This window comes from Eucalyptus grandis, chromosome 10, assembly GCF_016545825.1.
Source record: "Eucalyptus grandis isolate ANBG69807.140 chromosome 10, ASM1654582v1, whole genome shotgun sequence".
Classification (NCBI taxonomy): Eukaryota; Viridiplantae; Streptophyta; class Magnoliopsida; order Myrtales; family Myrtaceae; genus Eucalyptus; species Eucalyptus grandis.
In genome coordinates, this window is record NC_052621.1 from 11,909,346 (window position 1) to 11,980,607 (window position 71,262).

General features: G+C 38.6%; 8 protein-coding genes and 1 non-coding gene across 9 annotated transcripts; 6 read left to right on the forward strand and 3 right to left on the reverse strand.

Annotated features, from left to right (window-relative positions):
- Positions 1–6,677: 6,677 nt before the first annotated feature.
- Positions 6,678–8,106, reverse strand: LOC104421764 (probable carboxylesterase 120). The gene has a single exon (XM_010033839.2). The coding sequence runs from the start codon at positions 8,084–8,086 to the stop codon at positions 7,031–7,033; it is 1,056 nt and encodes a 351-aa protein (XP_010032141.2). The 5' UTR covers positions 8,087–8,106; the 3' UTR covers positions 6,678–7,030.
- A 5,791-nt stretch (positions 8,107–13,897) lies between these two features.
- On the reverse strand, positions 13,898–14,878 carry LOC120288705 (carboxylesterase 1-like). Its single transcript, XM_039302810.1, has one exon. The coding sequence runs from the start codon at positions 14,876–14,878 to the stop codon at positions 13,898–13,900; it is 981 nt and encodes a 326-aa protein (XP_039158744.1).
- A 6,003-nt stretch (positions 14,879–20,881) lies between these two features.
- Positions 20,882–22,211, reverse strand: LOC120288706 (probable carboxylesterase 120). The gene is made up of 2 exons (XM_039302811.1): positions 22,041–22,211; positions 20,882–21,946 (listed from the first exon to the last, which is right to left on the reverse strand). Exons 1-2 carry the CDS (start codon positions 22,209–22,211, stop codon positions 20,882–20,884), a joined length of 1,236 nt encoding a protein of 411 aa, XP_039158745.1.
- Positions 22,212–26,395: 4,184 nt separating this feature from the next.
- On the forward strand, positions 26,396–30,646 carry LOC104421765 (ACT domain-containing protein ACR10). The gene is made up of 6 exons (XM_010033840.3): positions 26,396–26,976; positions 27,447–27,668; positions 28,365–28,470; positions 29,363–29,699; positions 29,830–30,114; positions 30,210–30,646. The coding sequence occupies exons 1-6, from the start codon at positions 26,817–26,819 to the stop codon at positions 30,345–30,347; spliced, it is 1,248 nt and encodes a 415-aa protein (XP_010032142.2). The 5' UTR covers positions 26,396–26,816; the 3' UTR covers positions 30,348–30,646.
- Positions 30,647–31,385: 739 nt separating this feature from the next.
- On the forward strand, positions 31,386–33,650 carry LOC104423542 (probable cysteine protease RD19D). Its single transcript, XM_010036018.3, has 4 exons — positions 31,386–31,858; positions 32,362–32,481; positions 32,633–32,876; positions 33,379–33,650. The coding sequence occupies exons 1-4, from the start codon at positions 31,391–31,393 to the stop codon at positions 33,648–33,650; spliced, it is 1,104 nt and encodes a 367-aa protein (XP_010034320.2). The 5' UTR covers positions 31,386–31,390.
- On the forward strand, positions 32,166–32,238 carry TRNAV-UAC. Its single transcript has one exon. It is a non-coding gene; the product is annotated as a tRNA-Val (tRNA).
- A 6,016-nt stretch (positions 33,651–39,666) lies between the features above and the next one.
- On the forward strand, positions 39,667–40,381 carry LOC104423544. Its single transcript, XM_010036020.3, has 2 exons — positions 39,667–39,677; positions 39,757–40,381. The coding sequence occupies exons 1-2, from the start codon at positions 39,667–39,669 to the stop codon at positions 40,379–40,381; spliced, it is 636 nt and encodes a 211-aa protein (XP_010034322.2).
- Positions 40,382–57,244: 16,863 nt separating this feature from the next.
- LOC104423545 lies at positions 57,245–58,333 on the forward strand. Its single transcript, XM_039303313.1, has 2 exons — positions 57,245–57,418; positions 57,499–58,333. The coding sequence occupies exons 1-2, from the start codon at positions 57,408–57,410 to the stop codon at positions 58,133–58,135; spliced, it is 648 nt and encodes a 215-aa protein (XP_039159247.1). The 5' UTR covers positions 57,245–57,407; the 3' UTR covers positions 58,136–58,333.
- A 9,260-nt stretch (positions 58,334–67,593) lies between these two features.
- Positions 67,594–68,574, forward strand: LOC104421769. Its single transcript, XM_010033848.3, has 2 exons — positions 67,594–67,744; positions 67,834–68,574. Exons 1-2 carry the CDS (start codon positions 67,734–67,736, stop codon positions 68,426–68,428), a joined length of 606 nt encoding a protein of 201 aa, XP_010032150.2. The 5' UTR covers positions 67,594–67,733; the 3' UTR covers positions 68,429–68,574.
- The last annotated feature ends 2,688 nt before the right edge of the window (positions 68,575–71,262 follow it).

The window sequence follows — 71,262 nt, forward strand, 5'->3', positions numbered from 1 at the left end:
GTAATCCTAAACTCTACTGTAGCAAACTTTAATGAACGCACTTCTATCGCCCATATTAACACTACACCAAATACAATAAAATTTATTTCTATATTAGGGAACCACAATATAGATAGACAATAATAGCAATCGGTCCTTACAACTCAAGCAAATAATAATATTAAATCGGACCCCACAATCACAATAAACAATCAGTCTTCACATATCAAGCAAATAACAATATTAAATCAGTCCCCACAACCACAGTAAAATATTTTCACTATTGGCCAGTGGACACTAATCGACAAAATTTAAGCATGAATGAACTAAAGTACTCATCTTTACACTACTCAAACCCTAATATTTGCCCTCTAATATGTTGCATTTTCCCACACTTTGACTCTGTCAAACAACACCCAATTCACTCACATTGTCGGTTAGTCAACACAAAACAACAAAAACCACTAACCTTTACTCTTTGTCAACAATGATTCTCCGCGTTACAGCCCCTGACTTTTCCCTTTAAGTTGTTGCCTTTTCAGTCTTTGTCTAACGAGTAAGGATGACATGCAACAGTAAACTCGAAGCCCTAATTTGCAATTTCAGAGACAAATCGCAAAGGGGTTTTGGGTGTGCTGAAATTTAGTGTGGGGTCAATGAATCAATATCGAGTCGATTAAGTGGGGGGTCGATGAAGATGCAATTTTGGATGGAAACCCTAATTTTGTGAATAGGGTTTGAAATCAAAGAGAAAGAGATCTTCAACCTCGTCTGAGATGAGAAGAGAAATGACGCCGTTTCTCTTGAGAGAGAGAGAGAGAGAGAGAGAGAGAGAGAGAGAGAGAGAGAGAGAGAGAGTGGTTGTATGAAATAATACCATTTTAGGCAAAAGAAATGGTGTTGTTTCTATTAAAGAGGAACTCCACTTGTTTTTCTAAATAACTATGTCAAAATCGAAAATTTCGACTTATTTTTCTAATTATCCATGTCATAATCGAAAATCACTAAAAAAATGGAAAATCAAGAAAAAATCCACGTTGGACGTTTGACTGGAAATAACATTTAAGTGAGCAATTTTACTTGGATTTGGCACTTAAATGAGTGAAAAAAAAAGTTTTGGCACTTAAGTGAATGCCGTACGAAAGTATTGACATTTATACTGTTTTTATCTCCTTATAATACGCATAACAATAAATGATCAATTAATAAACTCATAACCATGTGTGCTCACGAGAAGGGATGTTACTTATGGAATTGGAAAAGAGTGTTCATTTGATAATGCAAGGAAAGAGTAAAGGGCAGGGCAAGACAAGAAGAAAGGAAATGGTAAAACACCCCCCTCCCCTAGCTAACATAAAGAAGGAATCTGAATGCTTTTTTTTTTTTTTTTTTTTTATAAAAAGATGGGGCATATAAAGAAGGGTTGTGCCAAATTTAAGGCTTTATTCGAGAAAAAAAGTAATCCAATCTTACATGTTGTTATGAATCTAATATGATTAATATAAGTCATAATGGATTGATTTTAGATCTATAATTCATATTTTGAATTCTTTAAAAGGTTTTCATAAAAAAACAGTGGGAAGTAAGTAGGGCATCCAAGAAAAAAGATAAGTTCGCATATGGGAGCTATTTGGGACATGCATATTAGTTCTAAGCCGTAGTTTTGTTTTGAATTTGGAAATTACCTTTTATATTCTAAGTTTCTCTATAAATTTGATTTCGGTTTCAAGACTTATACCATTAGGTCATATCTTTAATTTCTTATATGCAACCTTTGCTTTATCTTTTAAAAATGATATAATTGGGAATTGTATTTTGTTTAATGGTCTTTTTTTTTGTATTAATTTACAAGATAATGCCTTTTAATGCCATGTATGTTTATGATAATGCTGGTATAAAACGGTATGTTATGAATTAAGATTATGACATACCTTCATGGAAAGAATTAAATGATTAGTAATTAATGGAGTACTTAGAACTATTGGATTTTACTAATCATGACACTTATGTGGATTTGATAAAAGGAAAACAAACCAACAAGATAAAGAAATGTCCCAAAAGGAGTACTGAGATATTAGAAATCATATATACAAACATTTGTAGTCTAGATTTTGACTAGTATAGTTAGAAGTACTTTATCTCTTTCATAAATAATTACTCGCATTTCATGTATCTCTACTTGCTTTATAATAAGCTTGAAACATTAAATACATTTAAGGTATTTAAAACCAAAGAAGAGAAACAATGGGAAGATCCAATAAGGGGGGGATATTATGATAGATACATTGAAGACGGACAAGTGCCTAGTCCATTTGCAAATATAATGATAGATACATTGAAGATGGACTAGCGCTTTGATATCAAGTATTTAGCCATATAAAAATTGTCACTTTCACTGAATTGATAATTGTCAATCATTTAACTAAAGACACGTCATCAATGAGTTATAAGAATCATGTAATTAGGATGGGGCTTGGTCCTATCATGTGATTTTTCATTGTATGGAATTTTTTTTATGAAACTCTTATTCATTTATAATGTTTTTCTCAATTTGGGGGGTGTGGACATCGCAAGTGCCACAACTTGGTATAAGATGACACTTAAATGTCAAAAGTTATATATATATATATATATACCAAAATCAGAAAAGAATAGAACACTTAAGTGCTAATGATGAGAAATTCCAACCAAACAACTTACGTGGCATTTTTTGTCGACTTTCTTTTTTAAGACATGGCAATTTAAAAAAAAAAAACTATTGACGTTAGTAAAAAGCCCTCATATAAAATTTTAATATAAATATTAATTAAAAACTAAATAAAAAACTAAATTAAAAAAAAAGGAACAATAGGTTTGACAAGGATCTCCATAGCCCTTGCCGCCGCCATCCCACCATTGTCGGAAGCCGGCAATAGTGGGGCGAGGGTCGGTTGCTTTTGCCCACCATTGGGTAGTTCTAGATCTAGCGAGGTTAGCGGTCAATGGCCCTTGGCCCCTTTGGGCGAGGGTCAGTGATCCTCACCCTAGATTTGGGCGAAGGCCTACAAGCCCTCGTCAGCCACTACCTAGGGGCTAACGGCCCCGATTGACCCTTGCCCCACCATCGCTGATCCTTTGTGACTATGGTGGAGCAGCAGCGGGGGCGAGGGTTGTGGAGCCCCTTGCCGAACCTGCCATTCACCTCCTTTTTTAATAATTTAATTTTTTTAATTGATTTTTAATTAATATCAAATTAACAAATTTATGGGAAAAATGACATCATTTTGCACATTCATTGCTAAGTAAGCATTTTGGTGAACCACGTAGATCACTAATATTATTAAAATAAGTCATGTTGAATTTCCAGTTACCTTTGTTGACATTGATACTTAAGGACGCGTTTGGTAACGATTCTATTCTTGAGAACAGTTGTTGATTAAAAATGATTCATTTTTATTTTATTCCCGGGAACAATTTCTTAGCAAAAAAACGCGTTTGGTAATCGTACAAAATTTCTGATTCGGAATAGAAAAAGAACATAAATGTGTTTGGTAACTACATAAAATTTCTATTTCAATTCTAAAATTTTATCAAATTATAGAAATTCTATTGAATAATTATATTTATACTAAGTAATAAAGATATTAACTAATCAATTTTTTATTAAATAGTAAATAATAAACTATAGTATAACTATAAATATAAATACTAAATAATAAATTAACATATAAAATTAAATATGTATTCTATATATAGCAAAATTTCCATTCATACTTCAATTTTTTTTTTAAATAATTTTATTAATTTTTTTCCTTTTTTTTTTTTTTTTTTTCCTTTCTTCCTCCTCCTTCTTCTTCAAGGTGGCTAGTTGCTGGCCTTGGGATGACCGGCGACTAGCTAGATGAGGGCCAGTAACCTCAACGGAGCGTTGCTGGCCTTCGGCAAGGCCGTGCCTTGTCGGCCAAGCCTCGCCCGCCCAAGTGGGGCTTGCCGGTGGCTGGGGGAGGCTCGCCTCGCTAACGGTTGGGCAAGCTCACTCACAACCGGCGGCAGTGGGTGGCGGACGGCGACATTCGGCGGGGGGCAATGGCGACATAGATGGCAATGGCGGCGCCGGCGACACTTGAAGAACAAGAGAAGGAAAACGAATAAAAGAAGAAAGAGAAGAAAAAAAGAAAAAACATAAGTAGATTTGATTCCAAAATTGTTCCCAGGAACAAAGAATCAACTTTTATTTATTTATTTATTCTTGATTATACTCTAAATCTATTTCTAGGAACAAATTTGTTCCCAAAAACAAAAATTTTACCAAACGCAATTCTGTTTCAAAACTACTCTCAGAAGCAAAAAATCAGAATCGGATACTATTTGGATGGTTACCAAACAACCCCTAGGTGTCCTAATTTAAAAAAAGAAAAAGAAAAAAGAAGTAACACTTAAGTGTACTTTTTGGAAGTTTCGGCATTTAAGTGTCCACTCATGCCAAGTTTTGGCACTTGCTGATATAGCTAGTAATAGCACCTAGAGGGGGGTGAATATGTGTTTAAATAATTTCTCGAGATATGAAAGCAATCTTGGACTAACAACATAAATGAAGCTCTCCTTTGGTTAACAAATCGAACTATGATCAAAGTAAAGTGGAGAGTAAGGAAGAGAAGATTGAACACAAGGTTTATAGTGGTTCGGCTTATTCCAAGCCTACGTCCACTCTTTCGCACCGACAGCCCTCGGCTGGATTTCACTATGAACAAAAGAGATATTACAAGACTTGTTTTCCCTTGATTCCACAACAGTGTAGATATTCTATCACACTTCCTCAAGGTCTCTCAAAGTATAGACTCTCTTTTGTGTACAAGATTTCGCTCAGTAAATGAATTGACTAAGAATCAAAGAGCTTCAGACTTTGGAATTCTTCTATCGTGCACTCCTCGAACAACTGGAACGTCTTCCTTTTATACTCCTTTGTGCCATCATACCCATTGGCACTTACCAAAGGAATTCTTCCAATCCTCCCGTTGGACAGAATCAATTAGGAAGATTATTCGAGCTATTAAAGGAACATGTCGATAGCCCATCAATCCTGCTCGCCCATACAATCAGGATCTTGGTTTCCATAAGTAGAACATTCCAGGAATACTTCGTCAATCATCGGATCTTTAATCATTCTTGATTTGAATAAAGGAATCCGTTATGTCTTATCCAGCCAAGAGATCTTCTCCAGTCGATAAGGCCAAATCCTTAGAGAAGCACTCAATTCTGGATAGCCTTTCTTCAACGGATTAGAAAGCTGTCAATCGAATAAACTTTGAGTCTTGAGTCCGGCGGTTCGGAGGTCTTCAGACTTTAATAGCAGAGTCCGCAAATCTTCAGACCAGACTGATAGAAACGTTTTGTCAGCTTTAAAATATTCCAGAAAGATTTCTCCAACACTTGCGGTATACTTTCCCCCTCAATTTGGTGTACACATGCATTTATTTATGAGAATAACAATTATGTTGGAACTTGACATAATATAAGGTTTATTCATAAAATTATGTTATCACATATAAGCTGACATTAAAGATATAGAGTGCATTACAATACATGGAAGATAAAACTCGTTCTTAGAGGATATATCATCTTGATTCATGTATTTTGTTTTTTTCCTTTTAAGCATAAAGTTTTTGTAGATTTGGTCTAATAATTTATATGATGAAGATGTTAAATCAAGTGGAAGGATGTTATTAATTTGATACGATGATCCCACGTTTTCTTGACCCATGTTTTTTTGTAATCACTTTAGTTATTCCACGTTTTTCACCTCTTCATATTCTTGTGTGATAATTGACACCTCTTACTATTAATATGATTAATTACAATCAATGTAATTAATTATGTGATAGTGACAACTGTCATTTTTTCCTATAAATGTGATTAATTATAATTAATGTAATTAATTATGTGATAATTATCACCTTAACTGCCCACCGTTAGAGTAACAACCTTGATGGAAGGATGTTATAGAAGCTGAGAATGGGATATGTAAAACATGCCTAAGCCAAGCTCTCTCGTAAGGAAAAACGCACAATCGAATTGAGAGAGAACACTAGATTAGTAGTGCCCATTTTTTATTCGTCAAAACTCCGCAAATTGAGTTCCAACCGAGCTTAGTCAAAGGCTGGAGGTCAGTTACGGTTCATGTTATTTTTTTCGTATTTGGTTATTTTATTCATGAATTTATGTTCGTCAATGTATAATTAGATCGTGCTTAGTTCTATCAGATTCCACAGTTGCTAATCTATTGAAGGACTGATCTATGGCAATATGCATGGTTTGCTCTTTGCCCAACCCGATTGAACCACCAGCAACGTGAGGGAACTTTAATGAGAATCTGAGAGAGGCGATGCTGTCTATCAACGTGATTGCTAACGAAAGCTCGAAAGGACTTCTCAGATTGCAAGTTCTCTTTTCTTCTCTTCCTCTTCTTCCCTCTGCTTTTTACTTTCGCGTGTTCTTTCGCTGCAAGAGGACTCAATGGGCGTGTTCGCGCATGCATGAACGGGGGGAGGTGGGGGTGGCTTTTGCCGACGCGGATGTCGCACAAGAACCGCGAAAAAGGCAGGCTATCGAAAGGTTGTATCTTATACTTTTGATGCGCTAAAGCTTTTACCTTTCATCGCATTGAACCAACAATGCGATAGAATCAAAGTGGCATGCCGAGAGCAATATTCCATAACTCGACTATAATATATGGTTTGTGGCGACTTGTATCAATTCAGAAATCTCCCGGAAGGTAGAAGCTGTTGATTCTAAAACTTAAGGACCATCTTGCCGACCAAAGCTCGGGTCCAAGAATTAATAGGCAATGCAAAAATCCTGGTTAAAGCCTTGGGGGTTTAGGACCGGGATCGATCCTCCTATCGATGATCAGAACGGAAGAGAGAAGTGCAAAGTAAAAGCAAATGTGTATCATATCACTGTCTATTGCGGTTGGAAGCATTTATGCCTTTTTCAATGGCGGAGATGAGGATGATGTATGAAAACACGTAATGCTACTCAAACTTCACTATCTTACGAGATAATGAGGTTGTTTTCATTCAGTAGATAGCATCCGTTTTTGACCGCAGTTTATCTTCCCGTCCCCGGCTGCCGGAATAGCCAAGGTGCCCCCATGAAGGATACCTTTCAGTTTCTCGAGCAGCAGCTCCGCCTTAGCCAGTTCCAGTAACTCCTCTTGATGATAATCGCCTTCGCCGCTGAAGAGGCCCACCATTTTTATGCCATTCGCCTCCAGCTGCGCTGCCAACTCCCTCTGCCGATCTATGATTGGATCTCGGCCACCACCCACCACCACCACCCGCCACCCCATCGTTCTCATCCTCTCCCACTCCCCCAGTCTCTCCCCAGCCATCGGGTTGCAATACTGGTGGTCCCGGTCTGTGCCGGCCGGAAGCGCGAGCTCCCAGAATAGGTCTGCCACGTTCATCGGCAGGATTGGGTTGTTGAACAGCCTAACTTCCGACTCGGTCCTCTGGAGTCCGCCGAAGAAGGGGTGGTGCAAGATCAGGGTTCTGATCACCAAAGGCTCTAGATCGGCCGGGGTGGCGCACGCATGGAGGCCCACATGGTACGCGATGTTCCCCCCAGCGGCCGTGCCCATCAGGTAGCACCGCGAGAAGTCAACGCCCTCGCGAAGCCACTCCTCCTCGGTGGTCCTGACCCAGCGGAGGGCCTCCATGGCGTCATCATAGGCCGCAGGGAGGCGGTGCTCCGGCGCAAGGCGGAAGCTGGGGGAGACGACGACGGCACCAAGCTTGGCCGCCATGAGGGAGCAGAAAACGTGGAATATCTCGTGGGCCGGGGAGGAGTATATGAAACCGCCGCCGTGGTAATATACGATGAGCGGCAGTCTCTGGTCAGGCGGGGGTGACAGGCTAGGCACGTAGATCCGGGCCCATGTGTTGTGGGTCAGGTCGACCGGGACGTCCTTGGTGCGGACAGCGGAGGGCTGGTCGGGATTGGGGTCGGCGGGGATATCTACCATGTGGAAGCCACGCGTGACCGCGCCGTCTGGGTGCAGGACAAGATTGAGGTATTTATAGGCGTCGAAGGCCGGAGCTGGATCGAGATCCGGATGCTGATCGGCCATGTTTTGCTTTCTGCTCGAGCTCGAGGTGGGACTGAAGAAAGATGTGGGAAAAACCGGTTCTTTATAGCCCGAGAAAAGTCAAAAGTCAAAAGCAGTCGAGGGCCACGGCCATGGTATGGATTTACGTACATACTTTATTCATTTATTTATTTATTTTACAACATGCATGTGATGGCACGCCTGTTTATTTCCCATTTCTTTCTTTGGTCCCCACCTCGAGCAAAGGCAAAATACGGCCGGCCGCCACTGATGACGTTGATGATGCGCGTGACTAACCTCTAAGCCCTCACGCGCACCGCGAGGCCGTGCCTGATCCCGGCTTCCCCATTCACCATGGTCCCCCAGAGCTAAGGAGCATCGTCACGTAACATGTCATTTTTCAAAAATAATTAATTCCAAAATTTTGAGAAACGTTGTATATTAAATAAATATTATCATTTTCAATTAATTTAATTTAAATTCATAAATAATGAAAAAGAGCCTATAATAAATTTATACTAATAGTATTAATAAATCTATTCATAGGAAATTCAAAAGATATATTTATAATTAATGCATATCCATGTTTAAGGATGGGTTTCTAACTTTAACAAAAATTATTAATGAAACTAATAATTAATAAGAAATTAGAATCGACTTATTTAAATAAATCTATAACTTTCTACAATGATCAAATTTATTTTTATTTAACATTTAGTGCTTTTTTTTTCCGAAATCACTTTTTAGCCTCACTTATTTATTTTTCTGATAAAAATAAAGAAAAGATCAATAGGAATAAATCACTCCCTCGTTTCCTTGAAGATGCCCACGTTTTCTTTTATTCATTTTTCCTCTTTTATTCTCTTCTAATTTTCTCTCTTTCTCTCTCTTTTTGCACTTTATATTTTTCTTGTACTAGATATTGAAACGCAAGTTCAAAGAAAAACGAAAAAGGGCCGCCGGAAAGTAATTTTCCAAAATAGTATGAATGTGATGAATTTCTCTCGTTTTATTTCCTGAATTGTCCTCCTCTCCCCAAAAAGAAAATTATTTCTCATTTCTTTTCCCCAACCCTTGTCAGCCCCCTCCTCCCCAAAAAGAAATTTTTCCCCCTCACTCCTGTCAGGCTATCATTTCATTTCTTGAGAATTGTATACGAAGTCCTATCAGAAACCCCATTTTTTTTTTTTTTCTACTCTTCTTGCTAAAATTAAAAAAAGAAGCTCAAAAACCTAGCTACCGCCTCTTCCTCCTCGCACGACCCTCTTCCTCTCTCTCTTGGTCGCCTGACTTGCCTCACAATCGCTCGCCTTTGGCCCTTCCTTTTCCACAGTTGTAGCCTTGCCTCCAACCCTCCATCGCGGGGTCCCAATTGCAGCCCTCAAGATCATCTCGATCTCTTCTCTTCCTCTGGCCTTCCCTTGCAGTTGTGGCCTTGCCATTGATTGTGGCCTCACCTCATTCCTTCGCCCTTGCCTTCACCCTCCATCATCTTCTTCAATGATTCTCTCTCCCTTCGCACATGTGGACCCGCCCTAGAAACTCATCATGCCTCAAACACACGTGTCGGAACGTGTTGGGAATAGTTGACATTGTGTCGAAAAATCCGACACGTGTTGACCGCGTATCCGAGCATATTCAAGCATGTTGGACACGACGTGCTTCATAGCCCCAAGGACGGCTTGAGTAGGCGTTTTGGGCCATGGTGAGGATTGGGCTAGCCTAAGCTATATCTCGGGCATTGTCATCGGCTCAATCGAGACAGACCTAGCCGGGCCGAGTGATGTTGTGAGGGCCATGATAAAACCATAGCTCAACTCTTCAGAACGGCCAACATAAAATGATTAAATTAAGAATATCAACATTGATTCTGTGGTTTATCATTAGCATTACACATGGTTTGATCTTTGCTTGACCCGGTCACAATCACCCACAATATAAACGAAAGAGGAAAATTGTCTAAAAAGTCATAAATTTATTACACTTTTGTCAATTTAGTTATAAACCTTTCAATTTTATCAATTAAATCCTAAACCTTTTTACTTCTTGCCAATTGAGTCAATCTGGCTAATTTTAGCCAAAAATTACTGACGTAATCGGTTGGCGCTAATGTCGTGCTTTTTAATAATATATTAATAATTTTTTTCCTATAAAATCACAAACTTTCACCCTTATCCCGAATATGGTTCTCACCATTAACTCTCTGTCTAAAGTCAACCTTGTTTTAGGAAAAAAAAAATGGTTCTAATCATGAGCTTGGCAAACCTCATCCATGATGTCTCTTAGTAGACAGTGTAATACAGCTTTAAATTATGACAAAATGGGAAAATTTAGTAAGAGAAATTCAATTTGAAGATCTTTTTCCCTTATGACAATAAGGGAAAGTTAAGTGTGGGAGGCAATGAATAACTTCATCATTATTCTTCAAGCTATGACTCAGAAAAAGACAATGAGTAGTGCTTTAAATCCAACTACAAGTGCACACGAATTTATTGCTAAGAACAATCAATGGTTCTAAATTAAAGGGGGCCAGATTTGGGATTTAAATGAAAATTTTGATTTTTTTCAAAACAAAAAAAAAGTGGGGTCATAATAATTGTCACTCGACTTAAAGTTGATGTTTTTTAAGAAACAAAAGAAAGTTGAGGTTAGAATTGTCACTTGATGATGATATTATTATTATTATTATTATTATTATTATTATTATTATTATTATTTACATGAGCCCCATTTTTTACTACATTCCTATTTGCTCAATGGTCTCCTCATGCTACGCAAAATTAGTCGGCTCTTTAAATTTCATTGCAGTTGAGGACCTCAGGAGTTTGAAGGACAATTTCTCTTTTTTACTGTAGTGTTTTTCTTTCCTCAAATTTCGAGAATTTTATTTTGAATTTTGAAACTTCTCTATTCATTATCTCTTTTTTCAAATGTTTAAACTTGCCATATTAGCCGCGACAATCAGTTTCATTAAAGTGAATAACGAAAAAAAGCTCAAGTGCACACATCATACAAATTAAATGACTTGATCAAACAACTTACAAGACGAAGGCTTCGATCCTCGATTAACAAAACTTGTAGCTTCAGATCAACATGAATAAAGTATTTCGAGCACGATTTTGCAAAAATGCTGCATGTTCATGGCGACAAAAGCGACACAAGAATCAACCTTGCCAAAAAATAGTAAGGAGAGTTGAAACAAAGTACCTTTTTGATTGCCTCAAGAAAGACTTTATATCTTGACTCCATGAGATGTTAATCTCGTTATACTCTCCTAATCAAGCACCTAAAGTCAACAGATTATGTTGGGAATATATGATGAACAATTGGGAAGAATAATGAAATTAGACTTTGAGACGTAATATCACTTTCTTTAAAAAATTATTTGCCCCACAACATTGTTAATGGTAACTGGCAAATGTCATCTAGAATACAACAAAGTCTTGATTGATAACACTCATAGCAATTTTAGTATTTCTCCAAGATATCTCAAGGGAAACGATTGAAAACTATGGTTGTATATTTTTTAAAGGAGAAACGAAAATTGTGTAAAGAAATGAACACAAATGTTAAATAAACATATCTAAACAGATACAACCTTTCAAAGATAAAGAAGTTGTGTCCAAATAGACATGACCAACAAAAATAATAAATTCAAAATTTAATAATTAAAACATAACCATCACTCTATTATAAATAGTCACATTGTTTTAACATAATGCATTGTTGATTAATGTCAAACCTCATCCACGTGTGTACTCACCTCTCTTCAATGTGGAACAAGACACCTCTTAATTTGTTTTACAAACAAACTACCAACAATCATCCATTTTGTTTGTAAAACAAATTTAGAAGGGTTTCAGCCTCATTTCCTGCAAGGTCATATTTCCCATGTCTCTTGATAAAACTTTATCAAGGGATCAACTAGATTCTTACTTGACCTCACATAGATAATTGTTATGATACCATCTTGAATCAATTGCCTCATGTCATAAACCATTATGTCTAGACTTACCATTATAAGTGCTACTATAAGCTCTTACCAAAGTAGCCTAACTATCACAATGGATATAAACAAAAGGCATAGGACTAGGCCATAATTTGATATCTAAAAATAAATTTCTAGTCCATTCAACATCTTTCTTAGTTAATGCTAAAGCAATAAATTTAGATTCCACCATCTAGTGGGTTATGCATATTTGTTTCTTGCTCATCCAATATACAACACATCCATCTAATGTGAAATCCACCCAAAAGTGAAATGTTTAAGACCTACACTTGAAATCCGACTAGCATTAGCATATCTTTCTAATACAATCGGATAATTATTATAGAACAATTATAAATTTTTTTAACCAAAAATTTGAGTAATAACTTTCTAATGTTTTATACTTGGATTACTAGTATACTTATTCACTTTGTACACAGAATAAGTAATGTTGGGTCTAGTACAATGCATCACATACATTAAAAACCTTATAGCACTCGCCTATTCAAGTCATGTTACTGCTCTTATTTTTTAATTATTTAATTTCGAATTTATTGTTTTTTTCTAATGGTTATTAGTCACTCTTAGAACCTTTGGAAGGTTGTGTCTATTCAAGCACTACTTCTTCATCTTTCAAAGGTTGTATCCATTTAAATATATTTATTCAATATTTGTATTCTATTCTTTGCACAACTTTCGATTCTCTTTTCAAAGATATACGTCCATAATTTTCAATTGTTTTCATTGAGAGACCTAGATAAATACTAGGATAACCATCTAATATTTCAATCAAGGTTTTGTTGTATCTTGAAGAAAATTTACCTGTGACCATTAGTCACGTTGTGAGGCAACAAAATCTTAAAGAAAATAATATCATGCCTCAATGTCTAAGTTCATTATTTTTTGCAATCGTTTGTCATATTTTCCTGACAACTTTTATAGTTATAAATTCGATTTAGAAATGAGAAATATAATCATTAATTAGTATCAAACCTCGTCTACATATGTATTCACATCTTTTCAACTTGGGACATGTGTCTGGTCCCTTTCCCTTGCGGAACCTCCAATTTTATTTCGTTCCATCCCCTCTTTCTCGGTTCTCTAGCTCGGCCCGATCGAATCCGCTATCTCCTAGATAAAACTTCCAAGAATAAAACAAAGTGGGATCCTTCGCTGCCCATCTGCTCCTTTTTATAATGTTCTCGTTTTTCCCTCCCCCTTTAAGCTGCGGATCTGGAAGGTATAGAGCAGGAGATTAACACAGTCGAACAGAGAGAGAGAGAGAGAGAGAGAGAGAGAGAGAGAAGCAATGGGGATCTTGCATGCGTATGAGGATGCGGTTCAGATCAGTGAGTCGGAGAAAGAGACTGCCAAAAGGCGGGCTATTGAAAGGTTGTATTTTATATTCTTGATGCGCTAAAGCTTCTTTGCGTGACGCGTATCGATACAGAAAAGTCCCGAGACGTAGAAGCTGTTGACGCTAAACTTGAGGGACCATCTTGCCGACCGAAGCTCGGCTCTGAGAATTAATCGGCAAGGCCAAAATCCGGGTTGAAGCTTCTGGGTTTCGGATGCGGATTGATCCGCCCATAAATGATTGGAAAGGAAGGGAGAAACAATGCAAAAGAAAAGCTTGTGTGCATCACACCCCACATTCATTGCGGTTGAGAGAAATTCGTGCCTTTTATTGGTGGAGATACAGATGATGTATGGGAACACATTTAGGCAACTCAACTTCACTTTCTTACAGAATAATATAATTGCTTTCATTCGATAGATGGTATCCGTCTTTGACCGTCGTTTATCTTCCCGTCCGCGGCTGCCGGAATAGCCGAGCCGCCGGCTCAAATGATACCTTTCAGTTTGTCGAACAACAGCTCCGCCTTAGCCGGTTCCAGTATCTCCACTCCATGATAATCACCTTCACTGCTGAAAAGGCCCACCACTTGCACGCCCTTCGCCTCCAGCTTCGCCGCCAACTCCCTCTGCCGATCTATCATCGGATCTCCGCCGCCGCCTACCACCACCACCCGCCACCCCGGCTTTTTCATCCCCTCCCACTCATCCGATCTCTCCCCAGCTGTCGGGTTGCAATACTCGTGGTCCCGGTTAGCGCCGGCCGGCAGCGCCAGCTCCCAAACCCGGTCCGCCCCGTTCACCGGCAGGGTTGGGTTGTTGAACAGCCTCACTTCCGACTCGGTCCTCTTGGACCCGCCGAAGAAGGGATGGTGCAAGATCAGGGTCCTGATCACCAGAGGCTCCAGATCGGCCGCAGCGGCACACAAGCGCAGGCCCACGTGGTACACGATGTTTCCCCCGGCGCTCGTGCCCAACAGGTAGCACCGCGAGAAGTCAACGCCCTCGCGAAGCCACTCCTCCTCGGTGGTCCTGACCCAGCGGAGGGCCTCTATGGCGTCGTCGTATGCCGCGGGGAGGCGATGCTCCGGAGCGAGGCGGTAGCTGGGGGAGACGACGACGGCGCCGAGCTTGGCGGCCATGAGGGAGCAGAACACGTGGTGCACCGTGTTGGCCGGGGAGCACCAGACAAAGCCGCCGCCGTGGTAATACACGACGAGCGGCAGTTTCTGGTCGGCCCGGGTAGGAGACGGGCGAGGCAAGTAGATCCGGGCCCAAGTGTTGTGGGCCGGGTTGAGCGGGACGTCCTTGGTGCGGACGGCGGAGGGCTGGTGGGGATCGGGGTCGGCGGGGGTATTCGGAATGTGGTGGCCGCGCGTGACCGTGCCGTCTGGGTTGACGACGATTTTGACATAGTCATCAGCGTTGACGGCCGGAGCTGGATCGAGATCCGGATGTTGGCCAGCCATGTTCGCTCTGCTCGAGCTCGAGGTGGGACTGAAGGAAGCGATGGGGAAACCGCTCTTTGTAGCCATCCGAGTTCTCCGAAAAGTGAAAAAGTCAAACGCACGAGCGCGGCCGCCGGTCCCAGCCGCCGGTCCCAGCCGCCCCTTCGCCGTGCTCCCCACGGATGGCCCGAGCGAGCCGTTTTGGACCGTGATAAGGATTGGGCCAGCCCAAACTGTATTGGGCTGGGCGTCCCGAGTGATATCACGTGGGCCGTGATAGAACTAGCTCAATTCTTGAAACAAAAACTTATATGAAGGATTAAGTAAAGCGTTAACGGCACGGTTAAGAAGAAAACAAACAGGTTTGACAAACGGCGCAGCATATCAGCACGTATTGATTCCATGGTTTCCTCACCTGCTGAAGGACTAATCTCTGGCGCTGCAAATGGTTTGCCCTTCACCCCACCCGGTCACAATCAAACGAGAAAATCAGAGAGAGACGATGTTGTATATCAATCTGAAACTTAATTTTTTTTCGGTTTAAGCATTTTTGCAATGACTTATCTCGAAGTCGTCACACACCACCGTGCCCGATCTTGGCCACCCCTTCCCTGTGCTCCCCCAAGGATGGCTCGAGTGGGCGTTTTGGGCCATGATGAGGATTGGCCAGCCCAAACTATATCTTGGGCATCGCCGTTGGCTCGGTTGGGATGGGCCTAGCTGGGGTGAGCGATGTTGTGTGGGCTGTAATAAAACTATAGCTCGACTCTTAAACATACTAATATAAAGGTTGTGTTTATCAATCAAGATTAAATTCAATATAGGATTAAATTAATCATATCATGTGTTTGGTACTTGCTCGAGATAAGATAATGTTAAATATAAGGAAAAATAGACCAAATAAAATTATTTAATGGGAAAGGTGAGATAAAATTACCCTATGGTTGAGATGAGATAAAAATGAATAGGATTTTTAGCATCCATAATAAGAAAGTTGTTTTTCTCGAATAATAAACTTATTAAATTAACAAAATTAAAATTATATTTAATCTAATAATATTTGAATTTTATTATAAGAAATTCAAAATAAAAAATAAAATTTAGTTATTTTAACTTAATCTTATTTATATTTATATGTTCGAATTTAATTCTATTTTATAATATAAATCCAATATATAAATATAAATATAAATATAAATTTGTATTTATTACATATTTTAGGTATATTAGTACAATTCACTATTTAATAAAATTTTACTAGAGAATGGTGGAAGGGGTAGAATGAAATTAAAAAAGAAATTAATTAAAAAAAGAGAGGAAAATAAAATAAAATAAAAAAATAAAAAGTAAGCAATAGTGTCATAAGAGATTTTTATCATATCCACTTGTAAAATTTTTGGTTCATTTATACTAATTACTATTTATTCAAATTAATGTACATAATATGATGTAAATATATCTAATTTTTTTATTGTAATCACCAAACAGTGGATATGATATAAAAAAATTAATATATTTTTATCTTATTTTATCTAGTCCTATCTTTGTGTAAAATCCGGACGACCAAATGTAAGCAAAATGATTAAATTAAGAATAAATCAAATAGGTTCGACAAATGGCGCAATATATCAACATAGATTCCACTGTTTCTCATCTGCCAAAGGACAAATTTGTGGCACAACACATGGTCTGGTCTTTGCCTGACCTGATCGCAATCACCTGTAACATAAGAGAAATTTTAATGAAAAAATTTGAGAGAAAGGATGTTATAAATTGATTTGAAACTTAATTTTTTTGAATTTAGGTGTTTTTCAATTTAGTCCACCGGCTTTTACTTTGTGCAATCAAATCCTCTAATCAAGTGGTTTGTTTACCTATTGCGATTTCTTTTTGGGCAAATACCTCGGAAAACCTTAGATTATGTCCATTGCGATGCAAATACCTCAGATTATTTTTTCGCATCACCTAATATTCTAAACTTGCTTAGTGTCACATAAATATTCCCAACTTTTTTTGTGTCACAAAATAAATCAATTTTATATATGTGTGACATATATACCCTTTATTTCAAGTCCACATTGGGCATATTTGTCAAATTGATAAATTTGAGATTTTTATACATCACAATGAATAAATTTAGAATTTTTAGTGACACAAAATGAAATTCAAGGTAATTGTGTCACAATTTATATAATTTGAAAATTTTATAATATTATATTTGTAAATCACTCCGACACATCATTTTTTTTTTTTTTTTTTTTTGCTTAATTCCAAAAAAAGCACCAACTGTAGATCGAGTAATAATTCTAGCCCTAACTTCTTCTTCTTTTTTTGTCTAGTAAAAAAATCACAAACTTTCACCCTTATCCCAAATTTGGCCTCACTATTAACCCTCTATCTAAAGTCAACCTTGTTTCAAGAAAAAAGATTCTAGTTGTGAGCTTGGTGAATCTCAACCATGGTGTCTCCCAATGAGCGGTGGTCTACAGCTTCAAATTACGACAAAACTACAAAGTTTGGATAGAGAAATTCAATTTTGAGATCTAGGAAAAAATGAACAACTTTACTCTTATTCTCCAAGCTATGGCTCAAAGAATAAAATAATGAATAGTGCTTTAAATCTAGTGGCTAGTGAACATGGATTTATTGCTGAGGACAATCAATGGTTCTAAATTAAGGGGGACAAGACTTGGGATTTGAGTGAAAATTGGTGATTTTTTTCAAGACAAAAAAAAATTGGGGTCATAACTATCATTGAACCTAAAGTTGGTGCTTTTTATGGAATTAGGCTCATTTTTTTAGTACATTCCTATTTGCTCAGTGATCTCCTCATGCTATGCAAAATTATTCGACTCTCTAAATTTCATTGCAATCAAGGACTTAGGAATTTGAAGGATAATTTCTTTTTTTACTTTAGTATTCTTATTTTCTCAAATTTCCTAGATATTATTTTGATTTTTAAACTTTTCTATTCATTATATCTAATTCAACTCATTTCTCAATTACAACCATATGATGACGATGTCATCATTATCTAATCCTAGTGGGAGTATTATGGGGAATGATGTGCTAAGTGTATAATCTCCCATACGGCGAACAAGTCGCAAAGTATTCCCATTCGAAGTTTTGACATTGAAGGAAAACTTTATGGTTGCTCCACAAGATGAGGATGAGCCAAGAAATATGAATGAGGCTCAATTGCCCTAGTAAGGAAAATGGATTCATGCAATGAAAAGGAAATTGAGTCAATGAAATCAAACCAAGTCGGGAACTGGTTAATCTTCCAAAAGGACGCAGTGAGCTATTGGGAACAAGTGGGTTCTCAAAATAAAGCAAAATGGCTGAAGTATAAGGCATAAGGCTCGCCTTGTGGCGAATGTATGATCAATGAAGAATTGATTATGAAGAAACATTTTCTCCCGCCAGTGAGATTTACCTCGATTCGCATAATTCGGCAATAGTGGCTGGTATGGATCTTGAGTTTGTCTTTTTTTCAAATGTTTAAACTTGCCATGTCAGCCGCCATACTCAATTTTGTTAAATACGTGAATAGAAAAAACCTCTAGTGCACAATTCATACAAATTAAAGGACTTGATCGAACAACTCAAAAGTCGAAGGCTTCAATCTGCAATTAGCATAACCTTTAAATAATAAAATTGGACATATCATATATATACTAACCTCTTGTTTTGACAAGAAGTTCCATTTTACTCGACACTATTATAACTTTGTGTTTGTACCTTTTCATGAACTCTATAGAAAGCAACTTTAACTTTCGTAAGAAGCAACATCACTTCAAGCTCATATAGGTGAAATATCTACCATGTGTCTTTATTACTAATATCACAATACTAATTTGTATTATACTTCATTAAGATTCAATTCAACCTATACAATGTAACAGATGATACTAACTTCTCATATTAGAGCTAATATCAATACCAAACAATCACACTCACTAACTTATTTTTACCTATCAAGCCTTGTAACTAATGGTATTCTAGAAAAAAAAAATTGGGTTACATTACTGGAAATTTTTTTAAAAAAAAAAAAGGGTTTTAGCCCAATTTCTTGTGAGATTATATTTATCATGTCTCTTGATAAAACCTTGTTGAGGGATAAGTTAGATTCTTACTTGACCTCATATAGATAATTGTTATGGTACCATCTTGAATCAAGTGTCTCACGTACTCATGTCTAAACCAATATGTCTAGACTTAGCATTATTAGTGCTACTATAAGCTCTTACCGGTGTAGCCTAGTTATCACAATTGATAGAAAATAGAAGGTATAAGATTAGGCCATTATTTGAAATCCAACAACAGATTTCTAATACCTTCAACCTCTTTCCTAGTCAATGCTAAAGCAATGAATTCAGAGTCTATCATTGAGTGGGTTGTGCACGTTTATATCTTGCTCATGCGTCCACCTAATATGAAACCTACCCAAAAGTGAAATGTTTATCATCCTCCCTTGTAATCCAACTAGCATCATTGTATCCTTTTAACACAGCTGGATAATTATTGTGGAACATTTTCAAATTTTTCGTTCTTTTAATCTAACAAAAAATTCAAGTAATAGTTTTCTAGTATTCTATACTTTGATTATTAGTATACCTACTCGACTTATACACGAAATAAGCAATGTGAGGTTTAGTACAAGGCATCATATATATTAAAGGTCCTATATCACTCTCATATTTAAGTTGTGCTACTGCTCCTATTTTTTAATTATTTAATTTCGAATTTATTATTTTTTACTAATGGTTATTAGTCACTCTTACAATCTTTGGAAGGTTGTGTTTGTTTGAACATGACTTCTTCATTTTTGAAAGGTTGTATCCCTTCAAATACATTTATTCAACAAATATTATTTACATAACTTTCGATTAACCTTTCAAAGATATGCAATGATAGTTTTCAATTGTTTCATTTGAGAGATCCTGAAAAAATACTAGGATAGCTATATAATATTCTCAATTAAGATTTTACTGTATCTTAAAGAAAATTTGCTAGTGACTATTAGTAACGTTATGAGACAAATAATTTCTTAAAAAAAGTTATATCACACTTCAAAGTGTGACTTCATTAATATTCCCAATCGTTCGTCATATTTTCCGGAAAATTTTTATATTTATAAATTCGAATATTAATAAATAAGAAATAGGATCGTTCCATCCCGTCTTTCTTGCTTCTCTTGCTTGGCTCGATCGAATCCGCTATCCCCTGGATAAACTTCCCACAATAAAACAAAGCGGGATCCCATCTGCTCCTTTTTTTATAATGTTCTTGTTTTTTTCTCCACTTTTGAGCTGGGGCACCGGAGGGAACAGAGCAGGAGATCAACAGAGTCGAACAGAGGGAGGCGATGGGGATGCGGTTCAGATCAGTGAGTCGGGGAAAGAGACCGCGAAAAGGCGGTCTACTGAAAGGCCGTATCTTATATTCTTGAGGCGCTAAAGCTTTTACCTTTCGTCAAAGTGGCCTGCCGTGGGCAATCGTCCATGACTCGACTTCAATATATGATTTGCGCGACCCATATCGATTCAGAAATGTCCCGAGACGTAGAAACTGTTAATGCTAAACTTAAGGGACCATCTTGCCGACCAAAGCTCGGCTCCGAGAATCCGAGAATTAATCGGCAATGCAAAAATCCGGGTCGAAGCCTTCTGGGTTTAGGATGCGGATTGGTCCTCACATAAATGATTGGAAAGGAAGGGAGAAAAGAATGCAAAAATAAAAAAAAAGCTTAAGGGACCATCGCACATCACATTCATTGCGGTTGAAACACAGCCACGCCTTTCCATGTGGTGGAGATAAGGCTGATGTATGGAGCACATTTATGCTAATCAAGGAATGACCAAAAAAAAAAAAAACATCACTGATGATGTATGGGGACACATTTATGCTACTCAACTTCACTTTCTGACAGTAGCAAGGTTGTTTTTATTTAATAGATGGCATCCGTCTTTGACCGCCGTTTATCTTCCCGGTCCCGGCTGCCGGAGTAGCCGAGCTGCCGGCTCAAATGTTACTTTTCAGTTTCTCGAACAACGGCTCCGCCTTAGCCGGTTCGATTATCTCCACTCCATGATAATCGCCTTCACCACCGAAAAGGCCCACCACTTCCACGCCCTTCGCCTCCAGCTTCGCCGCCAACTCCCTCTGCCGATCTATCAACGGGTCTCCACTGCCAGCCACCACCACCACCCGCCACCCCAGCTTTTTCATCCTCTCCCACTCCTCCGATCTCTCCCCACCCGTCGGGTTGCAATACTCGTGGTCCCGGTCGGCGCCAGCCGGCAGCGACAGCTCCCACATCTTGTCCGCCACGTTCACCGGCAGGGTTTGGTTGTTGAACAGCCTCACTTCCGACTCGGTCCTCCGGGACCCGCCGAAGAAGGGGTGGTGCAAGATCAGCCCTCTGATCACCAGAGGCTCCAGATCGGCCGCAGCGGCGCACACGCGCAGGCCCACGTGGTACGCGATATTCCCCCCGGCGCTCGTGCCCATCAGGTAGCACCGCGAGAAGTCAACGCCCTCGCGAAGCCACTCCTCCTCGGTGGTGCTGACCCAGCGGAGGGCCTCCACGGCGTCGTCGTAGGCTGCGGGGAGGCGGTGCTCCGGAGCGAGGCGGTAGCTTGGGGAGACGACGACGGCGCCTAACTTGACCGCCATGAGGGAGCAGAAAACGTGGTGCATCGCGTCGGCCGGGGAGCAAATGACGAAACCACCGCCATGGTAATACACGACGAGCGGCAGCTTCTGGTCGGGCGGGGGCGAGGGGCGAGGCACGTAGATCCGGGCCCAAGTGTTGTGGGCCGGGTTGAGCGGGACGTCCTTGGTGCGGACGGCGGAGGGCTGGTCGGGATCGGGGTCGGCGGGGGTACTCGGCATGTCGAGGCCGCGCGTGACCGTGCCGTCGGGGTTGACGACGATTTTGATGTAGTCAAGGGCATCGACGGCTGGAGCTGGATCGAGATCCGGATGCCGGCCGGCCATGTTTTGCTTTCTGCTCGATCTCGAGGTGGGAGCGAAGAAAGGAATGGGGAACTCGCTTCTTTGCAGCCGTCCGAGTTCTCTCAGTAGCTAAGAAGTCAAAACGCAATTCAGTGCGACTGCAACGGCCCTGATGAGTATTTACGAACAAACATTTGTCGGCTCGCCTGTCTGTTTCGCCCACCTCAAGCAAAAGTAAACACGGCCGCCTGCGACCGTTGATGATTACGCCCGTGACTTTCCTCGAACCTCGAAAGTTGTCCTCGGCCGCACCATCAATCACGCGCCGCCTCGAAGATTCAACTACCCTAGCCGCCCCTTCGCCGTGCTCCCCAAGGACGACCCGAGCAGGCATTTTGGGCCGTGATAAGGATTGGGCCAGATCAAACTGTATTCCAACGGTGGGGACTGGGCTGGGTGGGCCGAGTGATATCATGCGGGCCGTGATAGAACTAGCTCAACACTTAAACAAACTTATTTAAAGATTTAAGTAGAGAGTTAACGACGCGGTTATGAATAAATTAAATAAGCCTGATAAATGGCATGGTAAGGGTAAGCATCAGTCCAAAGTTAATGCTAAACCGGCTTGCATTGGCCCAACCGGATTGGTCATGGTTCGGTTCCCAGGAAGATTGAGCAGTTAGTGATCTTAGAACCTTTGAACCTTGCACTATTAGAGTCGGTCATTGATTATAGGGTTTTAAGGTTGGTTCAACCCAAACCAACCCTATACATATATAATATATATTATATTATATTTTTGTCTACTATATACCTTAGGGCATTTGCCTTTACTCTTTTTTATGCGATTATGCTATGTAAATTAAAAAATAGAAACCTAGCCCAGATTTGACCAAAAAAGAAAAAACAGTAACCCTCCTCGCTTGTCTCGCTCTGTTCACTTGCTTTATCTTGCTTGCTGCTCTTCTTTATTCACTCACCTCTAGCCTCTCCTTATTCACCTCGTGAGTACAGATTAACTGATGAAATAGCTTGCCTCTCTTGGCTAGCCTCACAAATGCAGCTTAACAATCGCAAATGAAGATTTTTGTTATTATCTTATCTTAGATTTAGGTCAATGTCGCATTACTGATTAATATATAATTTAAAAGAGTATGTTTGTTTTTTCAAGAAATATAAAAAATGAAATAGAAAAATAATCGATTGTTGGACGACGCACATAAAGTTGATTATCAATCCCAAGTTCAATAGGATTGGTCTTCGGTCCTAAAAATTGGAGACCAATACCGTGCATATTGATTTCTAGATTATATATACTAGATCAATCCAATCCGGAGCATGCTCACCTCTACGATGTTGCATATCGACACATATAGATTCCATCGTTTCTCATTTGCTAAAGAACTATTCTCTGGCACTATACACGGTTTGGTCTTTGCCCAACCCAATTGCAATCACCGCAACATAAACAAAACTTTAATGAGAAAATATGAGAGAAACGATGTTGTATATCGATATGAAACTTACTTCTTTGGGTTTCGGTGTTTTTGCAATTTAGTCCTCCGGCTTTTACTTTATGTAATCAAATCCTCTTCTAACTTTTCTAGACTTATTAAATTCAAGTGATTCGTTTACCTATTTTGATCGATGCCATTGAATTACATTTTTTTTGGGGGCAAATACCTCATCTAGTGCGGAATTAGCATCGCGTGTCGTTTGCGCTCTCAGGAGCAATTCCGCCCCATTATGAATTAACGAGGGGATGTGATTTCATGAATTTAGAAACCCCAACGCGGCTTTACGTGTCGTCGTCCAATCCAACATTGGAAAGTCCGAAAAAGAGTCGGCGTTCTTCATTGGCCGGGCTGCTTCCAGAAACTCCAATTTTTCTTATTTCTCCTTTGCTTTTTCCTCCTTTTTAAATATGAGTTAGAGAAACTCCACCGCCGTGAGATTCGAAAATGAAGCGACGGCTCGTGACGAGTCACAGGTGGCGGCGCCTGATTGGAGGGAGGCCGGGGGGGGGGAAATTGTCTGGGGGCGCGTCGTTACTCGTTAGGTGATCCGCTTCCCACCGAATTTCTCGTGGAAGAGAAGAAATCGAGATGTCTTAATCTCTCGCGATAAATTGTATAAAGACATCGCGATTTCTTCTCTTCCAAAGTGTCCGGGCGGAGAGAGGCGCTCGTGGTCGGACGGCATGTTATATCATATCAAAGTGAGAAAACTACATTTTAATTTAGAAACTTTGTTTATTTCGCAAAAAAAAAAATAATGATTTTAAAAGATAAATATTTTTCGAATATTGTTTGTATTGTTTAATATACTTAGTTAATAATAAATATTTTTATTATCGATAATAATTTATATCTAAATATTTTCATATATAATTAAATTATTTTTCCTTTATTAATTTTTGTATATAATATAAGCGATCATTTTTAAAAAGATACTTTTTAAATCATTATTTCTGTTGAAGAAACGAGTCCAAACCAAGAACGTAAACTTTTTTTTTCCTTTATCATATATCCCTCGATCGCTAGAGTAATCCTTAACTGGTCCTGTAGACTAGATTAGATAGGTAAATTTAATTTATTTGGGCAATCCCAATACCAAGAAAAAAGAGTGAAGACAATGACCATCATTAATTATTTGCTTTATCCAATAAAGGCAGTAATCCCTCGTTTTGGGCATGATTTATCAATCGATGACAATATTCTTAAAAAGAAAATATATCTATTTTTGGTGAATAAATGTAGATTTATATTGTTACCGTATTATGGGAAAAAACGTTTAACCTTATCAAGCTGTTCTTTGAACCTCAGCAGGATCTAATTTCTTGGAGGGAATCAAGACACGCGGTGCATTTAATAAAACATGTGAAGCATCATTATATTGATTATGGCAGCCAAGAAATTAAGATGTATCTATTGCCGATAGGGAAAAAAAGGGGTGGGGGAAAAGAGTGGGAATTTGAATTTCCTTCTTTTTTTTTTTTTTTTACCAAAGCATCTTTTTAAATTAGATGTAATTTCCTTAACAGGAAAGAAAGAGAAAGAAAATAAAAAGAAAAGGAGGTTGCTCCATATCGATACTTCTTAGTGAGCAAGCAACTTTTCCTCTCCACAAAAAAGCCAAGTGATAAAGGAAAACTAAGGAGTTCACAGCCAAATCAACAAGCATGATCAGTCACTGACAAAAAAAAAAAAAAAAAAACAAGCATTGATCAGTCGCCATTGACCAACTTTTACTTTTCTTGAGTCAGCAAAAATTAAATGCATCGAGCGAGTAAAGAACAGCGGGCACAGTTTGTCATTGGTAAGAAAGTGGAAAAAGGAGAGATAAAGAGGAGAGAAAAAAGGGCTTTACCAAAAAAAAAAAAGAGGGGAGAAAAAAGGGGAAGATTCCTTGCCACTTCTGACCCAAAAACTAGTGGGTGCACAAGTCAAAGATGGACTGCCCCCACATGATTTATAAATTAAATTTCAATCACTAATATTATTCTAATTAGAATAAAGTAGTTGAAAAAGATGCATGATTTGAAAATTCTTATTTTTTGTTTTGTTTTTGTTTTGAGATCTGATCGCGGAATCAAGTTATTTAATTTATGTGATTTATGCAATTAGGTCTTTTTAATATTGGCATGGTAGTTAACATGGCATATTTAAAATATCAAAAAAAGAAGAAGAAGACAAATGCATATGCTTTACTATCAAAATACAATTCTAACAAGTTGAGAGAAAAAAATCCGAAAGAGAAAGTGATGGAAAGGGAGGGAGTGAGATTGAGAGAGAAGAGGCGGCCATTGCTGGCAATGGTTTGCACCACTAACTAGCTATGCCCTATTAAGTCCTCACTGAGGTCACATGTGTGACCTCAGTGAGGGTCTTGTGGTCAAATCTTATCTTGGATGAACTATGATAAAGATTTCGGGGTGGGGGGATTTTCTTAATTAAATTTTGAACTATTGCTCATTCAAAATCCTGAACAAAATTCAAGATTTCGAGTCCCATATTTGTAACATGTTATTTTTTTTTTTACTACATCCTATTTGCTCAATGGTCTCCTCATGCTGCACAAAATTAGTCAACTCTCTAATTTCATTGCCGGCAACGACCTCACAACCTCGAAAGACAATTTGTTCTTCAATAGAAGGCTTTGCGAGATTTAGTTGCATGAGACCCTCGTTCCTTCACTTCCTCAAACTCACTCCCTCTCTCTTTCTGCTTTTAAATTAGTATCTATATTTTCTCAAATTTCCCGAATTTTATTTTGAATTTTTTTCAAGTGCACATATCACACAAATTAAAGGACTCGATCAAATTTGGACCAAAAAAAAGGACTCGATCGAACAACTTAAAAGATGGAAGCTTCGATTCGCAATTAGTAGAGGTTATGGTACCAAAAAGGAATGATCCATTTTGTTTAGAAGATGCTCAACACGAATATAATATTCCAAGCAAGATTTTCGTAAGAATCCTGCATATTCGTAGCGACAAAAGCGGCACAAGAATCTACCTTGCCGTAAAATAAATAAGGAGAGTTGAAGCAAATCACCTTTTTGACTGCCTCAAGAAAGACTTTGAAATCTCGTTTGGCTCTCCATATCAAGCTCTTACGTCAACGAATTATACGGCACGGCAACGGCGGGAACTTGAAAATAGCAAGTGAGAGATTGAGAGATTGAGAGATTGAGAGAGAAAGAGGAAGAGATAAGGAAAGCAGAGGCCTGCGTTCTTGTCTGATCCCTCTCCCTTGCGGAGTCTCCAACTTTACTTCGTTCCATCCCCTCTTTCTTGCTTCTCTTTGCTTGGCCCGATCGGATCCGCTATCTCCTAGATAAAAACTTCCAAAAATAAAACGAAGCGTGGGATCCTTCACTGCCCGTCAGCTCCTTTAATAATGTTCTTGCTTTTTCCTCCCTCTTTGAGCTGGGGCACCGGGAGGAACAGAGCGGGAGATTAACAGATTCAAACAGAGAGAGAGAGAGAGAGAAGCAATGGGGATCTTGCATGCGTATGAGGATGCAGTTCAGATCAGCGAGTCGGAGAAGGCGAAGGGCACGACCGTGATCACTGTGAGCTGTCCCGACAAGACTGGGCTGGGATGTGATCTGTGCAGGGTCATCTTGCTCTTTGGGTTGAGCATTACCAGAGGAGGTGAGCTCTGTTTTGGCTTCTTGTGGTTTCTGGGTTCCCTGCAGTCTGCAGAGTGTTGTCCGGGTGGGGCGGGATAGATCTGTGTTTTCGTGAGTCGTGGGTTGTGCTTTATCCGGTATTTGTTGTTCATTAGGAAAAAAAGAAGAAAAATGGGTCATTCAAGATTTTAATATTCTCTCTCGAAGTTTTGGTTTTTCGGAAACAAATTGGATTCGAGGGTTGGAGTAGAATGAATGCATGCCATTGTGGATTTTGTTTCGAACTTTTCCGGAGACCTCTGGTAAAACCAAGGACGATGAGGAGAAAATCTCTTACTTCTGCAAGAGTTTTCAGATTTCCATTTGTAGTACACATGCAGAAGCAAAATCGAGTATATGTCACCGGGAGAACAAGATCTGATTTTTTGCAGCACCAGGAGCGATTCTTTTGTTTTCTAATTTCCTTTTCCGTTGCACATTCTGGTTTTGCAGATATGTCAACGGATGGGAAGTGGTGCTACATTAAGTTTTGGGTGGGGGGGAAGCCAACAGCAAGTTGGAGTTTGTTGAAGAAGAGGCTGTTGGAGGTGTGCCCTTCGTATATTTCTATGTCGGGAATCGAGTATTACAGATCAGAGATGGATCAGCCCAAGCCACATGATGTCTTCCTCTTGAAATTCTGGTGCTCTAGTGACCGGAAAGGTCTATTACATGGTGAGATTCCTCTTCCCCTATGTCCCTTTCTGCTGGATGTAAATTATATTTCAGATCTAATCAGTCACACTTTTCTAATTAGTTATCAGATTTTGTTTCTACTGGAAAGTATGCTAGGTTTTAAAGTGCACTCCTGTTTCCACATGGGTACCGTTAATTTGCATTTTCAAGTTGAGAGTTTCTTTCCATTAGTTCAACAAAGCAAGTTATAGTGATCTGTGTCCATATATAATGTGCATGATAAGAATCTTAGTATGTATCCGACAATAAATCAGGCCTGAAATGTTAATTAAGATGTGAGTCTGATCGGGAAACTATATATGCAGTAGTATGGCATTCAGTCCTTTGAAACTGTTTTGCAAGTATATGGATTGATGATACTGTTTCTTTCCAGCGTTTGGCTCTATGCTACAATGAAGCAAATGCTTCTTGTTCTTGCCATCTTCACATTCCTTTCGCTAGCGGGTTAACATATTTAAAATGCTAATTTATGGTAAATTCAATTTCGGAGATTTTGTAATCTTTTTCTCCATTTTAACTTTTTCATGACGAAGTTGGCATTCTGAACAAATGTGTCCTCTCAAATACATTATTAATTAGTCTTTGACTGCATCATTGCTGCATGTTGACTTACCTTTTCTTCCTATATTCTCTGGCAAATGATTCTGTTTCTGCACTTTCTGTCTCCAATATTAGATGTAACAAGGGTCCTCTGTGAGTTGGAGCTAACAATAAAGAGAGTGAAGGTGTCCACTGCTCCAGATGGGAGGGTGATGGACCTCTTCTTTGTGACAGACTCCAGGTTTAGTTTTGTATTATCTTTGATCTTGTGTTCTTTTTCATGTCCTGTTATAGTGAAACCCTTTATCTTCTGTTTCTAGCGTTGCTTGCTTATGCCTATTCACTATCTAAAAAACCTCAATTGCCTATTAATGATTGAAGAACACCTGAAGAAAGTTGATTCTATTAATGGGAAGTGGAGAATTCCCACACTATAAGAGCTAGAGCAAATTGAACTCCTTGCTGAAAATATTCAAGAATCCCGTCTCTGATCTAGATGTTTGGTTGATTAAGTTTGGCTGTCTTCAATGAGTGGATGGATAAGAGGTTTAAATGATTAACTAAAGAACCAGATGTTGGGAACCTAATGAAGTAGAATGGTCTTCTTAGTTTTATCAACTTGATGTATACAATCAACTACATTGCCAAATATTAGGCCATTACCATTGTCCAAGTTTGCTGTTGCATCACTTATATGTTAAGTAGGCAAAATCTTATTGTGTGGCGTTGTAACACTCCATTTAGCAAAGGGTTCACTTATTATTGGTTTTATACTAAGTACTATATGCAATTTGACTGAAAGCATATAGATTCTTTGGTAGAGTTCTTCTTTTGGGCACTCTATGATCTGGCTATAATCAATAATGGTGAGACCGCTTGTCATAGAGAGAATACTAAGAGTTTAAATACGCTTCTATTGCTAAATCAAGGACACTTAACCACTGAGTTTGATTGATTCAGTTGTGTCTCTCTCTTGTCTGAGATCATGTACTAGGCTTTGATATGCTATCGCTATCATTATGTGCTGGGGGCTTCAAATGGATTGACCTTTATTTGACAGTAGTAATCTGATGCGAGATCAAGTTGCCTTTCCCTTCTATACTTATGAATTGCTTGTCTACTAACTTGGGCAGAGCACTTCTTCATACTCAGCAGAGACAGGAGGAAACGATACGTTGTCTCAGAGATGTACTAGGGGCCTCCATTCTTAGTTGTGAGATTGGAATGGTTGGCCCTGAAGTCACTGCCTGTTCACAGAAATCATTGTTTCTGCCATCTGCAGTTACTGAAGACATGTTCAGCTTAGAACTATCGAGTGAAAACCCAACCGGCTCTCTTTTCTCTAACCCCCTATCTACAATCATGGACAACTCCCTTAGCCGCTCGCACACGCTTGTTCAGATCCTTTGTCAGGACCATAAAGGCCTAATCTATGATATTATGAGAACATTGAAGGATTATAACATCCAGGTAGGCATACATATATTTCCAGATAGAAACTGTGCACATTTTGAAGCCATATTTAAAAGGCTTGAGAGTCTGTAGACGCAACTCCACATTAGTCCTCGTGCTTTAACTTGATTTGATACTTTTCCCGAAGGTTTCTTACGGAAGGTTCTGTACGAAAGCCAAAGGGAACTGCGAGGTGGAATTGTTCATCATGCAAGCAGATGGGAATAAGATAGCTGATCCTAACAAAAAGAATGCATTATGTTCTCGTCTTAGAATGGAGCTCTGGCGCCCTCTTAGAGTAGCTGTCGTGAACCGTGGTCCAGACACCGAGCTGCTAGTCGCTAATCCCGTTGAATTGTCCGGAAGGGGTCGACCGCTCGTGTTTCACGACATTACGCTGGCTCTAGAGACTCTCGATACTCGGATCTTTTCGGTACTTTCCTATTCCCTTTCCAGAGCTCTCGAGGAACGACTCATGGTATCATCCATATGACCATACGCATACCCATTGCCCATTTCTTTTTCCAGGTCGAAATCGGGAGACACATGGTATGCAACCGGGAGTGGGAAGTGTACAGAATCTTGATTGACGAAGCCGATAGCTTGCGCGTGCCCGGAAAGAAGATTGAGGAAGGCGTGAGGAACAAATTGATGGGGTGGGAGTAGGTTGAGATGTTTAATAGTCAGTGTACAGCAAATTCCTTTCAGTTTTAGCATACAAATCACATCTAGGTCATCTAACAAGGCAGTCCCTGTATATCATGAGAAGCTGGGGGGAACAGATCTTGTCTAGTTGCTTACCCCCAACTAAGGCTACAACTTCCGTCAGAATACCAGCATTCGCTTTTCATTGATGTGTATTTATGTATCTCACCAAAGCGTCGACAGCCAATTTCCTGTGCCATCCTGATCCACATTCATGGGTACAGATTTCCTGTGCTGGAATGCACTATTACTTTCATGGCCATTCAAAGTTCCACTCAGTACCTCATGATACGACCAGTTTCAACTTAGATCAGAGAGCACGTAGAATTGAATATGAAATCCCCCGTTTCATTTAGTAGATTACCACGAGATAACTTTCTAACCAAAGCGTGAAACTATGATTCTCCAAACCATTCACTTCGAGCAATCCGGACATCGTCGCCCTATCCCGGTACTGGTATAAGTAGAGTCGAGATTATCCGTCGTCATGATACAGTCGAAACGAAACAAGATTTCCTAAGATTGAGGAAAGATTGCGGAATTTGAGAGTGAGTACCTGCCTCGCTAGACTAGCCCCGTCGACGGCGATGACGCGAATAAGTTGAATCGACATTATCCATACGGGAGTCGTCCCTTCTGACTCGCTTTGCTCCTCGAAGAAATCGTCAAAGCCTGAACCGCCAACCTTCCCATCTGGATTCGTGGAGCAACAGCGGCTCAACCACGTAGACTCTGCTGAAGTCGCTCCCTCTCGTGCATGGATGCCACGCGTCCTCGTCACCGTATCTTGCTTGGGAAGATCTTACCAAGAAGTAATGTTGCGGCAAGATCTCTTATTTTCTTTTATATCGCCCAAAGATCATAAGCTGAAAGCAACCAGCGATGGATTTGGCCTCGGCCCGACCTTTCTGGTGACTGAGAAGTGAAAGAAAACGACCCTCCTCTTCTTGGCCTCTTCCCTCTTCGACCCTGCACACAGAAAGCCAGGAAAAAGATCGACAACCATGTCGCTGCTCCAACCCAACCCACCTCCATCTCGCGCCATCGCCGTCATCGCGCTGGCACTCTCATTCACACTCTGCTCGTCGTCGCCGGCTATCTTCCAGGTCACGGAGCACAACCCTCTCCTCACCACCGAGCGCAGGTTCCATATCTTCATGCGCAAGTACGGCAAGAGCTACTCCACCCGGGAGGAGTACGCGCGCCGCCTCGGTATCTTCGCGGGGAACCTGGTACGGGCCGCCGAGCACCAGGCCCTTGACCCCACGGCTGTCCACGGCGTCACCCCCTTCTCCGACCTCTCTCCCGAGGAGTTTGAGATGCTCTACACCGGCGTCAGGGGTGGCGGAGGTAGCCTGGGGTCCTCCTCGAACGGCGTCGCCTCGGCAGTGGCGACGGAGGAGGAGGTGAATGGATTGCCGGAGAGCTTCGACTGGCGAGAGAAGGGGGCTGTCACTGAGGTCAAAATGCAAGTGAGTGTGTTTCATCTTGGAATAATACATGTGTTATATATACCCTCATTCTTTTTAATTCTTAGTTATGGCTATTGTATGATTAATTAAACATACTGAGTTGGAGAAGGCTTTGTTAAAGAGTATGGGATTAAAAGGGCAATTTCAGATTCATGGTATTGCATATGCAAAGCTTGATTGGTATTGTGGTCAACTGATGCTGTAATCTTTTGCAAGTTTATATCAAATCTATTAAATTTCAGGTAAATTTATATGGTGTGATCTTGAAGGAATAAATTGTTTAGTAGATGCCAAATGGCAAATTGTCGTTGCTGTGGTGTAGTGGTTATCACGTTAGTCTTACACACTAAAGGTCTCCAGTTCGATCCTGGGCAGCAACATTAACCCGCACAAATTTCCGTTGCCATTTTTTTTTCTTTTTCGGGTGTCCGCTCTTTCCATGTTTTTTGTCCGTTTTATGTCGTGTAATAATAATATAAACATATTCAATATGGCGATTGCAGGGTGTGTGTGGTTCATGCTGGGCCTTCAGCACTACAGGAGCTGTCGAAGGAGCCAACTTCATCGCCACCGGGAAGCTTCTCAATCTTAGCGAGCAGCAGCTCGTCGACTGCGATAGCACGGTTAGCTCTTAACTCCCAATTGACACATCCGAATGATGTTGGAGAGAGATTCAGTGAAATCAATTGACTGGTGTCGTTAGTTGTACTTGGAATGACTGCTGACATTTTTACTGGGGCTTGTATTTTTGTCGGGATTTTTTTTTCCTGGAAGTGCGATTTGTCGGACAAGACGGCGTGCGACAGTGGCTGCCACGGAGGTCTTATGACGAACGCATACAGGTACTTGATTGAGGCAGGTGGGCTGGAAGAGGAGAGCTCGTATCCTTACACTGGGAAACGCGGGGAGTGCAAGTTTGAATCGGATAAGATAGCCGTCCGGGTGGTGAATTTTACCACCATCCCCGTCGACGAGGACCAGATAGCAGCGCATTTGGTTAAGCATGGTCCCCTTGCAGGTTCGGAATTCCGATTTAAGAATCTCTCTATCCTCCTTTTCCTTCCTTTATTCGCTATTCATTCACGTTTGCGCTCAAAACATCTGGCCCTGTCCGGTGTGAGATGCAAGGCCTCCGGATCTCATAGCTTATTTGAAGGAAAAACTATATTTCTCACATTAGTAAAATCTAACCCACATGGGCGATGCCGTTTCACCGTATTAGTAGGTTTCTCCATGACTAACATGGTTTGTGTCGATCGCAATCTGATTAGAATTTCTTGGAAGGTCTTCAAATTTACTAAGATAATCTTTCTGGTATGCGCGAGGAATTGTCTATAGTCTGCCTGTCTTTCGAATTAGTTCAATTGTCAACTTCTTGAATAAACTTATCTCGACTTGTAAGTATGCTGCTCTCACGACGATCATGTGAAAAGCCCACTAATAATCGGCTAAGGGCCTTAGGGCCTTATCGAACTGGCGTATAAACAGCTTTACTGATGAGTTCTTGGTTCTTATCACAGTGGGGCTGAACGCGGTCTTCATGCAAACCTATATCGGGGGCGTCTCGTGCCCAATCATCTGCGGCAAGAGATGGGTCAACCACGGGGTGCTCCTTGTCGGCTACGGGGCGAAGGGGTTCTCCATCATCAGGCTCGGCAACAGGCCGTATTGGATCATAAAGAACTCGTGGGGGAAGCGCTGGGGAGAGCACGGGTACTACCGGCTTTGCCGCGGCCAGGGCATGTGCGGGATGAACACCATGGTTTCTGCTGTTGTGACCCGAGCATTCTAGGGCTGAGAGTGTCTCTTTTTACACTTCTTGAGTATGTCCCTTGTTGTATACTCGCATAGATTATATGGAAGATTTGGCTGTGATGCTGAATAAAATACATAAGGGAAGCACGTAGCTTTGATCATAAACTTATTGGAAAAATGAATTTAGCCTAGCCATCAAAATGATATGGAGCGGAAAGCTGGCGTCAAAAAGAAAGGGAAGAGTTCGGGAGGAATTTAGAAATGATATAGGTAGAAGCGATAATGTATTTGATTAATATTCAATCATGTCAGAAAGCTAATTAGGAAAGTTGTAAAACCAGTATCTAAAATGTTTCGGGCAACAAAACACTAATTCCAATAAGTAAAATTTTCCTAAATTCATCAGAAGTAAGAAGAAATCTCCTAATAGATAGTAAAAAAATGATCAATAGCTGAGATCAAGGAATAAATTGTTACGAATAAATTGTTACGAAATCGCACGTCGATTCCACAAAAAAATGTCGATTCCACAAAAATAACGCTCGTAAACAATTCACCAGACAGAATATAGTGATTCCACAAAAATAACACTTGCAAACAATTCACCAGACAGAATATAGTAATAAAAGAATAGAATCAGATGAATACGCCAGAAAATTTGTTATCGAAGTTCACCCAAATCTAGGCTACGTCTCCGCGCTGAGGCACTCTGCGAATCCACTAGATTTCAGAAAAGGTTGGAATACAACAATGATCTTCTCTCAAGATCATGGCACAAAGAGATTGAGAACCCCCATCAAGAAAAACTCACTTTTTTTCTTCTCTCTTTTTCTTGCCTCTCTATTTCCTTTTTCAGAGTCTTGACGGCTAGGATTTTTCTATCGCTAATATAAAGATACCACTTTTAACCTAAAAGGAAATTTAATAGAAAAGACAAAAAAGCCCATAAAAATAAATATTTGGCTTCATCTATAACATAAATATCCATTATGTGCTGTTTGCACATTGCATCGTGAATATGCGATACGTTGGTGAGAGGAAATTTAACTAGTTATGTTTATATACAGGAAAACATCTAGGGAAAATCACAGCAAATTCTTTTTTCCTCTGAAATGTTTCCAAAGACATTTTGATTCTACTCCCTGAGGTTGTTTTGAAGTTGGGATAGAATAACATAAATATGCAACTCAGTCTAATTAAGATGAGCAAGCTCATTAAAAAAAGTCTGAGTCTACCAAGCTACTTCTAAACAAAAAGGCTTACTTACTTAGCAATCAAGAGAGGATGATGGTCTTGGAAGTACTTGAACTGTCGCATAACAAATAACAAATGCCAAGAAAGATTACACAATTCTTATCAGTCGATTATATCCATTCAACTTTGGGCCCACGCTATGTAAATATCATTTCCATCTAATCAAGATCATGAAGAAACACAGATAGCTTTCTGGAAAAAGTTTTTATATTTTATGTATTTTGTACATCATTTGTTTTACAATGTTTTTGAGTATATATACAGAGAAGGGAGTTAATTCTAATCGTTAATCCTAATCAAGAAACAAAATAGAAAGTAGATTGACTTAAATTCCTATATTATCTCTAATTGACAGTTCATACCAAAGATTAACTTGGATTATCATATTACCTCTAATTGATAGCTCATGTTAACACTCCCTCTCAAATGAGTGAAAATATATTTTCGATACCCATCTTGACAAATGAGATATGAAAGGCCCTACCTTAATAAGTATGTCCAACAATTGATCTTTAGATCTAATAAAAGGAAACTGAACCACCTTGGCATTGTGGCCCTCACCCAAGCCCTCCTTGACCACAATGGGGGCATCATGGCTCTAGGCAAGGGTTAGGAAGGGCTTGGGCAAGGGCTTTGATGAGGGCCACAATCCTCTCGCCTATGGCCGATGACCCTTACCAACTTGAATCCAAAAAAGACAAAGAAAATAAAAGAAATAAAAAAATAAAAGAAATTACAATATTATTAAAAGCATCCAAGTTAGTGCTAATTGTGCATCGTAGGATGCGATCATTTACTTTAGTAATTTCCAGTCAAAAGTGATTGGATGTATTTGAAACTGTTAGTATTAACACCTAAAGGGGGGGTGAATAGGTGTTAAAAACAAATTCTGCAAGATACAATGAAAACCTTTACTTTTAACCTGAGTTTGAAAAGCAGCAGACTTTGAACTTTAGCAGTTAAATGGAACTATGAACATAATAAAAGAGTTCAGGGAAGAGAATAAGAACACAAGATTTATAGTGGTTCGGCTTAGATCAAGTTTACATCCACTCTCCCGCACTAATAGTCCACTGGCTGGATTTCACTATAAATCAAAAGAGTTGTTACAGTCTCACGTCCTCGATTCTACAGTATATAGATTCTGCTACACTTCCACAAAGTTTCACAAATATCTAAACTCTCTTTTGAGTACAAATTTACGCTCAACAATTGAATTAGCAAAGAACAAGAAGCTTCACACTTTGAAATTTTTCTATCGTGCACACACTCAAATAATTAGAGCGTCTTCCTTATATTTCTTCATGCCTTCATAACCGTTGGCACCTTCTAAAGGAGTTCTTCCAATATACCAATTGGAAAGAATTAATTAGGGAGATCTCGAGTTACTTAAGGAATGTGATGATAACCCACCAATCATGCTCGCCCATACAATCAGGATCTAGGTTTCTATAAGTAGAACTTTCCAAGTATACTTCGTCAATCAACGGATCCAAATTACTTGAATTAATTTCAAAACGAATAATAGATCTTGAGATGTTATCTTCAGCCGTGAGAACTTCTTTAGCCGCTCGAATCAAAACTTCAAAGAAATACTCGCATCTAGATAAGTCTTCTTTGTCGGTCTAGAAACTGTCAATGATGGCAGACTTTAAATCTTGAGTCTGGTGGTCTTCAGACTTTGACGATAGAGTCTGCAAGTTTTTAGACTAGACTGATGGAAACGTTTTGTCAACTTCCAAACAAATAAGGAAGTTTTCTTCAACAATATTTAATTGGTAAAATGTAAAAATATTTATGATTTAATTGGCATAATTAAGAGGTTGATGACTGAATGGACAAAAATGTAGTAGGTTTATGACATTTTGGGTAATTTCCTCCTATTAAAAGAAGAAAAGAAAAGATGAGGTGATATGCTCAAATCTCCCTAGGTCAATTGGGCTTCTCAAATATAATCAATCTCCAATACTTCGGTTCTTGGACAAAATCTCAGCCAAGGCATTAAACGGAGCATCGCATCATTTAAAAAATTGAAAAGCGCTTTCATCTGCCAACTAAAAAGAGTCCACTTTTGTCATATATTTGGCATCGACTTTCTTCGAACTGTCGGTTCAAGGATCGACTAGAATGCTTTAGGGTTCATTTTCACCCACAACGAAAGAAGAAAGCGAAACCTGAGCCCACATGGATATACTAATTTGACTGACCTTCAAAACGACTTTGCACGACTAAGAAAATATTAAATTTTGTCGTCTCTCGTAAGTGGAAAAGAGACTGAAGATCAATTTCGTTCTCTAACTACTACATTTTGGCCTGATAGCATTGGAGTTCGTCCACATTTTTCACGTCTGAGTTGTAAGTTTCTATCCCAATTGTTTTTTTTTTGGTTAAGTTTCTATCCCAATTGTTCTACTTCGATAGAATCAATATAAATTTATCTAAATTGCATATACTAAAATACTCTAGATTTGACTTTCACCCACAACGAAGGAAGAAAGCGAAACCTGAGCCCACATATAGATGTACTAATTTGACTGGCCTTCAAACGACTTTGCACGACTAAGAAAATATTAAATTTTGTCGTCTCTCATAGGTGGAAAAGAGACTGAAGATCAATTTCGTTCTCTAACTACTACATTTTGGCCTGATAGCGTTGGAACTTCATCCACATTATTCACGTTTGAGTTGGAAGTTTCTATCCCCCTCGTTCTCGTTCGATAGAATCGATACTTTTATGGTCTTGGTCATTTTTTTTTTTTACTTCTTGAATCCGCTGTCTCCATTTGTACATAAACCGGTTGGTTGACAAATATCATGTATAACTCCATCGATAGGATGACGGATATGATCCCCGGGATAAATCTAAGTCAGAGATACTTGAATTTGAGCGTACAATCTATTGCGTCCAAACCAAGCGCCTAATTAGTCTACCAATCCCTTTTGGGTCGAGTGTTTTTGTGTATTATTGAGCTACCAAATCCAATAACTACGAGTGATTTTTCAAGCGAGCACCCTTTATCCCATGAACTATGTCGATAAACTTTTATTAAGTAATTTCTAGACATATTATGCAACTCAAAAGTGTTTTTGAAAACTCTCAAGAGTTAATTGAATAACTAAGCAATTAGTTTGTAATAATGTATTCCGTTTAGAGTGATTTCGTAGGCCACATCCGTTGTCTTGTAAGTAGAGTCTTATACATGCATGCATTTTGATAGACTAGTATTCATAAATTCCTAGAAGTAGTCGAATTTGGAAAAATTTGGATACCACATGTCACAGAAAAGAATTGCTTCTAAATTTTCTTTTCGTCCCCAAATATGATTAATCAAATATAAATCCGAAGTAAGCATAAACAATTGCTCATATAATAAGCGCAACATAGATGGACCAAGTTGGCTTTCCTTGAGACGACTTTGCACGAAAAAGAGACTAACTGTCATATTTTAATTACCATATGGGGACAAAGAGCATCGATAGTATCTATCCACATAATTCACGTTTCATATGGTCAATGCCTTTAAGGTCATGGCCTACAATTTGTTTTTTCTTGAATCTGCTGATTAACATATACACCCATACGCGTAAACCGGCAAGTTTGTTGGAAGATGTTTTCAAAAGAACTAACTTTGAAGGAAAATGATTTCAACTTCTTATGTTTTCCCGTATTCTGGAAATGCTAAAGAAGTGATTTTTCGACGTTTTGTTATCAGAAAATTATCACACATTTGAGAAAGAAATCTTGAGCATAATCTTAGGTCCCAACTTCGGGCACTGGGGACTCGAGCTCCAATGTTAGAGACCTGGGTTAGGGTGCTAGGACTAGGGTCTAGCCTTGGTGGAATCGAGCCTAGCCGCTGGAGTCCCTAGCTTGCCCTGGGGAGTTTGTGCTCAGCCTCGAGGGACTTGAGCCTAAGCATTGATGTCCTAGGCTCGATCGTCTAGGTCCCAAGGCTCGAGTGTAGAGGTCTTGAGCCTAGCCTTAGGGGATCAAGGCCAAGGTTGCAGCATACTTGGGCCTAGCCGTCAGAGTCCTTGGCATGGGTGCGGGGATCTGCAAACAACCATCAAGGTTTTTGTCCCCGCCCCACTAGACTTGAGCCCAAACATTTGAGTCCATGGTCAAGCGTTGGAGTCCAATCATATTGGAAAAATAACTTTTTAATTTTAATAAAATAAGTCATTTTCCTAAATTTAAGTATAAGTTTTTATTGACTATGAATAGATTTTTCTTGACTCAATTTTCTAAACGTCCAAACCATGGAAATTGATAAAAATGAATCGAAATACTAAATTTTTCGTGAAACAAATGAACTGTTATCTTCTTCAAAGGAAAGTTACTGTGAATTTAGCTTTAATAGGACTTTAGAAGGATTGCCCTTGTTTTGGGTAATTACTAAGTTTAGGTACCACCACCTATGATAACTAGAGAAATTATTAATATACCATCGGTTATTACTAAGTGCCAACTTTCCAGCCGAATTACTCCTCACAAAAAAAAAAAAAAAGAAGGTAAAAAGGAAAAAAGAAGAAGAGAATTACAATTGTTGAGAAACAATCACTTACTATAGATACACTACTTATTGCCATTTGAGAATATTGCAGAATTTTTAAGGTTATATATTACAACCATTTTGTGAAAATTAATTCTTTATTATAGAATTGCTTCACCAAGGTCAACAAGTAAGTCAACATTTTTTAATCGTCATCAGTTCTTTATAAGCACCACCAATGTCATTGGATCCTCCCATAACAAAGCATCGAAAAATTCCTCTCCGACCTCAAGCTAGTTCTTATTCATGGATGTCGGGTAAAACTCTCTCTCTCTCTCTCTCTCTCTCTCTCTGAGCTCATTCTCTGCTTCTCTTGCTTGCCCACGGCAAGAACAGCAAACCACTAGATGAAGAGCAAGTGGGCGAGAAGAAGTACTTCCAGAAGGTGCTTGACGACATCGTAAGCCTCAACTCCCTCTTCACTGTCGCCGTCTTCATCGGCCTCTCTTTCGCCCAGCCGGGCCAAGTTCAGAGCCTCGAGGATGACCCCCGCTGCCACCCGGACCCCAAAATACGCAAGCGGCTCGTGGCCTATGAGATCGCTTCCTTCAGCTGCTTCATCTTTGCCGGCTTCCTCGCCAAGACCGTTAAGGTCTTCCTCTACACCTCTGAGAATCACGATGCCATACGCAGGAAACAGAAGGGATACCGGGAGAAGGAGGAGCCGCACCGCAAGTTAAAGAGCCTCGTCGGGTTCTTTTTGTCAATCTATGGGACCATGATTGGGTGCTTGCTGCTGCTCCTGGCCATGGTCGACGTCATCCAGATCAAGCTTGGCCGGCTCTCATGTCACAGCAAGTTCGCGGTCACCACTGTCTGCGTCATGGTCGGCACCATCGGCCTTAGCCTGCTGATCTTCTTCTTCACAGTGACCTACGGCGTGAAAATCGCCCACGACGCCAGAAAAATTATGAAAAAAGAAAAGGAGGGCTCCGTCCGGTCGGCGGTTGAGAAGGTGTGACGATAAGAGGTGAAAAGTTAATAAATAAGGCAACCTAGAATATGCAGGAACTATCATATAACATATATCCGGTGAGACGTGCTTTATCAGACGTAAGTTGTGTAGTGCTCCATATATCGCTGGTCCATGTAATGTTTTAAGTCAAGGTGTCATCTTCCAGTGCATTCCATGTTTCTTTTGAGTGTTTGAGTGAGTTTCGTTTGACAATCCATATTGACTTCTTACCAAGTTCATATATGAACGGAAAGTCCGACCTCTCACTCGATGGTGAATCGGTTCACTTACTTCATATGTTCATTGAAAAAAATAAGACATAAACCATCGGGTGTAAAGTAAATTTTGCACGAGCAATCTCATTCACTCTTAATTTGAAAGTTAGAATTACTCACTCTTTCAAATCAATTATATACAAGATCGGTTGTGTAATTTTTTTTTTACACTCGCAATATATTCTATAGTTACTGTACAGTTAATTCATTCGGAAAAATAAAACATTATTTAAGACTCTGTCTCCTTTCTTTTTTCCGTCCATACCCAGAGAGAGCTGATGATTAATTCTATAACCAATGGGAAGAAAATGTTGATGTTAAGACTTAGAGAGAAAGTAACGACAAAGTGTTTATGGTTGCTCAACTCTAATTAAAATTGTACAATATGTATTTATAAGAATGATTAATTACAGTCAAGTTAGAGCTGAAAAGATAATTACAAAAAGACTTCTTAATACATATAAATTACACATTCATAGAGAAGCAGGGCAAATGCTGTCTCCACGAAGAAAGGGATGTGCTAGATAACTTTCCGGCCTAATCCATTTCGTGCAACCATCCTATAGCCTTTTGGGTTTTTCTTTTTTTCGACCATAAAAATGAGTTACCTTCTTACATCTCTTTCAATCTTTTTCGACTCGGTTAGAATATTTGTACCTTTACAATCAATCAATTATAAGTAGCTAAATTAACACGGGTAGGTTGCAAAAATTGACTTCTTAAGAAGAAAAGGTCTAAATGTGTTGTTAAACAAGCAAGAATTGTGAGGAAGTGATTGGCTTTTTTCAAATGTTGGATTTTCAAGAGAGACACTGATAGTATAAAGAAAACCTTTCACATATCGACTTAATATGTTGGCATGTCATATATATATATATATATATATATATATATATATATATTTGTGGCGGATACACTTCATGACAATAACTTCGACCAACGCATGATATGTGGTGTTCATTAATATACAGTGCTAATGTCAGCATCTTTGTCACTTGATCGATTGAAGCCAAAAAAGAAGAAGAAAAAACCGTAGTTTTGCAAAATTTGATATCTTGAGTTGCAGACGTTCGAAAGTTGTTAATATGCAATGCAAAGCTTTTTTTCGCTCTTCTAATTACACAGATTTCAAAGCTAGAAAAGATCCACAGAAAATATGATAAATAATCAATTTTTCAGCCTCAAAATTAGGGTTTGTAATTGCTCACAAACGGAACATTCCATTTATACCAAATTCCGTATGGTTATTCCAGGATTTCATATCCCCCAGCCATTTGAATTCCGTGCATCAAACAATCGTTTACGAAATAAGTTGTTCCACACCAAAATTGTATCGCAAAGCAAAAGTCATAAAATTAACCTCCAAGCTCTATTGGGGAGAGGGAGAGGGAGAAGGAGAGAATTGTGGTCGTCAAGTGCGTTGTTGCCTATGGTGGTTTGCAATTGTGGAATGATCAACAAGAGTAATGTGTATCCTAACCATATGAGCCCAGCTCACATCAACCATTAGATCATGTGGGTGGCTTATAGCTAGGGTTTTCTCCAAGATGAGCATCCCCCCATAGGAACTCCATTCCTTCAAAGCCCAAGCCAGATAAACACAATGGAAAATTTTTTCGGTCAATGTCAGCGTATAATCACACAATTTATTCAATTACCGTATGAGAAATTTAACTTGCGGACACTTATGACCCTGAAGGACCAGAAAAATAATAGGGTGACAATTAATCACCGTAGTGATTCCGGGGAAAAAATAGAAGTTGTTCCGATTTTTATTAGGGGAAGGCGAGGTTTTAACCTCATTCTTCATGTTCTCGCACTTTGGAATATAAAACAGACATATTTTTCCATTTCATAGATGATTAGATGATACCCAATCTTAACATGCTTTCAGAAGATGAGGTGATGTGCTCAAATCTCTACAGTTCCTTAGTTGGCCATCTCAACACTTCAAATCTTAGATCAAATCCCAACCGAAGCATCAGAGTGACCACTACATCGTTTAACTATTCGAAAGTGTTTCACCTACCAACTTAATTTCTTAAATAAGTACACAGTTGTCATTTATCTGGTATCGACTTACTCAAACTGTTGGTTCAAGGATAAACTTTATTGACCTAGGATTTCATTTCACCCAAAATCAAAGAAATGAAAAAAAAAATTAAAGAGACTAAGGATATGTTACGTGCGTGGTAGCGCTAGCCCCTAGCACTTGATAATATTATAATTGCAAATTTATTGTCTTTTTATCTGTAGAAAAGAGACATATATCATTGTCATTTCTAGATACTAAACGTGGCCTAAGAGCATCGGAAGTTTCTATCCACATTATTCACGTTTGATATAAACAATACTTTCATGGTCTTGGTCTACTTTTTTTTTTCCTGTCTAGAGAGATAAAGGTAAACGTCCCCTTCACAGCTATCTTATAAAACTCTGCTTGTAAGATCATAAGGATGGCCTTTAAAGTTACTCTGAATGAAAGATGCATGAATTTGAACATACAATCTATTGTGTCCAATCTAAGTATTGAATTACTTGACCAATCCCTTAGGGATGAAGTCTAGGTTGTTATTGGACAATCATATCAGATAGATATGACGAGCACCATTTATCTCACGAAGCATGTCGATCAACTTTGGCCGAGTTATTTCTAAATGTATATTGTAACACAAAATTGTTTTTAAGAACTCCTGAATCAGTTAATTGAATATTAAGCAACTAGAATGCATGCGGCAGATTTGGTGATCAAACCAAAAGGTGTTCCGTTCAGGATTATTTCGAGAGCTACACCTATTGTTTTGTGAGTGAAGCATGTTCGTTGAGAGGACAATCTCCATTGTCCAACTAAACTTCCAATATCCACCTTAACTAATCTATTTATAGCTCTCTTCTTCTTCTTCTTCTTCTTCTTCTTCTTCTTCTTCTTCTTCTTCTATTTATAGCTCTCTTCTTCTTCTTCTTCTTCTTCTTCTTCTTCTTCTTCTTCTTCTTCTTCTTCTTCTTCTTCTTCTCCATTGTCCAACTAAACTTCCAATATCCACCTTAACTAATCTATTTATAGCTCTCTCTTCTTCTTCTTCTTCTTCTTCTTCTTCTTCTTCTTCCTCTTTCACTTTTAGAGAAAGATTGCAAAGGGTTTGAAAAGGCTTCAATCCCATGTTGCCGCAGTTGATTGGAGCATTGAGAGATTTCCAGATCAGGAACTGGAGGTCACTCATTCAGATTTGCACCTACTGTTTGAAAATTGGTCTAGTTACTTGCATATGTCAGTTCAGGAGGCTAGCAAGGCATTTTGTGACCTTAGGTAGCCGGGACTTCACACTTGTATCTTTAGAATATATTAAGAAAAAAGGCCTCTTCTAACATGGTCACTGATAATCAGAATTACTTAATAATTTTTAGTATGATTAGTGACAGGAAGATAATCTAGATCGGGACATATGAGTGAGAGGTTTCACTGTGTGAAAATCCATATCAAGCATAGTCTTTGGGTAGAAAAAAAAGTAGAGTAACATAAAGAAATGAAAAAAGATAATTCTTTTTAGCGCCAGTTATTGCCAATTTTAAGGGAAAATCTCAAATAAAAACTTGAAGTGGATCCATTTTCTCAAAAAAAAGACCTAAAGTGGACATTGTCTCAAATAAGGATTCGGAGTGGCTAACTTACTCTCAATTAAGGACCTGAATTTCTAATTTTATTAACAACCAGGGGTACTTTTGTCCAAGAACATTGTTGTCTATTTTTTGTCTCTCTCTTTCTTCTTTCTTCTTTCTTCATCTTTCTCACTCTCTACATCACCTCCATTATCAACCCCTCCATCACTCTTTGTGTCATCTTGTTGTATGACCAAGTTCTTTAACACGAGCCATTACAACGTAGTCTAACTCGTTGAAAATTTTAAATTTCGCTCCTCAAAATGGTTTGTAGACAATTCCATGAAGCCGAAATGACCTTTAAAAGATAAGTTCTCTTTATTCTAACATTCATCGCAAATTCTAATCTCAAAGCCATAATATCAATCTGCTTTTGCTAAGACTCAACTTCTTGTCCAACTCCCAAGCTATGCGACTAATCCTTTTGGCAACGTATTTCTCTCACCTCGAGAGTGCATCAAACTCCACTTATTCCGGGCCTTTCGCTAACCCAACAACTGCAATTTTTTGTGCTAATTTTGGTCCCACTTGCCAACAACAAAGTAGTAATATCCAAGCATCGCCAAATCGTCTTGTTTGACTAACTTATGCCTCTATTCAATTAACACTTGGTGATCAACAATTTCATGCCAAAGAACAATTATGTTGTAGCTGGCGACTATTTCAACCTCGGCAAGAGTTTGCCTCATCAATTTCAAATTTGGGTTTGCCTCTCTTGCATAAATTCAATATTTCAAAGATCCCCCTTCCCCTTTGCAATGCAAATGGCTCCTTTCAATAATCCCTAGTTTGGAGACACCCACTCACACTCTTGCCATTCTCATTGACACAGCTCCTCTCCTCAATCAATACCCCATCTTGAGATTGATCATTAGTCGTATCTGACATCATTAACTATAGAAACTGTTGTATTTTATTGCCCCATTGCCACCATTGACAAATCCTATTTGAGCTCTCGACCTCATCGACCTCTACCCCTAATAGAAAATCCATCATCGTCGTCGTCAGATGGAGGTCAATCTGAGCTTTAGGCTGAGCACAAGCGAGCCGAGATTTGATCTATCTTGAGGAACTGAGGATTTTAGCATTCGAGAAGGTGGCCAGTAGCAAATAACTCCAATCCGGCTTCTTGTCACTAGGACCAACTACGTGATGACATGAAGCTCACGAGGTCGCTGGTAAGGGCCTTGATTATGGTGTTGAAGAAGGAGGCAATATAGAGCGAAGGAGGAGGCAATATAGAGCGAAGGAGGAGGTGTGAGGAAGATGAAGAAAGAAATAAAAAAAATTAAAGAAAAAATGTTCTTGGACAAAAATACCCCAAGCTGTAAATAAGATTGAAAGTTTGGGTCATTATTTGATACAGTGTCCACTTTGTGTCATTTTTTGAGAAAATGAACTCACTTTAGGTCTTTATTTGAGATTTTCCCCAGTTTTAATAAAGACATAGTATGAGTTGGATTTTGAGGAATAGATTTATTAATCCATTAATTCCTCCAACTTTAGTATTGGCTTGTCGTTTTCTCTTGAATGAACTTAGTGGCTCAAATTAAATACCGTGACTTAGGTAAATGACAGCCACCATTCTTCTGGCATGGCTCTTCGAGAAGTTCAAGCTGTCTACTTTTCCCCTGTAATGTCACAAATACCGAAACCCCAAACTTACTTGAACTTCGACGAAATTTGGGCTCGGCTTCATGGAAAATGGATTTGCTGGAAAATAAATTTGAAAGAAATAACTTTCAAGGATAATGATATCAGTTTTCTGTGTTTGGCTGTATTTTGCAAATAACAAGGAAGTCCTTTTCCTACGTTTTGTTATAGAAAAATTATGAGACCCACATTTGAGAGGAAGTCTCAACTACAAGCCTAAGCGAACGTTGGGTGTCGGAGATCTGGCTCGAGTGTCGTGGACTTAGGCCTAGCCTCGAGGAACTGAGCCCGATAGCTAAGAGTCCCGAGTTTGGCCTCGAGGGACCCAAGCTTAGCCTCGAGGGACTCAGGCCCGAGCATTGATATCCTAAGCTCAATCATTGGGGTCCCAATCCCGAGAACCAAGATCTCAAGCTCGGTCTTGAGGCACATGGGCCCAGGCTCAAGGGCTTCGGACCCGGCCTTAATGGACCCTAGCCCAAGTACCGAGGTCTTGAGCATGGCCTCGAGGGACCCTAGCCCAGTTGGCGGGGTCTAAGGGTTGGCCTTGGGGGACCTAGGCTCAGTTCGGTGGGAACTGACCTAGTCAGCTGAGTCCTTGGCATGGGCATGTTGTTGGCCTGGCTTTGAGGAACTGGGCCCGATAGGAGGAGTCCTAGGTCAGAGGTTGAGTCCAATCGAATTTTGAAAATGCTATTTGATTTTTTTCATTTTATTTATAGAGGAATCTCTTTTTCTAAAGTTAAGTATATATTTTTCGTTAACAATGAAAAGATACATTGATAAGTCGTAAAAAATTTTATGACTAAAATAACACAATTAAAATATTTAGGATTGAATTGACTATCGTATAAAAAAGTTTGAGATTTTTTTTCATAATTTTGCTCCCATCAGCCTTAGCTTGCTGATTTAATTCATTAAAGTTACCTATGGCTTGGTGTTCACTGCGAAGAAAGTTGCGAGAGAGTAACGCAAAGAGGCTGAAGGTGTGATGATGAGAGGTGAGAAGCTAATTAGTCGGACAATCTAAAAAACGCTGGAATTATCCGCATAATTATCCAAAAAGTCTTAAAATTATTGAACATAATTTGACTAATATAGTCCTAAACATTAGAACAATTTGCCAGTTTAATCCACTTGACCAATTTTGATTAAAATCACTGATATGAATGTTGACCATCTTACGTGACATTGACGCTAATGTGAATAATATTTTTTTTTTTGATTTTTTTTTTTATTTTTTTCTTTTTTTTACTATGGCTGGTGAGGGACAAGCTTAATAGAAGAGGGCCACAAAGTCCTCACCTGCCTCAAGTGAGGCTCACGATCGTGGCCCGGCCTTGCCTAGACCATTGCGGCTACGGGTGAGGTCACCGTCACTTGTGATTGGCGAGACCATGGTGAGGCCAACCTTGCCCGCGACTGATATGCCCTCGCCTAATGGCTGACGTGCTTCAACAACCCTCGTTGGCAGTAGTAAAAAAGAAAAGGAAATACAAAATAAATAAATAAATAAATAAATATTTCAGAATTTTTTTTAAAAAAAATTGAAAAGTCGACCGTCCTACATTCTCGTCAGTAATCTTTAATCAAAATTAGTCGAATTAGCTACGCTGGCAAATTGTTAACAAAATTTAGATCAAATTGACGAAATTGAAATGTTTATAACTGAAATGACATAAACATAATATGTTTTAGATTTTTTTTTTTTTGATGATTTTCTTGGAATTATCATGTAACATAGTGATACGTGTTTTAGTTGACGTAGGTTGTGTAGTGCTCGATGTATGGGAGGTCCATGTATGTTGTGTTTTAAGTAAAGGCATTATCCTATTGTGCATCCTTAATTCTTGCGCGTCCTTGGTGGGAGTTTCGTCCAATAATCAACATTTGTTTACAAATTTTATACATCAATTGGACGTCACAAACACTCATGGATTGCTAAATTGGTTCACCTCCTTAAATGTTCATTGGAAAAAAAAAGAAATAGACACCGCGGAAAATTATCTAAAAAATCGTAAATCTATTACACTTTTGCCTATTTAGTCATATACTTTTCAATTTTACCAATTGAGTCTTAAATTTTTTTCACATTTTGCTAATTAAGTCTACCTACTTGATTTTTGCTTGAAATTGCTGTTGACGGTTGGCATGGACGCGATACTTTTTAAAATAATATTTTAAATTTTTGTGCTTTTTTTTTTTTTTTAGGGTTTTGGAGAGAGGACTTGCAAAGGTGGTCGGTGGACCCTTGCCAACCTTGGGCGAGGGTGTTGGGGCCCTCTTTGGCCAAAGCGAGGGGACCTAAGCCTTGGCCTATAATCTGCTTGTGTGCCCTTGCTTTGGCTAGCAAGGGCGTCACGGTCTTGGCAAGGGCCTGATGCCCTCCCCTAGTGTAGGCAAGGGTCCATCGACCACCCTCATCGACTCTCTCTCTCCAAAACCCGTAAAAAAAAAAAAAAAAAAAACGCAAAATTCAAAAATTATTAAAATATAATTAAAATAATATTAAAAGTGCCACATTAGCATCATTAGTCAATATCATCAATTTTCACATGAAATTAGCCTGATTGACTCAATTGACAAAATATGAAAAGATTTAGGACTCAATTAGCAAAATTGAGAGATTTAGGACTAAATTGATAAAAGTGCAATAGGTTTAGGACTTTTTGGTCCCCACCATCCATGTATAGGAAATTTTACACATGCTACCTCATTCACTCCTGATTTAATATGAAAACTATAACTGCTCACTCTTTATCAAAAATAGTTTCAAGTGTTTGACTAGTTATAAGTAACTAGATTATAAATCTGATTTCTTACTAAGAAAAGATCTAAATGTGTTATTAAACGAGCGAGAGTCGTGAGAAATTGATTGTTTATTTTAAATGTTGGATTTTCAAAAGAGGCGACGCTAGTAGAAAGAGAATCTTTAGTAGATGGACTTCAACTGTTGACATGTGGTGGGCATTTAAGTAGATACTTATTATGAAAACATACGGTTGTGATGACAGCGAGATGGATATATTTTGTAGTAGCAACGACATGGTGTGGTCGACCTATCACCATTCATGGATATGAATTCTATCCTACTTGACAACATGTATGTATGCATTTTACTCTTGATTGGATAGTTAGATCACATGTTACTGTCATATGACGCATCCATCACATTAAGTGATCGTACCTGCCTATGAAGACTAAAAGAAAGAAGATATTTCAGCCGGAGGTTTATGCTATGAAGCAATGCTAACAATATTTCATAAGGTAGCCGTCCAGGCGGTAAATTTCACCGCCATCCCCGCCAACGAGGACCCGATAGCACCACCTCTGGTTAAGCAGGGGTCTGCTTGAAGGTTCGGAATTCAGATTCAAGTATCTGCTTTCCTCCCTATTCTTCCTTCATTCGGTATTCATTTACGTTTGCGCTCAAACCGTATGGCCCGGCCTGGTGAGAGATAATCTTTCTGGTATGGGCTATGGATTGTCTAATTTTCCATGGTCTCGCACTGGTGATGACTACCAGGACATTTCAATTTCGGTTAACATACCAAGTTGTAAACTCAGCTCCGGCTTCTGACTTGTGCGAATGCTCTCGAGATGATCCTGCGAAAACCCCCTGCTACTAATGCGCTAAATGTATAATCGAACCGGCATATAAACAGCTTTATTGACTGGTTCTTGGTTCTGATCACGGTGGGGGCCAAACGCGGTCTTGATGCGGTATTGCATTGGGGGAGTCTCGTGCCTGATCATTCGCAGCAAGAGATGGGTCGGTCGATCACGGGGGAGCTCCTCCATCGGCTACGAGCAAGGCGGTTCAGGATTAGCAACGGGCCGTGTTGGATCATCAAGGTTTCCTGGGGGAAGCGCCGGGGAGGACACTGGTCGTGGGCGCGGCATGTGCAGAGTGAACGCCATGGTTTCTGCTGTCGTGACCCTAGCATTCTAGGGCTGAGCTTTTATTTATTTCTCTCTTTTGACACTTCTTAAGCAACTTTCTTGTATAATCGCATTGATTATGGGTTGGTGACGATGATTATGGGGTGGTGTCCAGTGACAATATGGAGCATTTGCAGGTCGTATAATGTGAGAAGGGGCAAGCACATCTCGAGTGTTCCCTGTCCTACATGACTTCTACATTAATTAACGGCTCGAATTCGATACTCCTCAATCCAGTGAATTACTGCCAATCACATTGACAATTTCACCAAATCTTTTGCATATCTGGGCCTTCTTAACACAACTCACATGTGCCCTCAATGTTATTCTCCAATATATGAGCTGTATTAGGTATGCTCCACTTTAAACCAAATAGCATTTTAGACTTGCATATCTCTAACTTAAGGCTTCACTTCTTTGCTATTAACTACCACTTCTCAATAATTGTGTGGAACTCATGATATTCATTTCTTGAGAAATTTTATTAACACCAATCCACACTAGAGGTGTACCAATTAAGCATGAGCTATGGTACTTAAAAAGACACTCGGACTCCAGGAATGCCAAAACTTGGCATGAGGGGACACTTAAGTGTCAAAAGTTAAGAAAAATGATACTCAAGTACCAAAATATGAGCGTAATGGGTTAGTTAAGTGTCAAACGGTGATAAAATCTAGCCAAAATACTGATGTGGCGATTTTCCGATGAAATAAGTACAAAACGATGTCATTTTGCTAACATGGCTAGATAATTAATATAAATATTAAATAAATTAAATTTAAAATAAATTTATTTATTTAATTTAAAAAAAAAAAAAAGGAAGAAGATGAAGATTGAAGATTGCAGGTGGCTGAGGGCTCAACCCTCACTGTTGTTGGTCCGTGTGAGGGCCTACGAGCTCTCGCCTGGATCTAGGGCCAGGGTCACGACTTTCCCCTAGATGAAAGAGCGCCTTGATCATTTTCTCCTCATCTATTTTCCCTCTTCCAGTGGATAAAAGAGTATGATGACAATCTCCTCCGGAATTCATTAGATTCCTTTCTCGAGAAATTTCATCAAACCAATCCATATTGAAGGCTTACCAAGTATCCATAAGCTCTTATATTAAAAAATGTCGAAGAGATCTAGCTATGATACTGAAAAATGCATAATGGAAGCACGTAACTTTTATCACAAATTTATGGAATATGAATCTAATTAGATATCAAAATAACGTAAAACTGGAAGCTGGCAATTGAGAAAAGAAAGGGGAAAAGTTTGGGAAGAATTTCAGAAAGGACAGAATAAGGAATTCAGATAGAAGCGATGAACTCTATAAATAATGACAAAAAGCCAATCAGAAAAGTTTTAAAGCCAGTATATATTATTTAAAACGTTATTGACAACTAAGTCCTAATTCCAAAAGATAACAGTTTCCTAAATTATCGAAATAAGAAAAAAAATTCCTAAGAAGACTGGAAAGCAATAATTGAAGTCCATTTTGTACTGCCTACACATCGCAGCGTGATTATGAAATGCCTACCGAACTTAGTGGGAAGGAATCTAACTAGTCATGTTCATATAAGACAGAAATATTCACCACAGGATTATTTACTTTAGAGCATTGACTAGAAATTAGAAATGAGAAACTAGTATCAATTTAGGCACTTTAAACCAGATCATCCGCAGCGTTAAGGCCCTAGTCTCATCCAGATTCGGGAAACCACGAACCTTGGTCTATATAGCTTTTTTATCAACCACTCCGATGGCATGATTCTAATAAAATTGCGCAAAAATTTGAGTCATGTTTATTTGTGAAGTTTGCTAATCGAAGAAATAGGAACAAAGTTTCGTATATGGAATCGGTATGCAACTTCTTGTCGGTACACGAGAGCTCAACCGATCAAGTACGGTGATGGATGAGGCAATGACCCACCTCATCTGATCGTGCATGTGTTTGGGCTCGCATGTAGGGACGGAACATCGAAGACCTTTGCTCGTTCTTTCAGCTCAAATTAATCAATGGAAATAAAGCTTATCCACGAATAACAATAATGTTAAGAATAAAAAATTGAAAAATTACTTTCCCCTCGACACCTTAATCTGCATTCATCAAATGCTTTTTGACTTCTTATAAAAAAAAAAAAAAAATGATGAGTTGGAATGTGAGAACGAAGGGCGACCCCATCTAATTGCGGAAAAAGAGGGTACCGATCATGCGGTTTCCATTGGAGGCTCGTCAAGCGCTTTGCTACGCTGGTAGGCAAACCCAAAATGAGAAAAAAGAGAGAGAAAACCAGCGAAAACGGTCCACGTGCCGCCATGCTAGCACGTGTGAGCTATCGGAATATACAATAGGCTCATGTATTCTTTCTTTTTAAAAAAAGAAAAGAAATAGCACAGGCTGCAAGGGCCAAGCCCTACGCCTATGGGGCACCAGCGAGGCTCATCGATCACAAGCGAGGGATTGTAGGCCCTCTCCCAATTCTAATAAGGGCTAATAGGGCATCATTTGATGGCCGACGCCTCACTCGCTAGGGGGCGGCGACCATGAGTAGTGGGCCCTAGCCCTCCTTCTGCAAGTATTATATTTTTTTTTTTTTTGGATTTTTAATTAAGTTTTAGCCTTTTTCTTTTTTTTTTAGTTTGTCTATTTTTTGAATTTTTTTTTTGGATATTTTAGACATAATTTAATTAAGATGCGGTGTAAAAGGAATCTCATCAAAACAATGTCGTTTTTGTGCTTTAATTAACCTTAATGCCACATAGCACACCATCTAAAATAGAGATAATAATAATAAAAAAAGTCATATGAGCATTTTACGTTGGTTAAATTGGATGAAATTAACATAATAACTTGATTGTACAAATTAGAGAAATTTTAGGATTTGATTCCTTTTTTTGAAAATTTTAAGACTTAATCACACTTTTACACAAAAATTTCTGCTGTAATTATCCCTCCATGTTTATAGGTTATTATTATCACAAAAGCGATACCAAAAAGTAACCAACTTTATTAGCACAATACAGGTTCTAGCTTGGTTCGTGGCGTTCTTGTATCTCTGAATATGAAATTACATTAATCTATTTTCAGAGACAAGTAGAAGGTATACAATTTCAACATATTCTCAAAAGACAAATCATTTGTTTAATCTCATCGCATTCCTAATTGGTCTTTTTTCAATTGTAATCAATTCCTAACACTTCGATTGGTATGTAAACCAAGGCAATAGAGGTGTAAGAATTATTTATGATTTTTTCTACAATATATTTCTATATTGAAGATAATTATGATATTTTTATTAATTTTTCATATCTTTCAAAGATTACACATATAACTCAACTTGATTGTGTATATCTCAATTAATAAAGTCATATAGAAAAACTTATAAATAGGCTAATGTATTCTTCTTCAATACATATCGAAATATATAGAAATTGAACATTTTCACATTTCAATATTTCTTATCTAGCATTCCATCGTCTAAATATTGGTTTTCATATATGTCGTATTGATTTTCTCGAAGTGTCCATTTGAGGATCAACTACAATGATCTATGATTTCATTTCACCCATAATTAAAAAACAAAACGAAAAAGAATATGTCGTGTGGGTGGTAGGCCTAGCCCCTAGCAATTGATAATTCAATAATTGCAACATCAGATGTACATGGTTTTGCTTTCCTTAAAACGACAGTGCACAACCGACAGCAATAACGTCGTCGTCTTTCATGTGTGTAAAAGAGACGAACTGTCATTTTCTAACTGCTACAAGTGTGGCCCTAGAGCATTGGAATTTCCTATCCATATTATTCACCTTTGATACGACCAATACTTGTGGTCTTGGTCTACTAATGTTTTTTTTGCTTTCCCTTGCATCCGTGGATCTCCATGAATACATGTAAACCATAGGATTAAGGGTACGGTTTCCGAGATTAGTCTGAATGGGATATGCTTGGTTTTGCACATACTCTCTGTTACGTCCAAATCCAATATTTAATTACACGACCAATTCTTTATGAATGAGGTGTGTTCTATTATGAACAGTCACATCCAATAAGTGCAAGTAACTTTTTCAGATGAGCACCATTTGTCTCTTAAATCATGTCGTTCACCTTTGATTAAGATATTACTAGATGAATTATGCGATAAAATGTTCTTTAAAACTCTCAAGGGGTGATTTGAATGGTCAAGCAATTAGTTTGTATGTGCACATTTGTACTGCTTTGCATAAATTCGATGGCTACATCTATCACCTTGTGCGTGGAGCCTTAAAATTGCATGTTGACATGACAATTTGCATGAAACCATAGAATTAGTCGAGTTAGAAAAGTTTGGATATTTCATGTATGTGGAGACCTTAGACTCAGGGGCCATGGACACGGACCAAGCCTTAGTGGTACCGAGCTCAACCGCTGAAGTCTTGAGGCCGTCCTTGAGGAACCCAAGCTCAAGTGCCGTTGTCCCAAGTTTGGCAATGGAGGTTCCTAGCAGGGCACCGTGGTCTTGAGCTCGGCTTCAAGGCATCCTAGCCCATCCTCCGAGGTTTCGAGGTTGATCTCAAGGGATTGTTGCTTAAGGGCGCGGAACAAGGCCTAGCCTTAGGGGACTTGAGCCTAGTTACTAGGGTCAAAGGACTTTGCAAAGGCCTAGCCTTAGATTGTTCATACCGAGGCCCAACCATTGAGGCCTTGGCATAGGTGTCAAGGACTTTGCACACTTTTGCTAGGATCCTTAGTTTGACCTTGGCGGGGTGCCAAAGCCCTGGGTTCAATAGCCAAGGTTAAATTGTGTTTTCGAAATTGCTTTTGACATATAAAAGAGGGAGCTATTTTCTTAAATTTAAGTATGGATTTTCTGATAATTATGATTAATATTTTTCATTAATTTTTTAAATGATCAAAATGTTGAAAACCTATAAAAATGATTTGCGACAGTGACCATTTACTATCTTCAAAGGAAAGTTACCGTCAGTTTAGCTAAAATTAGCAGGAGAATAGGGAAATTGTCGTTGTTTTAGATAATTACAAAACTTAGGTTCTACCACCGATGATAACTTGAGAAAATTTTACCATACCATCGGATTATTATCGAGTGCTAATATCCCCGAGTTAAAAAATTTCCGTCCATATTACTCTTCACCAGAAAAGATGGCACTAATCGGAGGTGCCATCGAAATTATTTCACAGCTACAATTGTTGAAAACAATTACTGACTATAAATACAATTAGTTGTTGCCATTTGAGGACAAAAATGATACTGCTGGACAATAATTAAGATTATTTGTTCAACCAATTCGTGAAAATCATTTCGTGAGAACTTTCTAAGTGATGTTCAAAGGAGTAAAAGTTTATAGGATGTAAATACTATCAAAAGTAGTAAGTCCACCAGTTCATTGAGTAACTTTTCTTGAAAATAGTTATTTTCTTTAATAGGAAATAAATAATTTTGCCTTACATTTTCCCTCGCATGTTGGATTTATCCGGTACACGGTGGCGCTCAAGCAAAATTTCATCTTAAACCGAACTTTCTTCTGAGAGTGATTTATAATTTGCTATATTTGGGCACTCTTTTATCATAGCCGAAAAAGAAAAAAAAAGTTGCTCCACCGAAAGGCTGAGTAGGCCGTTGGAACGCTGAATTGGACTAGCTGAGTTCACCTTCCAATTTTCAATTTTTTATACTTATATCCACATATTTGTACAATTGATTTTAAGATGAATTTAAATGGTCTACGTGTAAGTCAACATTTCTCTATTATCATTAGGAATGAGCATCAGTTTAGGGTCAATCTTGCACCGGCTTTGGACTGGCTTTGGACCTATCCAATGCAATTGGTCCTAGTTCGATTTCCAAGAGGACTAAGTCGGTCCTTAGTCCTAAGACCCTTGAACCCTACACCGTGTAGATTGATTCTCAGTCCTGAGAGTTTAGGGATTGTTTGGATTAGACCAACCCTATATATAATTTATATATATGATTTTGTCTACTTTAAAATTATAACACCTCCTACTATGTTATCTTTGCAGTTCAATTTGTCATGTAAATTAGAAAGTAGAAAGAAACTCAGCCCTTATTCAACCATAAATAAATAAATAAACCCTCTTCACTCACCTCGACCTTGCTCTCCTCGCTTACCTCCTGGCTTGCCTCTCTTCACTTGTCTTGCTCTTGCCACCCACCTTTGTTCCATCGGCTTGCGCGTTTGTTTTTCTAGTTTGTTACTTTTTAAGAAGTGTAAATTTATGTTGTTACCTTATCTTATATTTATGTTTGATAAGTATTGTGTTCATAGTTAGTTACTCAATATCGTATTGTTGATGAATATGTAATTTAAAATAGTATGTTTGTCATTTTAAGGAATGCAAAAAATGAAACAAAAAAGTAATTGTTTGGTCCCAGATTGACCTTGGAACTGGACCAAACCTATAGGGTTAGTTTGATCTTCAGTCTTAGGTTCAACAGGATTGATCCTCGGTTCCAGAAATTGGAGACTAATATTGTGCAAGTTGGTTTCAAGGTTAGGTGTTGGACTGGCCCAACTCAAACCATACTCATATCTAATTATCATTGGTCTCCCTTAAAAGTATTGGAGAGAAGTGGGTAATAATTCACCAAAAAACTAACCTAATTCAGGATCAAATTCTCTCTCAAAACTAGATCGATCGAATTGACTTAATCCCAATAACAACCAAAAATATATAACGCTGAAATGACAAGAAGACAAAACCAACAACAACAACAACAATAACAACAAGATTTTAACATGGAAACCTAATGTAGAAAAAATCACGAAATGCCCAAAACCTTCCACTAATCACTAAAAATAGAAGTATACATAAAGTGTTCTTCTTTAGCCACATACCGGAAGCTCAATATAAACAATTCAACTGTATTTCTTCACCACAAAAGTGGATTAACATAAATAGAGATCTCAATTGGAAAATTCGGAAGAGATTCTCAATGAACGAAACTAATCAACTTGTAGCTTTCAATGTCACAAATAACATACTCAAATTCGAGTCAATTCTGTTAGTGTTTGACTTTCAAATCGGGACCGCAAAGTTGCACCCCTTTTTCTTTCTTCGCCCCTGTTCTCTCGGTACACTCATGGTCACTCTTTTCTCTTTCTTTGCTGCTCACTTAGGGCTCCAACCTCTCACTTGCACGAAGCCTCTGATCTTGTCTTTTTCCTCTTTGTTTTCTGTGTTAGTTGGGCCCCACAAATGAGGCGGACCGGCCAACAAATTTCTCCCTCCACCTCTCGTCCTAACTTACGTAAAAAAATTTGCAACCACAAGAGTTCCTTTATCTCTTTAAGTGGTAGCTATTTATTCCGCCTCAATAATAGACGAAACAACACATTTTTGCAACCTTAATTTTAGTGATGTATTTAAATGGTCAACGCCTAACTCCATATTTCTCTATCATCATCAACTACCCTTAACAGCAACCAACAGTGTCATTGGATCCTCCGATAACAAGCCAACCAGAAATTCCTCTCGAACCTCAAGCTATCTCTCATTCATGGCTGACAGGTAAATCTCTCTCTCTCTCTCTCTCTCTCTGTGGGTGCTCATTCTTTCCCCTCATTCCTTCTCCTATTGCTGGCCCACAGCAAGAACAGCGAATTAACTGGAGAAGAAAGTGAAGAGGAACGAGTGGACGAGAGGAAGTACTTCCAGAAGGTGCTTGACGACGTCGTGAGCCTCAACTCCCTCTTCACTGTTGCCGTCTTCGTCGGCCTCTCCTTCGCCCAGCCGGGCAAAGTTCAGAGCCTCGAGGATGACAACACTTGCCACTCGGACACCAAGATGCGTAAGCGGCTCGTGGCCTTTGAGATTGCCTCCTTCAGCTGCTTCGTCTTCTCCGGCTTCCTTGCCAAGACCGTCAAGATCTACCTCTACATCTACAAGAAGCACGACGACTTACCTGACAGCGCCAAGAAGAACCCACAACGCCAGTGGAAGAGCCTCGTTGGGTTTTATTTGTCAATCTACGGGACCATAGCCGGTTGCCTGCTGCTGCTCCTGGCCATGGTCAACGTGGTCCAGATCAAGCTCGGCCGGCTCTCGTGCAACGGCGATTTCACAGTCAGCACTGTTTCTGTCATGGTCGGCACCATTGGCCTCAGCCTGCTGATCTACTTCACTGCAGTGACCTACGGCCTGTTGTTCACCGGCAAGAACGCGCTGTACCAAGGCAAGGCGGCAGAGACCAGCAAGGGCGTTCCCGTCGAGGTTAGGAAGGTGTGACGATGAGAAGCGAGAAATTAATTAGAAGGGCAATCTAAAATACGATAGACTTATCATGTAACGTATATCCAATAAGACAATATATCATAGGTCCATGTGAGTATAGTACATCTTAAATGATGGTGTTATGTTGTGGTGCATTTCATGATTCTTGCGCATCCTTTGAGTGAATTTTTATCTGATAGTCGACATTGATTTACAAAATTTACATAGGGAGAACTCTCGCTGAGTGCTAAATTGATTACTTCTTGAAATCTTCATAGAAGAAATAGAGTTCACATCGCCAAAAATTTTACGCAAACAGCCTCATCCACTCTTGATTTGATGATTATGATAGAAATTATATGCGACTGGAAGTGATCGATGTATTTCTCCAAACAAACAAAAAAGAAACGAAATACGGAACACAAATCATTCATCAGCTAATGTTGCGGGGCCAGTGCTGTCTCCATGAAAGATTCCAGCCACTCCTTTCTCCATGAGCTGCCCCACTTACGTCTCTTTCATTATTTTACGGATCGGTAACACTTATAGATAGCAATCAAGATTAGATTTAATTGTCTGCCTAGTTATCAGGAGTTAGATTATCCAAACCGAAATAATTACATGGGTAGATTATCAAATTTGATTTCTCAATAAGAGAGAGAGATATCGAAATGTGTTATTAAACGAGAAAGAACCGTACCAGAGTGATTGGCCTTTTTTTTCTGAACGTTGGATTTTCGGAAGAAACACTGCCAGCAAGAAGACGGACGGATTTCATATGTTGGCATGCGACATTTACTTACTGAGGAAATATACATGGGTGATGAGAGTGAGAATGTACTTTATATGTGACAGATAAATGTTCATGGTAGTGAAACATGGTGTAATTGATCAATTGCAATTGCCCGCATACTATAAATCTTGTCCTACTTGGCATCCAATATGTGTGTCTGTGTGTATAAATCATTTTTGATTGATTGGTTACACCTTGTTTCATTCTCACGTGATATTTTCGTCATATAAAACACCTTCTCAACATCATCCCTTGATAGTAATTATGTATAGGGTGTAATTGGTCGATCGCGATTGCCCACATACTATAAATCTTGTCCTACTTGGCACCCTATATGCATATATATCTTACTTTTGATTGATTGGTTGCACCGTGTTTCATTCCCACATGATGTTTTCGTCATAAAAAACACCTTCTCAATATCATCTCCTCATAGTGGGAAAAAAAGAAGATATTTCTACCAGAGGTTTATGCTGTGAAGTAATGTTAAAAATATTGAATAGAATTTTCAAAATGTTTCGACTTGAAGAATACAAATAATGTTAGTATCTCATGTTGAATCATCCCAAATGTAACAGAATCTATGAACTGATCTTAACATTTGGACACTATTTATAGCGTAATTCTTTAGCATCTAACAAATGCCACGACCCTTTCCCCTCTCAACCCAACCTCACTCTAAAGAGAAGCAAAATGACAGATTTTTTTTTTAATGATGGAAAAAGGTGTAGTTATATACGTTACATCGATTAATATGTTGATTTTGTGTATTAGTCTATCGATATCAAAGAGGTCAGAGACTCTAAAAGATAACACAAATGCAATCGCAAAATTTGTGCTCCACCTGAGAAATTCAGCTCAGGATGCAATGCATATGATAAAATAAATGCTCACTGCTTAAGAAATCTACCTACTTAAGTTGTTAGATGAAAGCCTAATTTCTTATTTAAATATTTCAATGGCACTAGGCGTGAAAGTTTAATTTGGGAGGCAAATTTGATTCGGAAAGATTCGAATTTAGAACATTTCACTTTGATACCATGTGAACTTGAACCACAACCAACTATTCTAAAAACTTAAATTATTATATAAATGAGTGGTTTATCATTTAAATATTCTAATAAAATTCTCACTACAAGAGGAGTTCACCTCAAGATACAGGGCATTAAGCTTCAAAGGAATCCACCAAAGGAATACAGAGTTAAACGAAACTCAAATCCAAGGGTAAATTCATTGAAACACTCGCTTACCCTCTAGGAAACCTTAGACCGGTTTTAAAGACAAACTTAAAAGATTCCCTCTAAGCGTTGGCAATTCTCAAAGACATTGCATTGGACTTAGCAAGAACATAAATGTATTAAATTACCTCATCTCAGATTTCCTAACCAGCGCCTCGTTTTTTGGGAGTAACATTGCCCAGAATATTCCAAAATACATGAAGCTCCACTCACTTAAAAGTAGACACATAGAGCTTTCCAACGGCATATTTTTAACCATTTTGAATCCCGATAACCCTTTCAATATCTGCTCCAGCGGTCATTACTAACACAATTAAAATCGAAAAAAAATGACCCTTAAAATATTGTCAAAAGAAATTGACTTCACCTCGTGCTATGGAGCCTAGCGCATTGTGGGATCTAACAGAAAAATTAGAAGAATCCATGAATAGTAAAAGAAGAGGTCCTTCGTTCACGTAGGGCTACTATCTGGTCTTTTTATCTAATACTAAGTATGTAAATATTTAATTGGGGAGGCAAATGAGGTATGATGTTTGGTCTTTTTAAAATTTGAATTTAGAATTTTCAACTTTAATATTATATAAGATTTTATGGTCTCATTTCTAATTGTTTTAAAAGCTTAAGTTATTATATAAATGTTATTATATAAATGTGTGATTTATTATTTTAATATTTTAACAGTGATAGTCATGCTTGTAAAATATGAGTGTTACTTTCCACCTCCGCCTATTTGGATTTTGCGATCGAGAGAGAGAGAGAGAGAGAGAGAGAGAGAGAGAGAGAGGTTATTGTTAGAAGCATTTATGACTGATGAGATAAGATGTTACCAAGATTTAAACCAATCATCTGAAGAGAGAGAGAGAGAGAGAGATTATTGTTAGAAGCATTTATGACTGATGAGATAAGATGTTACCAAGATTTAAACCAATCATCTGAAGAAACTAGGACTACAAATTTCTAAAATGAAGATTGTGCTGCAGGGCTGGGCGGCGCATGAAAGTTTCCCTCGTTCCGATTTGCCTCGCTCCGGCGCTATGGTCACTTGGACGGATGAAGTTGTCATCCCTATGATCCACGCGATATCTTGCACACGCTCCCCACATGACCTGCCAACATAGCTGTCGGCAGCAACAACTAACAAACTCCATGTCCGAGAATATTGAACAGAAGATGCACATCAACTTCCTTTGCTGTCCAGCTTACTGAGTCCAAATGGTGGCTTTAGTGCATCTGCGAGTCACTATCTCCGTATTCATGACATTTCACAATTATGGAAGGGGATTGGTATTAGGTAATGCTAGCTCATGGCGGCCCATCTAACATCTAGCGGAGTCCCAAACTATTTATTGATAGCCCGTTTTATAAGTGATGTGATAGATAGATTCAATTACACAAATGTCGCTATACAAAAGAATTCAAGGACTTCCTCTTAAATCTATGGATCTGACAGGTTCTGTTCACTTGATTTAGTAAAATGAGTTCGGGCACATACGAATTGGTGCGTTGGACCAATTAGTCGTGCGGCACATTCACGTTATTTGTGTGTGGTCAGAATTGGGCCAATGTTCAACTTAAAGGAAGAAAAAACTAGGGAATTCTCTCCCATCCTAAACCTCGGCGCATGGCTACATCCTCAAGTCCATAGGCTTAACGAGACAAGATACAAAAGAGTACAAAGAAAGGATATTCCTTCATGGCGACTCTCAGATTCGGGTATCTCTCTTTCTATCTCGAGCTTTACCATAACCTTTCGATCCATCTTTCCTCCTGTCTCGAACTTTACTACGTCGTATAGCCTGATAAAGAGACTGGAGGATCATAGAGCATTCATCGTTATGCTTTTGCCTTTTAACTTTTCCTTTCCAATTTTAAGAGATGACTCAAAAGAGGGATCAAGGCGACAAAGTGGAAGAGAGGAATACTTCCAAAAAGTGCAAAGTCGAACGGATTCTTGCAATAAAATCATTTATGTCATTTGGCCTCTCTCTCAAAATCAAAGTCGATGTATGAGCACAATAATTCACATCGAGTAACCCACCTCTCAATATCATAGAGCTCCAAGAGTTAAGTCACTTTTTAAATATTGATTCTTAAGTCATTTGAGTTTGCAATATCTACAATGATAGAAAAAATGCTTTAAATCCCCTGCTCAATCAAGTATTTCTCAACTGCTTTTCCTATTATTGTAGAATAACCAAGATTTGACAAAAAATTAATATTTTCTTTTGCCACTTCAAATCAATATCAACAAAATGAGTATTGGGACACATAACTCAAACATACACAACGTTCATCTTCTATAAATATATACTTTGCAAAATCGGTAATCTACTAAAGCATAATTATAGGCAAGTCTTGCTCAACACACAATAATTAAGGGTGGGTGTCCTTACCTTGTTTATCTTATGAATTGGTAAGTCAAATCGGGGAAAATGTGTTAGAAAAGTTCTAAATCTATTACATTGGTGTCGATTTAGTCATAAATCTTTTAATTATGTCAATTTAGTCTTAACCTTTTAACATAGTGCCAATTCTATCATTCCGGCTAATTTTGGCTAGATATTGTTAATGTGGATGCTAGCTGTCCTATGTGACATGGTGGACACTGATGTAAATTTTTTTAGTTTTTTAAATTTTTAAATTTTTTATATTTTATTTTCCTTTTTTTACTTTTCTTTCTCTTTCCTTTTTTTCCCCTTCGTTCCTTCCTTCTCTAGCTGGTTGCCATACCTTGATGACATGCCAGAGGTAAGGGACCTTGTGAGCCTCCCCAAGTGAGGCTTTTCACCAGAGGCTGCAAGGGTGGCCTTGCACTAGGTTAGTGAGGGTCAAGCCTCACCAACCATGGGTGAAGCCTTGATTGCAAGGCCATTCTCGCGGCCTTTGGTGAGGGCTCTCCAAAGGCCAACGAGATCAACCTCTCACCAGCCCTCACTTGGCATCCATGTTAACAATATTTTACCAAAATTATCCAAAAAGACTAAAATGGCACTAAGTCAAAAGGTTCGGAACTAAATTAGTATAAATATAATAGATTTAAGATTTTTCTAACATTATTCCCATCTACCCATCATTATTCAATTTTCTTCAATATAATACATTACATTCTAGAAAATGAATTTGATAAACACATCATCATATTATTTGACCGCCAATTATATCCATTAAAATGCCATTAACAAATTTAATTAAAGATAAAATAATAATAAAAAGCCATTTTTTAAATACTTTGTAACGATACAAATGTTTTGGTTAAATAAGCAAAGTATAGTTATTAAAGACTAACGATAGTCTTAAACGGATTTGAATCTATTTGGCGGGAAGGTTTCCGTTAATAACATGGAATTAAAGATAAACAGATTTTTTTTTTTTTTTGGTAAGTTTTTTTTTTTTTTGGAAAGATAAACAGATTGTTGATTATGAAAAAACAAAGAAAAAAGTTATGTTTTCGACTTAATGTGTTATTTTGTAGGGTTAATATCACAATAAACCCCAAATTAGTACACTTATAATAAATTAACCATAAACTGATTTTTTGACTATAAAAAACCCCAAATTAATATACTTGTGATAAATTTACCTTTTACCTCTTGTTACTTTCTGTTAAATTTTACTATCAAATTATTGAGTTGAATGATATGCAGTAGTTGACGTGTTTACAAATTTGGGATTTTACCATTCGCTTATCACATGTGTACTAATTTATGATTTTTTGTTGTATTAATCTAATTTAACATAAACTAATAGATGGTAAGTTTGTCACAAATGTATCGGTTTGGGGTTGTTGGAGTTCATAAAGTTAGTTTGGAGTAAATTTGTTATCAATATACAAATATAAGGTTTGAAGCGGTAAACAAAGTTAATTTGTGATAAATTTTCACAAATATACTAGTTTGTAGTTTTTCATGATATTAATCCTATTTTGTAATATTCCCAAAAAAAGAGGGCTATTTGGAGTTGAAAAAAATAGGGTAAATTTGAAAGACAAAAGAAAGGGGAGATTCTGGATATGAACCTAAAAGATCAAGAGAAGGTACGAAGAGAGGAATCATGAAACATGCCTTCCTTACTGTAGTTCCCTTTCATTATGTGCAGGGTTACTACCGGCCATTTTCACCTGACCAGAGGGAGAGAAGCAAGAGGAAGAGAGAGGAGACAACACACCAGGGAGAGTCGAGACTCCATAGAAAGTCCACCAATTCGTGATATGTTCCAGACTAAGTCGATCAATTTGTGATGGGTTCCAGACCAACTTAAATGAATTGGTAAGTTAAGTCGATAATGTTAGTATATCCTTTATTCCCTTATTCTATCTATAATTAAAAATATAATAATTGTCAGAGATTGACTGCCAAAGAAAATGTTTATTTGCCTCTAAATTGTTTATATTGTCGTAGCACTTATATAAGCTTTGCCACCATCGAGCAAAAACAACAGCACATACCCTATTCATATGCAATGTAGGATCCGATTTTTTGCCGTTGAAGAAACCTTTCATCCAAGGTGGATTCACATCATCGAAAAGGGAAAAGAAATGAAGTGAGAAATATGTGAAGACACTAAATTATGAATTTGAAAGTACAATGATGGTTATAGAATTCCATTTCACGTAATAACGAAATTTGACACAAAAAAAGAAAAGAGAAAAAAGACGTTCCCTAGGCTGGTCCCCATGATGAAAGGCAATTTAAATCACCGCAGAAGCTTTGATATGAAGTTCTCCATCGCTTCACCTACCCCCAAGGAGAAGGAAAGACAAGTGGTGGTTGGTTGGTTTTTTTTTTTTTTTGGGGGGGGAGGGGAGGAACGTGACTTGGTCCGACTTGGTGGGTCTTTCTATATTCCTTGAATTGTAGAGCGAACGAACAATAAACGACCGTCAGGAACAAGCAAAGCACCATTGAATATCACAATTCGGAAGTACCGGGGGAACGATCTTATCTACTGTTATTATGTGGGTGGTAGTAGCCCCCAGCCCCTAGAAATTGGTCATCCACTAATTGCAACGTAGGAGTACGTGATTTTGCTCTCCTTAAAACGACTTTGCACGACCCACAAAAATAAGGTCGTCGTCTAGAATAGAGACAAAACTGTCATTTTCTAATCACGACATGCGTGGCCCAAGAGCATTGAGAGTTCCCATGCACATTATTGACGTTTTATATGAACAATACTTTTATGGTCTTGGTCTACTTTTTTTTGGTCACGTGAACATATATAAATCTTTGTATAATGTGTACGACTCCCAAGGTTAATATAAGTGGGACGTGCCGAATTTAGAGATACCATTCGTTGTGTCAAAATCAAGCGTTGAATGATGCGACCAATCCCCTGTTGATCAAGTGCTGGTCTATTATGAATGATCACATCCAATGGCTACAAATGACTTTTCAAATGAACACTATTTATCTTATGAATCAGTCAATGAACCTCTCATGAATCATGTCAATGAACTTTAGTTAAGATATTTCTAGACGAATAATGTTATAAGTGTTCTTGAAAACTCTCGAGGGATGAATTGAATGGTCATGTAATTAGTTTGTACGTACAATTTTAGCGCTCAAATCACATGTTCCCCTCAAAATAATTTCGAAGGTTACACCCATCACTTTGTGTAGAGCCTTACAAAATGCAAGTTGTCAAGTTAGAAAAGTTTGAATACACATGCGCATGTGCTAAGCCTTAATGGAATAGAGCATAACCATCGAAATCTCAAGATAGGCCTTGAGGGACTTGGGCTCAAGCGCCAATGTCCCAGCTTGACCTTGAGGTCTCGAGTTAGGCACTAGGGTTCTAGGTCCAACCTTAGGGATTTTGATCTCGACATTGAGAGATCATATCCCGAGCATAGGGGTCAAGGCTTGGCTTCAAGGGACCGGGCCTAGTTGTTAGGGTCCAAGACCTGGCATGGGGGTGGGGTGGTGGGAACCGAGGCTCAAGCTGCTAGGGCCTAGTCTTGGCATAGGCGTTGGCGACTCACACACGACTAATAGGTCCTTGGTCCGGCCTTGGGGCAACCAAGCCCAAGTCTCATATAGCATCGAGATTCAATTGTCTTTTTGAAATTGTCTTTTATAAAAGAGGAAGCCATTTTTATGAATTTGAGTATAAATTTTCCCTTGACTCAACTTTCTAAATATCCAAATATTAAAAAATGAGAAATATGATCTCCGACATTTAGTTTTCTATGAAACAACTGGGTATTACTATCTTCAAGGAAATTTTTTTTGGTCAGAATCTTAAGGAAAAGTTACTAACCGTTAGTTTAGCTAACATTAGGAGTTTAGGGAAATTGCTGTTATGGATAATTACTATATTAAGGTTCTACCACCTATGATAACTTGAGAAAATTTTACCATACCAATGGATTATTGTCGAGTGCTAAAATACTCAGAGTTGCAAATTTTCTAGCCACATTATTCTTCACAAAAAAAGTGAAGGTATTAGAACCACATTTGTTTCGTGAAAAATGAATAAGTTGGAAAATATTTTTCTAAAAATGATCGCTTGTATAACTTAAAATAATTAGTCGATGGAAAAAAATTCATTATTAACAACTATTTATGTCTAACATTTTTATAAGTAATGACATTATTTTTATTTATTTATTTTATAAGCGATATAAACGATATTTTTGAAAAATATTTCCTAGATAATTCATTTTCAACAAAACAAACAGAGCCCAATTGGAGGTGTGGTCAAAATTATTTGAGAGCTACGATTGTTGAGAAACAATTACTCACTATAAATACAATTAGTTGTTGCTATTTGAGAAATTTTTTTGATAATGTTGGAGAATTATTATGATTATTTGCTCCATCTTTTTCATGAAAATCATTACATTATTAGATAATTTCTAAGTGATGGTCAAAGGTGTAAAAGTTTATATAGGAAATTACTGTTATCAAAAGTAGTAAGTCCACCGGTTGATGTAGTAACTTCTTTTGAAAATAGTAATTTTCCTTTGTTGGAGAATGGATTTGATTTGACACATTCTGATCCATTGATTGATTCATATTGATTCTCAGTTGAGATTTAATTTTGTAATTGATACAGTAAATTGTAATATAGGATATTGTATATATACTTCCCAATTCATTTCTTGTACTATAAATATGGGTACATTATTGTACATTGAATATGGTGAAATATACAGAAAACTCTTTTCCTCCATTGTTCCACATTTATTGTCATCCTTAATAGGAAATAAGTGATTTTGCCTTGTGTGGCGGTAATTTTTCTCGCGTGGCCAGCATTCCCACCCGCATCTTGGTGGAATAGGGCGACCGATTTGCCCGGTAAAGAGCGTCGCGCAAGCAGTATTTGCGATCTCAGACCGAACTTTCTCCTGAATTGGACTAATAATTGAGCTTCCAATTTTCAAATTTTGTATACTCATATCAACATATTTGCACGGTTGATTTCAATGGTGAATTTAAATGGTCAACATGTGAGTCAACGTGTGAGTCAACGTCTCTCTATTATCATCACTTTCCCTTAAAAAGCGACCAACATTGTCATTGGATCCTCCTCAGACGAACCAACGAAGAATTCCTCTCCAACCTCAAGCTAGCTTTCGGCTATGGCTTCCAGGTGAAAACTCTCTCTCTCTCTCTCTCTCTCTCTCACATTCATTCTTTCCACTCATTCCTCCTTCTGCTGCTGGCCCGCATCAAGAACAGCAATTCGACCGGAGATGGAAATGTAGAGGAGCGAGTGGACGAGAGGAAGTACTTCGAGAAGGTGCTGGACGACATCGTGAGCCTCAACTCCCTGTTCACCGTCGCCGTCTTCGTCGGCCTCTCCCTCGCCCAGCCGGGCCAAGTTCAGAGCCTCCAGGATGACGACACTTGCCACCCAGACGCCAAGATACGCAAGCGGCTTGTGGCCTATGAGATCGCCTCCTTCAGCTGCTTTGTTTTCTCCGGCTTCCTCGCCAAGACCGTCAAGATCTTCCTCTACATCTACAAGAAGCAGGACAGCACCAAGACAAACCCGCAACGCGAGTGGAAGAGCCTCGTCGGGTTCTATTTGTCGATCTATGGGACCATGGCCGGGTGCCTGCTGCTGCTCCTTGCCATGGTCGATGTCGTCCAGATCAAGCTCGGCCGGCTCTCGTGCGACAGCACATATTCGGTCAGTACTGTCACCGTCTTGGTCAGCACCATCGGCCTCAGCTTACTGATCTACTTCACTACAGTGACCTACGGCCTATTGTTCACCACCAAGAACTCGTTGCTCCAAGCCAAGGAGGAGACCGGCAAGGGGGCCGCTTGACGAGGAGAGGCGAGAAGTCAATTAGTAGGGCCATCTAAATATGCTGGACTTGTCATGTAACTTATATCCAGTGTCATTAGAAGTAGGTTAATGTTTGTATGTTATGTCTTAAGTGAAGGTGTGTTATCTTATTGCGCATTCCATAATTCTTGCGCGTCGTTTGAGTAAGTTTCGCTGATTAATTGATAAAGTCCACATAATTAATTGAATCGTGATAACATCGCCTACAATTTTATGCAAATGGCTCGATCCACTCTTGATTTGAGGATTGTGATGGAAATTATATACAAACAGAATTGCTCAATGTATTTCTCAGAACAAACAAAACCGAGATGAAATACAAAACATAATTTATGGATCAACTCAATCCTCTTAGAGGCTTGCTCAATAATAAGAAAGAAGAATCTCATATAAATTTCATGGAACTAGGTTTAATTTTATTTATGGGGATGCCACAAATATCTCATTTCAAAAATAAAAAGTTCAAAACATGTCTAGATTCGAGGATTATATGACTCCTCACTTTTCTCAAATCAAAGATACATAAGAACGCTCATGTAGAATTTATATTTAACAGCAGAGCATTCTATAATCACCGTTACTCTTAATCCATTTCGAAAATAAAAATTAAAAGCAGATGGCTGGTGATTAATTCCTTTTTTAATGGGAAGAAAAGCAGGCAGTGCCAAAGCTGTCTCCATGAAAGACCGGTAGGGATTTATAATGTTGCAGCCCCAACTTACTCCATGAGCTGTCCCACTTACGTCCTTTCCAATCTCTTACGGTTCGTGATGCTTTCGCAATTAATCAAAAATAGATTTACGTGTCTTACTAGTTATAAGTAGCTAAGATTAACAGGGTCAAAATTTATTACACGGGAAGATAACAAAATTTGACTTCTTGATAAGAAGGATGTAAATATTTTATTAATCAATCAGGAGTAGTAAGGTGAATTGGCTTCTTCTTCTTTCTTTTTTCTTTTTTTTTTGGGTTAAAAGTTTCATTTCCAAAAGAAAACCTCCCACGGACGGACTTCGAATGTTGGCATCTGACGGCCATTTAAGTAGCTACTTATTATAAACATATAGACGTGTCATGATATGGAATGTACTTTATGCGACAGATAGGACTTCGTGGTAGTGAAACACCGTGTCTTTGGTCAATCTCGATGGCTTCCATATTATGAATCTCATCCTTCTTGGCACCATGTGTCTATGCATCTCAATTTTGATTGATTGGTTACACTATGTCTCATTATCACATGACATTTCCATCATATGAAACGCGTGCTCTATAGTTATACTCTAATAGCGGGAAAAATTATGTATTTCCACCATAGTTTTATGCTATTAAGTAACATTAAAAATATTAAATAGAATTTTCTAAATATCTCAACTTTAAAGATATTGAAACTATTTTTTGGGCATAAATTGACATTAAAATATGTAACAAACTATGAGGGAAAATTCCAAATAAGAGCGTGAAGTTCCTTCATTTTCTCAAATAAGGATCTAAAGTATATCTTGTTTTAAATAAAATGCTAAAGTACATTCACTTTCTTAAATAATGGTTTCAAGTAGATTTTGTTTCAAATAAGACCTAAGATAATTATTCAATTTCAAAGAAGGGCTTGGCTTTCCCATTGGTCAAGAACATTTTCGCCCTTTATCTTTTTAAATTTTTCTTTCTTTCTTTTTTTTTCTTTTTATAATTGTCTTCTTCACTGGTGCCTAGTCTCAAGCAATGGCTAGCCACCAAAGAAGGTTGGGCAGGGGTCGCCCTTGCCCAATCTGACGAGGGCCACCCTTGCTTGCCCGTAATAGCCATAGGCGAGGCCAACCCTTGCCAGCGGTTGGTGAGGGATGGCCTCGCCTCGGCAAGCCAATCGTCGCCTTGGGCGGGGCTAGCCCTCGCAAGATCTAGGTAGGTGAGGGTCCCTGGGCTCTTGGCACTCGCAAGAAAGAAAAACGAAAGGAATGAGAAAAAAAAAATAAAATAAAATAAAAATAAAAATAATTTAAAGTTAAAATTATATTTTGATGAAAATGCTCCTTGATCAGCCAATGACTTGTAAGATCATACCTTTATTTGAAATTGTCATGACCATTTCAGGTCCTTATTTGAGACTAACATGGCCACTTCAAACTTTTATATGAAACAATGTTCACTTCATGCTCTTATTTGAAATTTTCTCCAAACTATCACTAGATAAATTAGGGGGACCATATTCAAGTATCTCATATTCAATTATCTCGTATGTAAAAGTAATTATGAACCGATCTGAACATTTTCAACACTATTTAAATTGTAATTCTTTAGCATCTAAAGTTATACAACTCCCTCCCCTCTCCCCGCAACCACGTTCCAAAGAGAAGAAAAATGACAAAGATGTTTTCTTATGATTGAAACATGTACGTGTAGTAAATAATGAGGAGGACCCTTCTTGACTTTTGAAAAAAAAAATCGCTTATTTAGATGTCTACCACTAATCTATTACATTAATTAATATATCGATTTTGCATACCAATCTATTGGTATCAGAGACGTTAGGGATTCTAAAAGATAACACAAGTGCAATGGCGAAAATGCTCACTGTATAAGAAATCCATCTCAGGATACATGGCATAAGATAAGATAAATGCTCGCGACTTAAGAAATCCACCTCATGATATATGGCATGTGCAGTAGGAGAGATGCTCACTACATGAGGAATTCACCTTAGAATACAAGAAGTTACGCCTCAACCGAATCCACCAAGGGATACAGAGTTAAACGTAAAACCCAAATCCAAGAATTCAATTCCAAAATTTCATTGAAACGCTCTCTTACCCTCT

Coding starts and splice junctions, on each gene's coding strand:
- LOC120288705 (XM_039302810.1), bottom strand. CDS start 14,878: ATGGCTGGCCAACATCCGGATCTCGATCCAGCTCCGGCCGTCAACGCT.
- LOC104423542 (XM_010036018.3), top strand. CDS start 31,391: ATGTCGCTGCTCCAACCCAACCCACCTCCATCTCGCGCCATCGCCGTC. Junction 31,859..32,361: donor TCACTGAGGTCAAAATGCAA/GTGAGTGTGTTT, acceptor TGGCGATTGCAG/GGTGTGTGTGGTTCATGCTG. Junction 32,482..32,632: donor TCGTCGACTGCGATAGCACG/GTTAGCTCTTAA, acceptor TTTTCCTGGAAG/TGCGATTTGTCGGACAAGAC.
- LOC120288706 (XM_039302811.1), bottom strand. CDS start 22,211: ATGCCTGCTCGGGTCGTCCTTGGGGAGCACGGCGAAGGGGCGGCTAGG. Junction 21,947..22,040: donor CGTGTTTACTTTTGCTTGAG/GTGGGCGAAACA, acceptor TTGACTTCTTAG/CTACTGAGAGAACTCGGACG.
- LOC104421765 (XM_010033840.3), top strand. CDS start 26,817: ATGGGGATCTTGCATGCGTATGAGGATGCAGTTCAGATCAGCGAGTCG. Junction 27,669..28,364: donor CCGGAAAGGTCTATTACATG/GTGAGATTCCTC, acceptor CTCCAATATTAG/ATGTAACAAGGGTCCTCTGT. Junction 29,700..29,829: donor TGAAGGATTATAACATCCAG/GTAGGCATACAT, acceptor CTTTTCCCGAAG/GTTTCTTACGGAAGGTTCTG.
- LOC104421764 (XM_010033839.2), bottom strand. CDS start 8,086: ATGGCCGATCAGCATCCGGATCTCGATCCAGCTCCGGCCTTCGACGCC.